This window comes from Eptesicus fuscus, chromosome 11 (genome assembly GCF_027574615.1).
Source record: "Eptesicus fuscus isolate TK198812 chromosome 11, DD_ASM_mEF_20220401, whole genome shotgun sequence".
NCBI lineage: Eukaryota > Metazoa > Chordata > Mammalia > Chiroptera > Vespertilionidae > Eptesicus > Eptesicus fuscus.
In genome coordinates, this window is record NC_072483.1 from 12259908 (window position 1) to 12331996 (window position 72089).

The window sequence follows — 72089 nt, forward strand, 5'->3', positions numbered from 1 at the left end:
CATCACAGACAATAGTGTCTTTTTATCTTTGCTTTCAAACAAAATAAGATAAAACATAGGCCTCAATATGCCATTTTCTGAAAGCCAAGGTTATGAAGCAGTGAGAAGTCATGGCCGGTGGTTGGTACTGAAGGTAGAAATAAATTCTTCACTTTTTTTTTTCTATTTAAACATAGAACATGTACATTTCCCTCTTAGTAGCAGCGTAATATGTACAGAGAGTATCACATCTTCCTCTTCCCAGCCTTATTGTAGTGCTCTGAATAAACACACACACAGGATATAATCTTTTTTATTATTATTATTATTTTGTAGATCTGGGAATGTCTCTGATCTGTAGCTATTTCCTCTCTACCAGTCAGGGTGTGGCTGCTTCACATAAATTTCTTGCCTTAAATACTGTTTTCATTATAGTTTCTCTCTTGAACCTTAACCCTTCTGAGCACCAGGAAGGTTAGAGATTGTTAACTAACTTTTAATATATATTTTTTTCTAGTTGGGAGGGAAAAGGAAGAAGAATGTCCTGTTTGTCAAAAGGCTCATTTTCAGGATCCTCCCTCAGCATTTCTCTAACATGCTACCTCCTGTCAAATCTGCTCCAGGTAGCCTCGCATCTGTCCTGCCCAACCTGCCCCGCAAATGGCTCCGCAGAAACAAGTAAAAACACTTCAGATTCTACAGAGATTTAGTCAATTAAATAATTGGTTTTCCCCGTGTATGATTCTATTATCTAAGTATTATTGAAAGTCTTGTGAAACAAAAAGTCTTCTTCTTCATAAACATTATAAAATATGGAAAGTTGTAAAGATACAAGATTTACTACATAAAGAGACAGATTAAAATGGCACCATGAATTTATCCCATATCCTAGTAAAAAAAACAACAACCACATTTTGTACATAAAAAAGAAATCATTCTGACATAATTCTACAAAATCCTCCATCCAGAGAGGTAAAATAAATTCTTGAAAACAATCAGACCTACATCCTTAACATCTTGATTGGTCTCTGAAATGGTGATCTTCCAAACACCCAGTGGTCTGCATAATGGATGTCAGGTGGTCTGAATAATGAATATTTGTCTGGACACATTATTTCTTAAATCATTCAGGGGTATCAGAGGGTTATCTATAGGCATAGGAGATTATCTGTCTATCGATGATCTATCTATCTATCTATCTATCTATCTATCTATCTATCTATCATCTATTTATCATCTATCACCTACCTATCTATCATCTATCTACCTAATCTATCTATCATCTCCAGGCATAACTGGAAGTTCAATCCTTTAAGTTCTTAGGCTAGTTAAAGCAAGAACATAATTGTTTCCTCATGCCTTAGCCTATTTGATTTTAGTAATTTAGCAGCTTGACTGTGGTGATTACATTTTATTTCTTCACTCTTTTCCTCAAAATCACAATGAATTTGAATACAATAAGGCTGATAATTTTCATGATGATCCTCCTATAATGAAACATTATTATGAAAATGATCATTTATAGAAATTAGTCCTGCAGTACCTTACAGGCTGAATTTTGCATGGTGCAGTGGAAGTAGAGGTTAGTGCCGACACTGGCAATGCCTCCTGGTTACAGTCCTAAGAAGCGACCCAAGCATTACTTGATTGGACTTCCTCACAGAAAGCCTTTACTCATCACACCATAAATGATGGTATAAACAGTCTGCTCAGTATTCAAAAGGATATTCTTGATTGTAGCTTCTTGAGAATTAATGAGCAAGTTATATTCATATCTTCAAAATGACTTTTTCCTTTCTTCTCTCTCTATTCACTTTGAATGAATTCAGCTATAGTTCTTACAACTTCTTTAGAATCCAATAAAAGAGCCTAGTAAGGGAGTATTCCCCAGATTCTATTAATCTTTCCATGGATTTTCAAGAGCCTGTTCTTTTCTCCTGAAACATTTGATGGACTTTTTGTGAGGTTTCCTCACAGAATAATTCATGCAATAATTTAACCCTCACATGAAGGAAATCTGAAATTTCTGTAGTGTGAATAAAGAGAGAATGCATAAAATGCCTATTTAACTGAGATCATCGCAGGCTCTTAGGCAGTTAGAATTCTCAAATTCTGAGTAGGTATTAAATATTCAAAAACTGTTTTTATGGTGTAAATTCCCAAATCTCACTCCATATTAGAAAAGCAGAAGAGCAAAAATTATACCTGTAGGCACATATATGACATATACAGTCTGTTTTTACTATATATTAGAACTCTCAATGAAGAATATGTTCTCTGACATCCTAAGTACTAGATATTTTTCCAGTTGAAACATCTGCATATATACTACTAGATATTGAATAGAAATAGAGGTTTGCAAGATTATAAAAGCCATCCTATATAATAAAAAGCTAATATGCAAATTTGTCCCCTTGACTAGGAGTTCGACCGGGAGTTCGAACAGAGGGTGGGGCTGGCCAGCCAACCTCCCATGTACCTTCCCTCAGGCTGGCCCGGCCCAATCGGCCCCAATTGGGGCAGACTGGCCGGACCTCACCTGTGCACAAATTTGTGCTCCAGGCCTCTAGTTTTTTCATAAAAAATAATTAGGGGAAAAAAAATAATTAGGGGAATTATAACTATTTGAGTCTATCCAGGGCTTATTTACCCTCAGACCTACCTATTCCTTGTCCTTCCCATGTTTTGCTTGGTGTTCCAGTGGAATGACCTTTGGGAACCCTTTCTCAGGTTACTTCTTCAGCTGCTACCACCTTCCTTTGAGTCGATGGCATGCAGATGCAGAGCTAGACAAGGAAGAGAACAAAACTGGACCTGTATCTTTTAATCTCCATGCCACATGCAACACAGGCAGCAGGTATAGCAGCGTGGGGTCCAACACCAAAACTTCCTGAAGTAATTCCAGCTTTTGCAGACTTGCAGTAATCCCTTTCACTCCGTTCCCTGCCTTCCAGCAATGCCTCTCTTTCCTTTGTTCTGGGGATTCTAAGTGTGCAGTGGCCTTCTCTAGTTACAAAACTCTTGAGTTGCTCACTATCTCCTGTTGGCTGTCCAGCTTTTCCATCAGCTATGTAACTACAGTAATATCTACATTAAATTCTTCCTGTTACATAATTATAATGCTGTCTTTCTTAGTTGGATTATCAACCCCCATACAATGTTAACTATATTTAAAAATTAATTTTCTATTTTACCAAAAATATGTAAACTCTATTCCTTTTCAGGAAATGCAAATATTTGAGAGTTATATAAAGTAAAAAAGAAAAATTAAAATTCCTTTTACTCATCTCCTCCCTTCAATTCCCTTCTCCATTGATGAGTATTATTTATACTTTTGTTTGCTTATTTGTTTGTTTTAAATGTATTTTTATTGATTTTAGAGAGGTAGGGCAGGAGAGAGAGATAGGAACATTTATGATGAGAATCATTAATTGTCTGCCTACTGCACACCCCCTACTGGGGGTCCAGCTCACAATGGCATATGTCCTAATCTCTGGTTCATAGGTCAATGCTCAACCACTGAGCCATGCTGGCTGGGCTACACGTTTGTTTATTTTTAAGGCAGTTTTCTATATATTTATAGTCAATTATAGTTTTCAACCTGTTTTTATATATATATGCAGCCATTTCTAAATATTTATATATATATATAAATATATATATATATATATACATACATACACATACACACACACACACACACACACGGTATTTTGAAACTTGCTTTTATTTACTTAAACATTTCTCTATGTCAACTCATAAATCTGATTACATTTTTAAAATTTCTAAATCATGTCTTATAATGAGAGTATACTAAAATTTATACATTATTTTATAAATAGAAATTTAGAATATAAATTCCCTCAAAAATCACTATGCATTATACCACACTTTCACAAATGAGTAAGTCTATTACATTTTTTAATGTTTGCCAATTTGATGTGTGAAAACTATCTCATTTTAATTAAATTCTCTAAATACTAGAAACTAAAAAAAATCTAAATATTTTATATGATTATTGATCATTTATTTTTCCGATATCTATTTCCAGTTCAATATCCATTTATTTTACTCACCAGGATTTTAGGTTAAATAGTCCATACTGCAATGAGAGCAGCAGCCACCTTTCTCTAGTTCCAGATTTCAGTGGAAATTTTCAACTCTATTCCTATTATAATTAATGGTTACTTCTTGTGGGTCTAACTCTTTTTTCTGTCTAATCTCTAGAAAGTGTGTAGAAGTTGCTAATAGTTTATGTAAATTTGAAAATATTTTATCCTTTAATGTCTTTATGCCAGGAATTTCATTAATACAGTTCTGAATGTTAAAAGATTTTTTCAGTTTTGTTGTAAAGAATATCTGATGCATTAATTTTTCAACTATGTTTATTAGTGACCTTGGCCAATTTTTTTTTTATTTCTTAATTTTTCTTTTCCCTTCTCTCTTCCCTTTCCCTCTCCTTCTGCTCCCCCTTCTCTTCCTTTTTTTTTTTTCTCTCATGCTGTCTATTTCACAAGTTTTAATGTCCCAATCCTCCATAAATGTCCTTTTAAAACACATAAGGTGTGTCCTGGCTGGTTTGGCTCAGTGGTTGGAGTGTCAGCCCACAGACCAAAGGGTCCCAGTTGGATTCCTGCCCCTGAACAGGAGGCAAGTCAATCGATGTGTTTTCTGTCATGTAGATGTTTCTCTCTCTCTCTCTCTCTCTGTCTCTCTCTCTCTCTCTCTCTCTCTCTCTCTCTCTCTCCCCCCTTTTCCCTCCTTTACTAAAAAAACAATGGAAAAAAGATCCTAGGGTGAGCATTAAACACACACACACAAAAAAATAAATAAATAAATAAAAAAATTAAAAAAACATACATAAGGTGCTATCCGGGTGTTGAAAAAAGTTATACCCATGGTATAATGTTATTTAGCTATACCATGTGTATGATAAGATTTATATCCTAGCCCTAAGGACCCTTTTGTTATTGGTTGCATTAGTTTCCAAATTATCATAAACTTGATGGCTTAAAACAACACAGTGCTAACCTCAAGATATGTGTTCCTTCTGGAGGCTCTAGGGAAGCAGCTGATTCCCGGCGATCCCAGCTGCTGGAGGCTGCTCTCATTCTCTGGCCTGTGCGTTCTTCTCCCTCCATTTTCAAGGCAACAATGGCTGGTGTTAATTTTTCATATCACTCTCACATGTACTTTTCTGCTTCCCTCTGTCACATTGAAAGATTGTTTTGATTACTTAGGGTCATCTTTCTATTTTAAAAGTTGCTGATGCAAAACCTTATTTTCATCTGTTACCTTAATTCATCTTTTCCTTATAGTATTGCACAGTCACGGGCTCCAGGGATTAGGAGGTAGATATTTTTGAGAGGCTGTTATTCTGTCTAACTTAAGGATATTTGACCATATTTAATTTTCTTATGTGTTCATTGACTTTATTTGAGGAACAGATACATTTAGTTTACGTTTTTTGAATGCTAGGGTGCTAATTTAGACATAGGGTTCTCTTAATTATTTGATTTGTTATGTGTCTAGGATTCCGACTCCTCTCCATTTAAAATCTGTTATTTGTTTATTTAATCATTATATTATTCAGCAGGAATAAAACACTTTCAAATTATTACTTTTTTTACTTTATGGGTCTTTGCAAATAATCAGCTTTTAGTTATCAGAATAATTATTTTTGGTAGCTACTAAAATATTTATATTATGTTTACTTAATTATAGTTTTATTTACCTTTGTTTTTATTTGGCTTTTTCTTTTTTATCCTTCTTGTGTGAAAATTTAATTTTAGCCTTTTTTATTTTGAAATAAGTTAATTTGTCATAAATTGTCCTCTGTGTACTTCTTCATGAGTATCCCAAAATTTCCATTGTATAGTTCTTTTATTGCACTCATTTATAAATAATTAAATATTTATTTTTATTTTATCTTTAACCCCAAATTATTGAGGTTAGTGCTTTTTAAAAATAAAAGGTGCAGGCCTGCTTTTCCCATTCCTTGTTTTATTTTTCTCCAAATACTTACCAACTTGCAATAAATTACATATTTTGTTTCTTTTTTAAAAAAATGTGTGTTTTTTCTTCATAAGACTGTAAATTCTCCAGGATAGAGATTTTTTTTTTTTTTTGAACTGTTAAAACCATGAACACTCCGAAAAGTAATGGTCACATAGTGAGTGCTCTATAAGCTTTTGTTGAAAAAATGACTGGTGATATCTTGTGTCATTCAGGTCCTCTACTGTCTTATTTTTATTTTGTTCCTTTGCTCAGCTCATCTCTGATAATTCTGAGTTGAGAATTATGTTTCTTACTTGCTGCTTCTGCTTTATATTTTTAGTATTATATGCTTAAATGTTAATAATTTGTATGTTCTTAATGAACTTTATCTTTTATTAATGTAGTATTTTACTCTGGACTTGAGTTCTATTTTCTGTTTTATCAATATTGTAACAGCAGCTTTGTTTTCATTAACACTTTCCCAGTGTGTCTTTTATTATTTCTGTACATTTTTCTTTTTCTAATTTTATTTTTGATGAGTCTCTTAAAAGAAAATAGATAGTGGGTAGTTGTTTTTGCTGTTGTTTTTTGTAATCTTGTTACAGAGAACTGGAATAAATCAAGCAATGCTTGGAGAGTTTGGAGTCATACTTTATTCACCGGTGGGCTTAGAGAAAATGAATTCAAATTCTAAGCAAGTCTACAAGCAGAACTTCCCTTTTTATTAAGGAGCCAGCCCTATGTGCACTTAGTGGTTATCTTGCTGCTGGCCTTGAAAACAACACAGTTCTATCCAATTAAAAAATGCACCTGGCATGGCATTGAGATTATGGGCATATCTAGTCTCTGGCCTACAAGGTCAGACAGCTAAGTTTATCTTCCTCATTATTCAAGCAGGCTAAAGCAGGCTAGAAAGCAAAGTTATTATTTTTTTTTTTTTAGAATAAGAGGCCATCTAATAAAACAGCAGAGAATTCCAAACAGTAGTTTTACAAAATAGGGGTTAGCCTTCTTAATTTGAGAATTAACAAATTTTATTTAGAGAATTTATTTCACATCCTGTAATTATTTTTCTAATGGCTTATTTCTCAAACATCCAGATTTTATTTTATAAATCCTCAAGACTAAGCAATATATTTCGTATCCTCTGTCTTCTTATTTTATTCTTCCTTTTGAAGATAGAAAACTTAGCATACCACCATTTACTCCTTCCTCCCATATCTCCTCTGGATACCTGGAATGGTAAGCCAAGCCAAGGTGTTTTCCCGGGGTTGTGTCTCGCGACGCCGAAGAATGAGCTCTGTGTACCAGAAGATTTAAGCAAAAGTGTGGAAGACAAGCAGGTTCAGACTCCCCCCAATAGTGGGCTACCCTTTAAAGCCTCGTAGTCCAGGGGCATATTTTTGCTACAAGCCTGCTCTGAGTCTACCTGTGTTGTCACCTAATTAATTCCCTCAATTGTTTGTGCCCAGCAACGATCCTGAACTTTCTCTGTTTCTATGCATTCCTACATCTTGTTGCTATAGATCCTCCCTTGTTTTCCCAGGCCTCCCGCTTTGAGTCCAGAAGCATGTGATTGCTCAAACTGCTGAGTCTGCCCCTGCCTATGTTTCCCCTGCCTTTGTTTTCCACTGGACCCTGTCCTATCTGCCTGTGTTTCAAGTTAACTCTCTCACTTTGTGGATGCAAAAAAAGGCCACGTGCTAACCTGAAAAACTCAGAGATGGCCTGCATGGTGGTTTTGCAAACTCCAAGACCTAAAGTAACCACAAAGGATGATCTGAAATTAAAATTTTAATTGAAAGTAGTTTATAGTGGGTAGTCATGTCCTAGGCCATTGATCGGCAAACTCATTAGTCAACAGAGCCAAATATCAACAGTACAATACAACGATTGAAATTTCTTTTGAGAACCGAAAACTGACTTCTGCGCATGGGCCATGAAGTTTCAATCGCACTGTACATTTCAATTGCACAGATATTTTTGTGGAAGAGCCACACTCAAGGGGCCAAAGAACCGCATGTGTCTCGTGAGCCACAGTTTGCCGACCACTGTCCTAGGCTAGTGTCTTCCCTGATAAAGGTCAATCTTTACCTTAAGTGAGCCTATTGTCATTTTGCATCTAAGATAACATCCTTGTGAAATGTCAGGGTAACTTGTAACTTCACTTTTTCCGGACCCCTGAGGCACAACCAAATGCACCTGGGCTCCAGGACAGAGACCATAGATTCCTTCGTTGTTATTGAGTTAATTGTTGATTGTTAACTATCCCAGGTAAAAGAAGTATGTATCTATCATTTCACTTCTTATCCAATCCCAGAGTTTCCTGCTTTGCTTTCTCCCGCCTCCCTAATCTATCACCAATGGATTTCATGTGCCCACTTACAGCTCCTCCTTTGATTGTAATGTATAAAACAAGTGAAGAACTGCCATTCTCCAAAGCACTATCCCAATCCTTTGAGATTCTGCTTCCTGGGAGTTGTCGACAGTTTGGCCCAAATAAACTCACAAAAATTCTTTACAATGATACGGGAGAATTGGACTGGAATGAGCCGTGTTCCCCTGGGCAGGATGGTTTCCCGGGCTCCTTGTCTGGTGGAGTTGGAAGGTGGTATAGCAAAGGTGGAAATTTATTGAGAAACAAGCACAGACTCCCACGTGGGGAGCGGGAGAGAGTCCCACTGAGTCCCTTTTCCCTGCGGTTTATTAAGGCTGCAGATCTTTGTGCCTTGATATCCCTCTGATTGGTCACTCTCCCTTTTAGATTGGTTACTATTGGAAGGGAAAATAAGACATTTGGGGGGGGGGGGGAGGCTAGCTATAGTAACCTGCATTCTGATGCACACTTTTGCTAGCCGGTAATTAACTCCATTCTAATCTGTGATGCCTGTTCTGCCTTGCAGAACCTGTTTCCAGGAATACTCCCATTTCACAGAGGCCATAAACCATGAACCATATACAACCCCCAGCGCGGGTTGGCAGCGCTGGTGCCAGACAGACCAAGCCTCTGAGAGTAACCTCACTTCCTCCATCCCAGCTCACGGGAGGCTGTGGAGCCCGTGAAAAGTTGGGAAGCCTGACCCATATTTGGGGGACAAAGAAACTAAGGGTATAAAGGGAAAGCTTCGTCCATATTTATTGCTCAGGATTTGGAGACTGACTCCCCTGAGTCACGGCACTAGTGCATCTGCAATAAAGGCTACTTTTCTGAGTACCCACTGAGTACCCAGCTGATTAATCTCCCAAGCCGCCTGGCAGTTTATCTGCAACACTATAGCAACTCCTGAGCGCAAACCTCCTGTGAAGTACGTGAGGTTCCCTCCTTCTTCTCCCTTATCGTTCCCTATTCCCTCTGGGCTTTCTTCCTCCCTCTCTGAATGAGGGGCTTCCTTCCCTTTATTCTGTAAATGTACACCTTTCTGCCCTCTCAGCTCCCTTATCTTATGGAAATGTACCTTCTGCTACTCCCAGCTCCCTTATCTTATGGAAATGTACCCTCTGCTGCTCTGTAGACCTGTGCTTTTTCCATGGACCCCTTAATTCCTAAAATTTCCTAAACCTGCCTATTTCACCCCTAAACATTTCTTTCAATGGGTTTGAATGTTTTTACATTAACACTTTTGTTGAATTTATCTGGGATATTTTTGTTGCCATAATATTTTTTTTCTTATCTATGTGTAAATAATTATTTACACATTATCATATAAGTATATTACATAAGAATAAATGATATACATTGTATATGAATCATTTTTACTCATACAGTATTAATGGTGTGTTTTACTGGTTTCTTAGATCATTGCTATTTTTTAAAATTTTATATATATTTTTTTCTTCTTTTTTTGGCTGAAGTATTCTTTCAGTAGTAATTATTTTAGATAATCTCTGTAGGTTTTACTTTTTATTTTATTTTAAATTTCTAATTTTTTGTAAGTTCTAAGCTGTTATTATTCTATCTTATTATTTGTAGTAAAAATGTCCATATCACATTATAAATAATGGATTAACTGAGTTTAAAATTATTTTTCTTCAAATCTCTAAGAATGTTGCATTATGATCTTTCCCCACTTAATTTGCTAGTGAGATGTCACCATGCTTTCCCTTCCTTTGTTTTCAGATATGTTCCTGCTCTTAAAACTGTTTCTTACTGTCAGGCCCATTTTTGGGGTTAGAAGGTCTGAGTTGTAATCCCCACCCTACAACTTACTAGCTGGTGTCCTTAGGCAATGAATTATATGTCTATTGCAACAACTTTTAAATCTTTTGCATTGTCCTTTCAAAAACAGAGTGAAAAACAAAAAATGAAAACCAGGCAACTTGGTTTTAAAAATTCTATAAATTTATAAAAGTCTTGAAATGTTATCAAATGCTTTCACATTTCTCATTTATGCCTTACAATATTTTGAAAAGGTGATATCACCTCTTTATTGGTTACGATGTTCAAGATTCCTCTTATCTATTAATTTAATTTAATCAATACTTATTGAACACCTATTATATGAACATCCTAAACACTGAGTTATAATTCTGATGAGAAGTGAAAAGACCAAAATTCCTACCCTATGGCGCTACACTCTAGCAAATCATGTCTCAACAAAAGCTCATTTTCTTCTCTCTAATTCACAATAGAACTAAATCTAATGGTAAAAAGCCTAATTAAAAAAAAAAAAAACTCCAAATAAAGGCATGTGCTACAAATTTCATAGTTATAAGGATCCTTGGAAATACTATAGAATAACAAAAAATTATTTATATTGGTATTTGAAAGTATAAAGGGGTTAAAGTTTGTACATATATATAACTACATATGTGGTTTGTATGTAGATTTATGACAGTGTCTTTTATTCTTGTTTTTCAAATTCACAGCCCAGTAAAATGGCAAGTCAAAAAATGTATACTTTATGCCAATCATTCTAAAATAAGATTCTAGTTCAGAAAGAAAAAGGGCTTTTTCAGATGAATGCTGGGTCAACATTCTGCCAGATGCAAAATGCATTTTATAACATTTTGCCAGTAGAAAAATGAAAATGTCATTCAATCATCATGTTTGCAAATATCTGGATACTTGACATTACAAAGACAAAGCTTATAGATGAGGAGCTGAATTTTATATTTATATATTTTCACCAGGATATGTCATAGTAATGGCATTGCAGAACTTCCCCAGGTCAAATTAGTTCCAACACGATTAAGGAAAAAAAAAACAAAAACACATAGTTTAAGACTCTGTTGCTAGAGGTTCCAGGCTCTGACTACTTGTTCTGATGCTACTCCATGGATAATTATAGAATTTACAGAATAAAGTTGTTCCTTTAACTCTTCATCATTCTCCCTTCAACCTCCAAGTGAAAACAAAAACAAAAACTACATTTATTAATAAACCTTTGCTGACACCTTAGACTGAAGTATATTTATACTCTTTAAAACAATGTACCACAGTAAGTTGATTGCCTTCCAAGTGATATTGATATGCAAATCAATTTAAACTGTATTCAGAAAAAGTTCCAAAGAAATTCACCTTCAAAGTTAAAAATGCATTATGTATAGTAGGTTAGTTATAGCTAATCCTATATAATAAAAGCCTAATATGCTAAGTGTCCAGTCACCTGGTCATCCATTCAACCAATCAAAGTGTAATATGCTAATGATATGCTAAGGCCGCTCATCCACTCGCTATGATGTGCACTGACCCCCAGGGGGCAGACAGTCGACCAGTCGCTACAATGTGCACTGACCACCAGGGGAAAGACACTGCAACAAGTAGATTAGCTTGTTGTTGGAGTCCGGCAGATCGGGACTAAGCAAGATGGGCCGGACATGCCCAGGAGCCCTCCCGCAGTCCCTCCCCAGCTGGCCAACCTCCCACGTCCCTCCCTGGCACCGATTGTGTGTGGTGGGGTCTCTCGGCCTGGCCTGCGCCCTCTCGCAATCCGGGCTGAGGGACACTCTGCCACCCAGTGCATGAATTTTGTGCACTGGGCCTCTAGTGTATATATAATCTTAGCCCTCTAGCAGTCCAGGACCCCTTGGGGGATGTCCACCTGCTGGCTTAGGCCCACAGGGATCAGGGGGATCGGGCCTAAGCCAGCAGTCAGACATCCCTCTCCCAGTTTGAGGCTCTCACAGCCCAGGACCTCTCGCTCCTTACAGTCTGCCTGCAGCAGAGGTGGGAGAGGCTCCTGTAGCCGCCGTTGGGCTCGCTAGCTGTGAGCCCGGCTTCCGGCTGAGTAGCACTCCCGCTGTGGGAGCGCACTAATCACCAGGGGGCAGCTCCTGCATTGAGCGTCTGCCCCCTGGTGGTCAGTGCGCATCATAGTGACTGGTCGTTCCACATTCAGTTGATTTTCATATTAGCCTTTTATTATATAGAATTACACATATTTAATCATATAAAGATATGAAATTTGGGGATATAAGGGTAGTATGGATAGTTAAGCATAGGCATATTGAAAGTGGCTACTGTTGTTCTTAACATAGAATCAATTTGGGGGATTTTACAGAAAATAATTTAATTTTTAACATCATTGTATGAGTATTGTATATGATCTTATCCAAATCTTTACATACCAAGTTGAAGATATGATGGTTCTGAAGAATAAAACTGAGTTGCACTGCCAAAAATATGCTAACTCTCTTGGAGCACTTATTTTATTACACTCATATTTATTTATACAGTATTGTCATCCAATACAATATTCATGTCTTTAAGAGATATTTATGCTCTCATCGCCTTTAAATGAACTCATCTAAGTCAAGGAAGGAGTTGGCCACAAAGTAACTAGAAAATGTTTCCATACTGCTGACACTGGGAAAATTTAAAACTGACTAAAGACATCTTCCAATTGGAAAAATGGCTATCTATGATTTATATCCTTTTTCCCTCGACTCCTCACCATTCTCACTCTGATCAATATGGAATTGGAAAAGTTCAGCACATACCTATTAATACCTTGAAGGGCTTTTCATTTCTTCTCCTTCCCCCTATCCTCTAGGCATTATAATAATAAATTACAGTGTCTAATAAGAGCTCTTGAATTAAATCTTATATGAAAAACTTTTATTTAATTTTCTTTATCTTGCAATTTCTTCTATTTATATGCCTTTGGGAGAGTTTAGTAAATATTATTTCTTGATTTAAATGGATCTCAATGTGCTATTTAGGACATTATATTTATTTTGTACAATTTTTCACTTTGAATCCCTAATATAAGGAGACAATAGATATTTTAGTTGACTGTTTAGCTGATTAACTATTTTTGTAAATTTCTTTCCATCATGTCCATGGCCATAGGTATTAGTTTCTTTAATTAAGATTTGATAATTTGTTTTCTTTAGACCTCTATGTTATCTTCTTTCACAAAGACTATTATTTGGAAAAAAGTAATACCAGATATTGTTTTTCTTTTTACTTTTATTTTCAAAGACTGCTTTCAAAGTTAGTGCCTCAACCAAATCAAAACATGAATTTATAGAGAATTAGGATAATAAGATTGCATAGACTTTTATATTCTTAGCTAATCATGTGACATAGAATTCAGAGACTTTCTTTTAGTTTAAGTCTTTCATTGATAAACACAGAGGATCAGATAAGATCATTTTGAAGCTTTCTTCTGCTTTTATAATGGTTCATTATTCTGAAGCATAGTCAGTGTATTTAAGTAGACACTCATATTTTATTCTATTTTTTGTCTGTGTTTACTTTAAAATGTTCATATAAGCACATCACACTGTAAAAAATGTGTCTATATGTGAGATTGATAATTGCAATGCTAGAGACAAGACCTGTACCTGTAAAACCTGTAAGTTGCCAGAAAGGAAATAACACTTTCTTTAATTAGGTCATATTCCGTTATAATTAGCTACTGAACTCATGTTTTTTACTTACTGCAGACACAGTAATGTATGATGGTGATTGATTGGGAGTGTTGACAGGGACTTCCCCTTAGAGGGTATTATTTGAAACTGGTGTCCCAGCTGTCTGCACTGTACTATCTGAGTCATTTTGTCATTTGATTGTGTGAGCCTTGACTCTGGTATAAGCTCTTTGCATTCATTATCTTGTGATGCAAAGGTTTTTACACCTTATGCCCATTTCCATAGATCCACCCATATGTCTGTTCTACAGATGTTCTTATTTCAATCTTCCAATGTATTGGGGAATCAGTCCATGAATCCATGTACATTCTATCTGGACCTATCTTTTCCCAGTTGGACCACCCGGAATTCTGCAATTTTGGAAAATTTCCCCTCACTACTGTCTTTTCAGGGCATCCTAGAGTAGGGCTATAGTACAGCTGTCATCCATTTTCAGCTTGCATGAAGTAGAGTTTATTCATCCACATGTTATCCTCAACTTTTTTTTCTTTTTTGTCAGTAGTTTTTTAAAAAATACATTTTTATTGACTTTTAGAGAGAGAGAGGAAAGAAAATAGAGAGGAACATCAATGTGAGATCAAAACATTGATGGGCTGCCCCTTGCAAATATCCCACTGGAGATTGAGCCCACAACCTAGGCACGTGCCCCGACCAGGCATCAAAGAGCCACCTTTGGGTGCATGGGAGGGTACCCAACCAACTGAGCCACACCAGCTAGGGCTTTGTCAGTGAATTTTAAGGCATCTCTCTGTGATCTGAGGTTGGGGTGGGGGCATTCAGTGCTAAAGTGGTAAATAACATGGGGCAGAGGGCCAGTTCTTGTGCCGAGTTTGAGCCCCATGGCCCAGTTTGGGAGTAGGATATATTTCTTATATCTTACAATGAATTGCTGCTGGGCCTGCCCAGGCTATGACTTGGTGAATGTGAGCAAAGTAAGCTCATGACAGTTTGTCTATATTGTCAGTTTATACCCCATTATCAGGCAATCTGTCTCTTTCAGGACCAATCAGCATGCAAGAGCAATTTCCTAAAATGGGTATAATTCTCTGCTCCAGATGAAATGGATTTGATCCAGAACAATTGAAATCTACATTGTGATTCTCCTTTGGGCCTTGCTATACACACTATATGGTATCCTCCCAACACAGATATTACTAATACCGTGGGCTCCACTGCCCCCATAGCAGAACCCCTTCCATCTCAACCTGGACATGTTTCAAAACCCTTACTTGCTCTGAGCCCTGCTTTAAGCTGGAGCCTTATATATCACCAAATATATGTCTGTGCTCAGCAATATTCTTAGGTGTAGCATATGCTTTCTCAAAGACCTAAAGTGGCCATGCTTCCTTCTGACTATTGAGAAGTACAAGATGGAAACATTTGTCTTTAGCTTTGAAAACCACGTACTATTAACCATCTCCATAACTCTGTCTGACCCCTGGCTTTCTCTATGAATTTCTGTATTGTACAGTAATAAACAATTGTGCCCAAATTTATTTTAGCCTCTATCCTCTCAGATCCTATTATTCTCTTTGCTATTCTGTTGCCTAGTTAATATCCTATCATCAGCTAGGAACATTAGAAGGCATCTACCAAAGGGCTTCTCAGCGATGCTGGGCCTCTCTCACCAACACATTCTTTATTGTTTTGGTAAATAGAGTGTCCACCAGCAGCATAGTCATCTTCTGGGTATCCCAAACTTGCATAATATATCCACCTAGCATATCCAATTCTCTGAGCCTTTCAATCCCTTCTTCCACTCTCTGACACATTGGTTTGGGTATTTCTATTTCACTACTGTGTCCCACTGGTTTCCACTTGTTAGTGCTATCTCCAAGGGTCTTTTCCAGAGTGCAAAATCCTTATTATAAACTAGAAGAGGGATCCCACACGAACAAACTCACCTTTAGCCAACTGTATGTTTCAGCTCCTTGATCTGGAAGTCTCAGAATCCATTCTCATAAATACATGGTCATTCTTGCCTGTATGTGTTGGCTAGTTTTGCAGGTCATTCCATGTACAGTCTTGTTCCTTCTTTCAAGGACCAGCATTCCAGTATGTTGTTTTAATGGTGTAGTTCAGTGGTCGGCAAACTCATTAGTCAACAGAGCCAAATATCAACAGTACAACGATTGGAATTTCTTTTGAGAGCCAAATTTTTTAAACTTAAATTTCTTCTAACGCCACTTCTTCAAAATAGACTCGCCCAGGCTGTGGTGTTTTGTGGAAGAGCCCCACTCAAGGGGCCAAAGAGCCGCATGTGGCTCGCGAGCAGCAGTTTGCCAACCATTGGTGTAGTTGATACTGAATTTTTGGACTGGAACCTGGATTCTTTGTCTGCCGGAATCGAAGAATGAATCCATGGACAGAAAGTGGTATAGCAAAGGTGGAGAATTATTGAAGAACAAGTACAGACTACGACGTGGGGAGAGGGGAGAGTCCCACAGAATGGACTCCCACGTAGGGAGGGGGAAAAGGGTCCCACAGAACTGACTCCCATGTAGGGAGGGGGAGAAGGGTCCCACTGGGTTTCTTTCTTCATGGTTTATAAAGGCTGCAGATCCTGGTGCCTGATATCCCCTCTGGTCACTATTCCCTTAGACTGGTTACTATAGTAACTCCAGGGCTCAAAGGTTGAACCTCACATGGGGCATGTGAGGTTCTTCCCCCTCCTTCCTTATTGTTTTCCTATTCCCTTTGGGATTTCTTCTTCTCCTTCTGAATAAAGGGCTTCCTTCTCTTTATTTTGTAAGTATAGACCTTTTTTGGCTACTTCCAGTTCCCTTATCTTATAGAAATATACCTGTAGCTGTTCCCTTGTCTTAAGGAAATGTAACTGCACCTGGCTTCCTTGTGTTATGGAAATGTACCTTCTCCCAGGCCTCGGCCCTGTGTTTTTTCCATGGACCCCAATTCTAAAAAATCCCTAAGCCAGCCTATGTTCCCCCAAAATTCCTGCTTCATAGTGGCTAAAAGGTAGGAAGGGCAGATTAACTAAGGTTTCAAGTATGACAACAGCACTGACCTTCAGTAGGGAGGAGTGGGTCACTACTGTAGGCCATGGGAAGGCAAGAGTTTTAAGAGCATCACCCAAGATGTCCCTAAATTCATATTTCAGGGTTCCCTTCCTTCTTAATCAGAACCTTTGCTGTAGGATAGCAGACCTACTGTGACTGGAAATTCATCCTTCTCCAGAGTTCTGCTGCAGTTCTTGTGTTGTCCAGGGACTGGCCCCAAGGTGTTCCTCTCTTCTCACTGCAGGAGAGTGTTTCCTCAAATGCTGCCAAGAAACATTTCTTGTTTTCACCTGTAACATTTAACTGCTAATTTATTACCCTCAGTCCTTTATCACTTTTATCTGTTGTGGGATAGAACCCTGGAGTCAAAAATAAGACCACCGGAGGCTGCTAATTGATTAAAAAAAGCAGGCAAGGATATATTGAAAACTGGCCACACGCAGGTGGCCACCCTCACGACCGCGCTGTCCCAGGTGTAGGCAGTCCTTTTAAAGGTCTAAACCACAAGAATTTTCCTTTGTTCTAAATGCTAAATTCTAAATTCTAGACATTGGAATGCAGACTTATCTTGCGAAAGCAAATTGTACAAAAGCAGGACTGAGCAGGGTTAATAATCTCTAAAGGTAGTCAACTCCTGGAGCCACTGAGTCAGTGTGAATCAATCTCCTGTGGTTCTGGTCCACAGGCACAGGAAAATGACCTTTGTGATGTGGGATGGATTAATGTGAGCTTCCAGGTCTCAATCTGGGGGCTGAGGTAGCTACCCTATTGTTTAAGCAAGTAAGTGTGTGCAGACGTCAAAATAGCAGGGTTAAAGTTTAAACAGCAGTTTTTACCTGAGATGAATGTATGAATGTTCTTAAAGCCTTATTTCATTATCTACTACATTAATTGTTCCATCAACATCCTTCTGGTTACATTGCCTTATAATTACTATCTTCTCTATTAATGATACATTTCTAAAGCATTGTACAGCAGGGCATTTTCCTTTGACTGGCACACAACCCAGTACTGGGAAACACTTGATGAGGCTGTGAGACATGCCTTTATGTTTGAGGATTTGGGAGGTTGGTATTGCCACAGTGGTCTCAATTCTGCTGAATCATCTGTGCTACCGATGTCTTCCTGGAGGAAGAAACCTAAAACAAAGATTTTGTTTTCTACCTAAAATGCCCTCAGTCCTCATTTATCATCAGTAGCCTAATAATACTCTGACACTGCTAAGTCTCACTGAAATGAAAACCTTTTAAGGTCTTTGGATATGAAAATGTAATACATAGAGATCTATGTTGAGGCTAATTATATATGTAGCTTAATGATTTCTACTGTCACTTAATTTAAAAGGATTTAAAATGAGGGAGTGTGAGAGAAACAGGAGACTAAACCAGCTTATTGCTTGTATTATCCTAGAAAGTACATTATAACATTTTCTAATGATTAAACTAAAGTTAAATTGCAATGTGGGGGATATTTGTCATTAGCTGCTTGCCATCTTCTTTAAGAATTGTCCTTACTCTATGAATGATCACACATCCTCAAGTCCTATATTAGGTGCATGGAATGATATTACTAATTTATTCAGCATGAAAAAATAGAGATAATATGAATTTATTAATTTAAGCTTTTAAATTTCATAGGTCTTTTATTATGCAGTGACATATACCTGGAACAGGCATCTCCAGAGCTACTTATTTTCATGGGAGCCTTCCCATTGCCTGACACTTAATTTTATATTCATAATTTTGTACTGTTTTCTATAAAGAGGTCTCCTCCAATTGCATAAGCTTCAGGGACCCAGGTGCACCCATCTCTCTTGCTTTCTGTAATGTCTCCTCTAATCTGCTTTCTGGTTGGTTTCTCCCTTTATCCAACCCTCCATACCACTACTCCTTGATTGGACCTTGGGAACTGAAAAAGTGCTGGTATTTTGGAGTTTAAAAATATGTGCATTCAAATGTAGCTATATTACGTTAGCCTGTGACATTCTCTAAGTTTGAGTTCAGGTTAGTCATCTTTAGAGAAAACACATCACTATATGGTTGTGGAGCAGCTCATAAAAGAGATATTTCTATTTGAAGTTTACAGTATGTACTCCGTAGTAATTGGCTTCTCTTCTCCCCGCTCTGTCCTCAAGGTTATCCCTATGGATGACTGCCTTACCCAGTGGCACTGATGACCTCGATTGACCCCCACAACATCTCTGCCCTACATTGGGTCCAAGTCACTGAAAACAAAAAGTCTTTACTTGATGGTAGTTCTTTTTTCCAAATGGGAAAATCACAAAGATAGAGTATTTAGATGGTTAAATAGATTAATTAGGTAAAACAATAAGATGGTTTATTAAGATCTTTAACCCTCACAGGTTTGGCTCAGTGAATAGAGTGTCAGCCTGAGGACTGAAGGGCCCCAGGTAAAATTCTGGTCAAAGGCACATGCTTGGGTTGTGGGCTCAATCCCCAGTAGGGGGCATGCAGGAGACAGCTGATCAATAATTCTCTCTCATCATTGATATTTTTATCTCTCTCTTCCTCTCCCTTCCTCTCTGAAATCAATAAAAATATATTATATATAAAAAAAGATCTTTAGTACTTTGCTTTCCATGTTTTATTTTCAGATTTGCTTTTGCATCAGAATGACATAAATGCAAATCCTGACTCCACTATCTTGGAAAAGTTATGTATGCTTAATGTAAGAGCTCATTACACTCAAGTCTTCCAAATGCCCAATCTGAGCATTGCAGAGAAAAGTAAGTCTTTGGTGGTTTGTAGAAGCTGTTGCTTCAAACAATGGTGTGTTTAATTAACACAATTTATATCAAGTCACACAGACACTCTTACATGTTCTCACACTGTGGCATGTTTACCCAAAATAGACAACCTAATTACCTAAGAAAATTGGCTATATTTGCAGGCCTGGAGTGTTATAAGAAACTGAACTGCAATTATAAAACAGAGAAGGATGGGAAAATGCCAAATTTTTATTATTTTGGCTTGTTTTTAAAATGTTAATTAAGATATAAAGTCCACAACTATTGTGGAATTTTGTACAAGTTAATGAATAAATCTCTTTAATGTGGATCAAAGAGTAGGTTTATTTTTTTCTGGCTTATCCAGAATTCATAAATCCTGAGAAATTGTTGCCAGGTATCCAGTACATAGTGACGTAGAGGCCTGGCATTGTCTCTGTCGCATCCACATGGAAATGCAGGGTGGGAGAAGGGAGGGGGGAATCTTGCAAGAAGTCATTTTATCAAATTAGGAAAGGTTAGGATACATTTAATCACTACCAGCAACTAATTATTAGAGTTAAATAAGATAAATTTATTAAATTTAACTTCACTGTCTTATGCTTTTATTTTTGGTAGTGGTTTAATATAATGTTTATTATATTATTACAGTTCCTGTTTTCTTTTTAATTGAAGGATAATTGATATATAACATATTAGTTTCAGGTGCACAATGTAATGACTCAATATTTATATATGTTGTGATATAATCATGACAATAAGTCTAGTTAACATCTGTCACCATACATATATACATTTTTTTTCTTGTGATGAGGACTTTAAGATTTATTTTCTTGGCAACTTTCATATATGCAACAAAGTGTTATTAACTGGAGTCTCATGGCCTTTTGTGATTCTACTTTCCTAGGCAAAATCCTTACAGGGGAAAAAAACACACACCCCAAAAAATAAATAAAAAATGATGGACGAGAAGGTAGAAATATACTTTACAGATATTGAGAAAAACATATTTTGTCAATAGGGGTCATCAATTTAAATAATTTTTAATATCTATTATTTTTATTAGGTTTCACTAAATGGTCACCACAAGACTAGTCAGAGTAATGTAAGAAACAATGAGAACTTTATTTTATTGTTCCACAAATATGTACTGAATATTTATTAGATGCAGCGCACTGTGCAGGGTATCACCTGGGCGAGGCTGGTCTCCTGTCTCTTTGCCCTCCCTCTGCCCCTGGGGCCCTTCTTTCCTTTCTTTTCCTAGTAAAGGGCACCTCCCTTCCAATCTTATGCTGCTGAGGACAGTGGCCACTGGGAAGGGTTGAGGGGAGAGCAGAGGACACCAGCTCTTCTGCTGCCTGCTCCTTCCAACTTTGCCACCACTACCTGTGCTTCTAGATGCACCCCACCCCCATCAGCACATCCTAGAAAGGAAAGAAAATAAAAGTGTGTGTGAGGTGTGTGTGTGTGTGTGTAGCTAATCACATGATGCGAGTGAGGCATAGAGTGGTACCATGCTCCCCAGGTCCCTTCTTACCACATTAGAATGTGCTCTGGTGAGTGGAACGTCACTACAAACAGAGCTAGTTTGGTTATAAAATATCCTTAATATATACTCAAAGGCTTGCATAGATTATGTCATATTTTTATGGTTTATAAAGCCCCACATTTCAGTTTAATTTATGTGATTTAAAATTGTATGGACCTGGTAGATTTCATAGATAAGGACTCTCATGATGGTTGAGTCCATCATATGATAGTATGCAGGTCTGTTACCATCATCTTTGCAAGGGGATTTGGCCAGGTCATTTTATTCTTTCCCTCCAGTTTGGACTAGGGATAAAGTCAATTATCCCTGCTGCTAATAGGCTTTTTTTTAAATGGTTAGATAGATTATTTAGATGGTTAGATAGATGATTTATTTAAAATATAAGATGGTTTATTAAGGTCTTTAGTACTTTGTTTCCCAGGTTTTATTTTCAGAATTTGCTTTGGCATCAGAATTTCATAAATGCAGATCCTGACTCCACTATCTTGGATAAGTTATGTATGCCTTATCAGCAGCAATTTTCTTGCCTCTGAATTGTGAGAAACAAAAAATATTGACCATCCAGCATTGTTGTGAGGATTAAATAAGGTAGCAAACACTGAGCTCTATGCTAAACATGTGATAGATGTTCAATAAATATTTTTTTCATTCTCCGTTCCACCCAGATCCCCAGTGTTCTCAGCCAGATTTCTTGAATGAACACATGCTGCTTACTCCGGTTATTCATGGCCTCATGACTTGGTCTTACATAGTGTGTTTTCCTTCCCCAAGGCTTAATGCCTCAATACTCCACATACCACCCAATGCATTACTCATGTTTTTATTTTGTGATTTTTATTTCTCCAAATTTCTAGCATAAAATGTGTGCCATGTATACAATTGTTGCCATTTAATACTGGCTGATTGATTTTTGATGAGGTAAGTTGAAACTCAAGAATTAAACTTATATACAATTTGGCCAACCTCTGATAAAATCTGCATTCATTAATTTTAGAAATAATTAGTTTATAAATCTTGTTCTCTCTCTCTAAATTTTAACTTTTTATATGATACTAGGGGCCCAGTGCATGAATTCGTGCACCTTGAAAGGAACTGTGGGCCATGAGGCTGTGGTAGGCACAGGGGTGGGTCTCAGCCCATCCTCAGTGCCCCCTCCAGGCCCTTCCCACCATGGCCTCAGGTCCCCTGTCTGCTGGCAGACCCGCTCCCACCATCGCTGCTCCCATGCGCTGATGGCACCAACCCCACTCACATCTGCTGACAGCTGCTGCCCTGATTTCCCCTTGGGAGCAGGGGGAGGTGGAGAAGCCCTCAGGGGTGATCGAGGCCAGCAGCCGCCACTAACACCTGTTGATGGTGCTAAGCGATCGGGGCCAGTGCCAGGCACCAGCAGTGGGTGCGAGTGGTAGCTCCAGTGCCGACAGCTGGTGCAAGAGGCAGCTGCCAACCCTGATCGCCTCTCAGGAGCAGGGGGAGGCGGAGAAGTCCTGAGGGGCAATCAGCACCAGCATCAGGTGTGAACGGGGCCAGCGCTGGAAGCAAGTGTGAGTGTCAGGAGGGACTGTGGTATGCAGGAGCAAGGAATTTTCAGGAACCACCAGAGGCTCACCCCAATGACAGCGACTGGCACCCCGCCTTGGTCTGGCACCCCCGCTCACCTGCTCCACCATCCTGCCATGGCCGATGCCTGCCATGTTCTGTGCGTGCCTCCTGGTGGTCAGCACACATCATAGTGACCATTTGTTTGGTTGTTCTGCTGTTCAGTCTATTTGCATATTAGCCTTTTATTATATAGGCTAATTTGAAATTTACAAAGGTGTTGTAAGAACTTTACAAGACATTTGGATCTTTTAAAGGTGATTAGAGGTACCATCTTCCTTTCCCCTAAGCACTTTACCCCTAAGTACAAGAAAATTCTCTTAAAAAAAAAAATAAGAACCACACCAAAAAACAACACATGAACACTTACAAAATTAGGAAATTTAACATTGATATGATTCTGTTATATGACTCTCAATCCATATTCAAATTTTCTTAAATGTCTCAGAATTTCTCTTTGGTGATATTACTCATCACTCATGCCCACCACCTCAGCCATAGTCCAATCTGGGATGCCCTGAATTTAGCATCAGATCAGACATTTTAGGTGTCTGCAACATGCCCTCAGCCCTTTTCTATCTTTTGTAACTTTGGAATTTTTGAAGAATGAAAACCAAGACTTAATAGAATATCCATTAATGTGGTTGTTGTCAGATATGTCTTAGTAATAGATTTTGGCTATAGCGTCTTGCAGAAATACCACAGAAGCACTGTATTCTTATTATATCTTACTAGAAGCCCGATGCACGAAGATTCGTGCAAGAATGGGCCTTCCTTTCCCTGGCTGCTGGCACCGCCTTTCCGCTCCGGCTCCGCCTTCCCACGCTGCCCAGAGGCCCTAAGCGGCTGGGGCAGCGCAGAACGCCTGAGTCGTTGCCATAGCAATGATGCAAGCGTCCCACCACTGGTCACTTGGCGGCTGCATATGTAAATTAACCCACCATCTTTGTTGGGTTAATTTGCATACTCACTCCTGATTGGCTGGTGGGCATTGTGAAGATATGGTCAATTTGCATCTTTCTCTTTTATTAGTGTAGATTAGTATAAATTAGATGTCAGGATTTTCACAATAATATTATATTCTTTAAAATTGATACTTAATTTTAGTACATTAAGACTATGTAAAATTTCTGTTCTTTAGCAAACACCACTAATTTTAGGATTCATTGATGACTTTCTAACTTCATAATCACTTTCACATTTTATGACATTGTTCTATAAGAGAGACCGTTCCTTTTCTGGCCATCTATTTTATCAATTTTATTTATTTATTTATTTTTGGAGGAAGTCATGGATTTTTTTTCCCCCAAAATTGAATAGGTGATAATCCCTCCTGACCACCATCACTATTAATTATGATACTCTATATTGTTCTATATTTTCCTAGTGGGGCCTATCAACCTGGCTATTATATTCTTTTAATATGTCTCCTTCATTCTCTGAGCAATTCTTTACCTTCAGGAATACTGAGCTATCTCACAGTCATCGTACATGCTCCTTTTTCAGCCCTAAAATTAACCATGTCTGCAAGGAGCCTTGTGCTGGGTGCTAGCTGTGATCCGTTGCTATGCATCAGTCATTTTTTGATTCATTTTCAGCACACCGAACTAGGAATCTGATATATCAAATACCTTTTGTACATATACTTAATATATGTACTTTTTAATTGAAGCTTAAAATGCACAAAAATAGTTCTAGAATTTCTAAGCCAACCACTGAAAAGCACACCAGTTAACTATGTTTTTGTGGGGGGTTTTTGTATGGTGGGAGTGGTATGCATACAGCAAACTGCACATAATTTAAGTGTACTATATCTACAACAATCTCTGTTGCAGATTGATTGCATACCCTAGAATTAGCTTGGTGACCTGGATTCTCCAATTTATCTTCCATTCTTTAAGATTAAACTGGGGTTTTAGGCATATCCCCTTGTTCTCTTCAAGCACCATGTGGCTATCCTATGGTCTTAAATTTTTAGCTTTAATCATGAAATGTTAGATATGCTTTTTAACAGTGAATTTTTTCAATAAAATTTTATCAAGTTTGAAGTCTGAGAAGGCATGAGTTGGCTCTCTACTGTATATGATCATCTGAAAGTATTCTTAATATATTATTATCTAGAGCTAAAATTGCATTCCCTTTTTCTTTAAGTATGTTTTCTCATATTCTTCACAGTGAATTTTGAGAGAGAATGTTGAAATAAACATATTCCCCTTTGGTTGTCATTATTTCTACATCAAGAAGAATGATTTGGTCCTAATATTTATTAATATTATTACTTATCATAATTTGCATTTTATTTATATACTTTATTATTAATAAAATTAAAATATATATTGTTTATAATTAAAATGTTTCTGTTAGTATTAGATGAATTTTGACAGTTATAACATTTATATTATTAACCTATACATTTTCATAATACCATAGAGGACACTAATGGTCAAAATTTTAATCTGTCAAGTAAAGCTTTTCTATTAGACTAAAAAGAACAGGGTTTCCAATCCACATTTTCTTTATTTTGATTGCTGTCACTTTCCACTGTTCAATAGCCCTAGATCAATCAGTTCCCTAGGGAAACAGAGGTTTCAGGTATGGGGAGCAAAGAGATTGTTGAAAAAGATGCTACTTATCCCAACTTGAGGTACAAGTACACCTGCTTTGATTTATTATTGTCATAGACATTGAAGAGACAATTGTATAATTTTCATAGTTTTTTCTTTGTATAAAAACTAGAGGCCCAGGCATGGATTCGTGCACCGGTGGGGTCCCTCATCCTTCCTGCACCCTCTCACAATCCAGGACCCCTCGGGGGATGTAGTAGTGCAAAAAGCAGCAGGTGGTGGGCAAGGAGCTTGAGCTTGGGCTGGGCGCTGCTGCGCCCTGCTGCACCTGCCAACATCACCCACTCATGCTGCAGCTATGGGAGAGCACTGACCACCAGGGGGCAGCTTCTGCATTGAGTGTCTGCCCCCTGGTGGTCAGTGTGCATCATAGCAACCTGCCAGGTCATTTTGGTTGCTTAGGCTTTTATAGTCTATCTAATAAAGAGGGAATATGCTAATAGACCCTCACACCATCGCAAATATGGTGGCACCCACAGCCACATGATAGCGGCGCCCAGTCCCCTCAGCCCCGCCTGGACGGCACCACATGGCAAGGCTGGGCCTGCCCTCAGGTGGGCCCAGCTGCTCTGCGTGCCTACCTCTGGAGTCCCCCAGGCTCCTCAGTCCCCCAGCTGCCCAGGGTTGGCCCGAGGCACAGGCAAACCTCAGATGGTGGCTGCCCAGCTTCCCAGGGCCGCCTGAGGCTCAGGTAACCAGGGCTGGCTGAGGCTTGCACTGCCAGCAGTGGCAGCAGCAGAGGTGTAATGGGTGTGTCGACTTCCCCTGATCGCCGGGTTGCCTCCCTCCCCTGAGGGCTTCCGGACTGTGAGAGGGGGCAGGCCGGACTGAGGGACCCCCCCATCCAGTGCATGAATTTTCATGCACTGGGCCTCTAGTGTATAGATAATGCCCTATTTATAATACAGGTAAAAATGTGTGTGCCGTAAGTTCTTGTGGCATCAGAGACATGCATCTGAAGAATTTTTATTTTTTTATTTTTAGTACTTTTGGAGAGATCTTAGGGGATAGGAAGATTATACCATGATAATTTTCAAATGATAGTCTTCTCTTTAATTCAGGAGATGGTTGATACAAAATTCAATTATTTTCCTTAGATGCAAATGGTTATCATAAAAATGCTATTCTATCTCTTTGGAGATAATTAAGACTTTATCTTAGTTAGATTGCCTTTTGTTACAGCAATGTCTAATTTATTGTAAATGTTTAAACGTTACAGCATGTCTAATTGTCATTAGCTTTCAATCTTCTAAAATATTACAAATAATCGAGAGTGTAGTTTTTGGAGTATGCTAATTATTTTCAATAGAAAAGAAATGTAATTTTATTTTTAATTAAATTAATTTAAATAATTGGAATTGATACTGGGCTCCAGGCTATCCAGGGGAACATCTATTATCTAAATCTTCATGAGCAGTCTGAATTTGTCGCCATAAAATAGCTATCAAGCAGTCAATGCTCTCGTAAAATGTGAGTAAAAATTAAAATTAAAATCCAAAATCTAACAGAAAACAGGATCGTAAAATTAAAATGAACTTATTATGTAAACCCACCATACAAATATGATGTGAAATAATTAGAGAAGAAAATAAAAATTGCCTGTGGATAAAATTAGAAAGGATAAATATCTGAATAGAAGAAAAATTAACATATATGTGAACAGATGCAAACAAAAGGAACAGACTAAAGGGCCTTAAAGCAGACCTTCACATAAAAGAAAACTTGATATATGACAGGGTGGGATTGCAATTAATTATCTACAAGGGAAATAGTTACATATAGTCTTTCCCTTACACTATTATATGAATCAATTTTGTTTGCCTCAATGCCTCAAATATAAAAAGTGATATTTAAAGCTTCTTAAAAGGAAATATTTGAGAATATAGTCATTACCTTTGGGTTTGAAAGGAACTTTACAACCAGACTGGAAAAAACAACACAATAATTGATTGATATATTTAATTGTATTAAATTTGAGAGGGAAAGATTAAAATAAATTTATTTTTATTTTTTAAAATGTATTTTTATTGATTTCAGAGAGGATGGTAGAAGGAGAGGGAGATAGAAACATCAATGATAAGGGAGAATCATTGATCGGCTGCCTCTTGCATGCCCCATACTGGGGATCAAGCCCACAACCCAGAAATGTGCCCTGACTGGGAATCAAACAATGACCTCCTGGTTCATAGGTTGATGCTCAGCTAAAAGAAATTTAAAGAAATCAAATTAACAAACAACAAGAAACTTCTGTTCATTTAAAATCACCATGAAGAAATGAGAAGACAAGTCATGGTTTTGCAGAAGAATCTATAATCTCTATAATAACAACCATTAGTAATATAAATATATGTTTTTAGGTTTCTATAAAAAGTTTAATAATTTACATTAGAAAATGTCAAAAACATGAATAGATAATTGAAATATACTGAAACATGTATGGCTACTAAACATATGAAAAGATGCAGGAGCCCACTATGAAAAAATGTAAGTTAAATTTATAAAAGCTGTTTTATGTCCTTCACATTGACAAAGGAATCTATACTAATAAAAGAGTAATATGCTAATTAAACTGGGTCAACCAGACATCTTCCGGTCATCTGGTCCTCCTTCCGGACAAAGCTACCGTGTTGGGGGCCGAGGCAGAGGCGGTTAGGGGCAATCAGGTGGGCAGGGAAGGGCAGTTAGGAGTGATCAGGCTGGCAGGCAGAGAGGTTAGGGGCGATCAGGCAGGCAGGCAGGCAGAGGGGCTTAAGGGCAATCAGGCAGGCAGGCAGGTGAGTGGTTAGGAGCCAGCAGTCCCGGATTGTGAGAGGGATGTCCGAGGGATCCCTCCGGGATTGGGCCTAAACCGACAGTTGGACATCCCCCAAGGGGTCCCAGATTGGAGAGGGTGCAGCTGGGCTGAGGGAACCACCCCCCGTGCATGAATTTCATGCATCATGCCTCCAGTCTGTTTATATGAGATCCAGATGAGAGTGTGGTGCACAGATTCTCTTAGTCACTGTAATGAGCATATACATTTAGTAGAAGAAAATGAACAGCAGTTTTTATCAATTGCACTGAGACATATAGCATAAAAGTATTTTCCCTTGAGCAATAAGGGTTGGCACTGTGCAAGTCCACATATACATAAATATTTTTCAATAAATATGTTATAAAATATTTTTTGGAGATTTTCAAAAATTAAAAAAAAATTCTCAGACTAACTATACAGCCTAGAAATATTAAAGAAAAGAAAAGAAAAAGTTAGGTATGTCACAAATCCATGAAATGTATGTAGATACTAGTTTATTTTACTATATACTACCATTAAATCAGTAGGCTATTACTAGTTAAGTTTATGAGGAATCAAAAGTTATACTCTAAATTTTTAAATGTGTGGGGTCAAGACCCTAATCCCCACGTTATTCAAGGATCAACTTTATTTTGATGCATGGAATAAAAAGCCATAAAATTCAGGACAGAAGGTTTGTTTGGAAAGAAAAAAAATGGGATATATATGATAAGAGAGAAATGCCTAGGCCTAGTCACAAATTTATTGATAATATTGTATCTCTAACCTAGGTTGTGGGTCTGAGTGTTCAGTTTATTTTTTCACATGCTTATTTACACTTTTTTGTATATTGTAATTATTTTTCAGAGAAAAGGTATATGTCAAAAATGAAAAGTGTTTTTAGAAAAATATTTTTCATGCTAAGAAAATACAAACATTTTTATACAGGTTATTAGGAACTGGAGAAGAAAAATGATTTCTTTAGATAGCTCAGAATATGTATGATTCTATTGCTATGGTGCTAATATAAAAGCATTATAGGAGATGTTTAAGATTCTCTCCTCCTTTCTGTCACAATTTCTCTGCCTGTCAATACATAGACATTTCAGACGTGTGGAAAGGCAAACTGAGGAGGAGAAAAACCCAAAACCAATCACATGAAGGAAAACTCGGCAACCAGATATTCTAGACCGAAATGCAAGCAAGCTGAATTAGAAAGGGGACACTAATCAGCTTCTGCCTAGGCATATTTGGCTTCAATTACTTTTAATAGGTTTTCCTTAACATAAATTAACTTTTTAACATCACCTACAAAGTGACCTGCAGTTATTTGCAAGTCATTTCTCATTCTAGAAAATTCTTTCTTTTCTGCTTCAGATAGTACTCAGTTTCTGTTTCCAGATAGTAACAGAAACAGAGACATTAAGCCTATGGTTCCCAGATTCAAGACTTCTCTTTACTCTTCCATGGCAGCAGGTCACCTTGCCAAGCACTGACCTGTCTTTCTCTCTCCTGAGGTGAGGGGGATTCAGCTTCCTGCACTCCGGGTGGCCTCTCTGGAAAATGAGGAAGCTGAAGAGGGAGGCCAGATTCAAATCACTGCTCTCCCATTCATCAGCTGGGTGACCCTAAGCAAGTAACTTTGCTTCTCTGTATCCATTTCCTTACCCATAAATCAGAATTACTAATTTCTCACTCTCAGGGTCATCATGACAATTGTATGATTTACTGTTTGTGTCAGTACATATACTGGCTGACACATGACTGATGAACCGTTCTTCAAATTGCACTGTATCTCTGTATGTGAACAATAGGCCAGCCCTGTCTTTAATATTATTATTATCATTTAATCCCTAGCAGGGGATGTTTTTATTGATGGAGAGAGAGAGAGAGAGAGAGAGAGAGAGAGAGAGAGAGAGAGAGAGATCAATGTGTGAGAGAAAAATTGATCACTTGCCTCCCATGTGCCTGGACCAGGGATCTAACCTACAAGGAATCAACCTGCATCCTTTTGGTGAAAGACGGTGCTCCAACCCCCTGAGCCACCCAGCCAGGGCAGGCCAGTCCTGTTTTTGAAGATATTATCATCCTACAAAAGAAAAATTACCCAATGCTCATGAACTCATCACTTTTGTCTGATAAAACTTTCTGAAATTGAGTGTTTGAGGTTTTGTCTTGTCTAACAATAGACAAGCTTTTACAATTCTCATGGAAACAACAAAACAAGAGGAGCTAATTAAAAGAGTGATTAGCTTCTCACCTTTCTAACTTTGTTTTTTAATATTTGCTTCATACTAGCAATCCTTGAAATAAAAGAAAATAAAGGAGTTAAGCAATACAGCGATAAAGTAGTACCTGATCCAACTTTATTCATTTGAGTGATTTTGTATTTCTATCACTAGAGATAAGAAACCTCAACATTTCTACTTAGATATGACTGTGTGTGTTTCAGACAGTGGGATCTAGGATCCCACACAGCTATTTCCATATGTAAAGCTAAACTGATCCAATCTCCTATGATTCAGCTTTTGATCAGCCAAGCACAGTGAGCTGAGCGAGGTGCTTATGCTCCAAGCCATTCTTCAGAACAAGGTGGACCCCTGTTCCGTTCCGCTGCACTAGGACTTATTCTCCCATTTACGCAGTTGTTTCTGCCCTATTAAAACACACACATACTTTCTTATGTGCGCTTCCCATTATCATTCACGGTGCCCTTGGCAGAAATGAGTTGTTGGTAGCAACGCCCTGCCTCCATCTTCAGCCCAATGACACCTAGTCATTTGCCAACATTATCCCCTTTAAATATTCCTTAGACTTTCCCCCAAATCATGGTTTTATTGCTTCCACTGCTTGTTGATTAAATACTTCTGTTTTAAATTTCAGTAGTTACCACACTCCATACAGTGCTACAATTATATTTAAAAATCTGCTCTTCAGATTCCAATGGTAATTAATGCTGGATGAAACAACCTTTTACAATAACAAACAACTTGCAGATATCGGCAGAATAGGTGAAGGCATGGCTGAGACTTGTAATGAACTCTAAAGCAGGAGTCATACATTTGCTACATTTGAAATGTATAAATTTGACTTTAACCTTCATAGTAATGGAAGCCAGGTGGAAAAACCAACCAGTTACAATAGGCTCTGTAAAAAACAAGATAAACACAAACCAAATTTCTGAGAAGCGTAGAATTTTCTGATATAAATAAGTTCTCAGGTGGCCTCAGGAATGGAATAATTATTCTTAAAAGCATCATTTTAGACCCCACAACCATGTGCTTTGTGGTACCATTTCTCAAAATAGCCCTTAATGCCGTGGTGACATCTCACCAACACACAGTACAGTGAAAGAAGTTCTAATGGACACCCACCTAACATTAGTCACATATTTTCTTCATGATGATCTAGGTTAAGCAAGAGATCAATATGAGAAAATTGAGAAAAAGTAAATTGATAGTCTTTAGAAAATCCTTCATAAATTTTGTTTCTCTTAACTGAGGTTTTGTATAGTAGCGATCGATGGAATGTGGAAGATAAAGTGAACACTGCCTATAAAGGTAGATCTATATTTAACAATTGATCAAACCGAGGAGATGTTTGATATTCTCTATTGATGCTAAGTAGTTGAAATACTGCAGAGTCTATATAAGAATTATGCCTGGACAAGGTGAGTAGTCCTCCTGACAACCACCAGGATAGCAAAAAACAAACAAAAACAAACAAACAAACAAACAAAAAAACAGTAAAAATTTTCTGAGGTCATAACTAAAAAATAGAATAGAAAGTGGAAAGACAACAGGGGGAATCTCCATTATTTGTTACTATATGCATGTATAAATTTGATTTTAAAATTAAAATATTTAAAATGTATTTTAGAAGATTTCAGATTTTCTCTAATATACAGACAAATAAGTTTCTGAGAAATAAGCCTTGAGACATACATACTTGTATCTGATTGTAATTACTTACAAGATCTTTAGCCCATTAACACCATGTATCATTGATGATAATTAAGCAGCATCTTCTAATTATAGGAGGAGGCATTTCTTTCCAATCTCTATATTGAAAGGTCACACATTTTCATACAAACATACTGTTAATAATGAACAAACATGTCAACATTAAGTAGGAGGAGCTTGAACATATAAAGAGCTTGGACGTTGCCACTCCCATTCTACCAGAAGAGAAAGTTGAACAAATTTCAAATCAATAACTTTTCTTCAAGCAGTCACAGAACTGAGGCCTCATGGAAAACTGCCATCTGGAAATCTGGAGACAGGTAATCCAGAGCCACAGTCCACATCTACTTACCTGGAGCCATACCTGGAATGGACACTGACATGGTCATTTGGATGAATTGCTAGAGGCTGTGTGAGCAAGCATGAGGAGGAGAAACTGAGAGCTGTAGCCATAGTTTCCTCCCACAGTTTCATGGATTTTACCACCAGAAATTCCATCAGTTTCTCATAATAAAGTCAAGAAAGATCCCCTCATAGCTCTGGCACAGGAAGAGGAAAGGTAATTATTGAGAAATATGTGCAAAGAATTATCCATAACAAAGGCCTATTCTCTATTATAGCATTAACATCATATATTAGATAAGATCTAAAATCAAGAATCTAAGCTTTACCTTAGGAAACCACAGAAAATAACACTTTAAGCCTAAAGCTAGAGGAATAAAATAAATAACTAAAATTAGATCAGAAATCAATGAATCTGAAAAATAGAAAAATAATACAGAAAATCAAGAAAAGCAAGTGGGTTCTTTGAAAAGATCAATACAATTAATAAGCCTCTTGCCAGAGTAATTAAGAAAAGAAGAGTAGCTGGTTTGGCTCAGTGGATAGAGGATAGGCCTGCGGACTGAAGGGTCCTGGGTTCGATTCCGGTCAAGGGCACCTGCCCGGGTTGCAGGCTCAATCCTTAGTAGAAGGTGTGCAGGAGGCAGCCAATCAATGATTCTCTCCCATCATTGATGTTTCTATCTCACTCCCTCTCCCTTCATCTCTGAAATCAATAAAAATATATTAAAAAAAGAGGAAAGACAAAGATTAACAGTTTCATAAATCAAAGAGAGGCAATCATTATTAACACTGGCAATATTAAAAAAATAAAGAAATAATATGAATAATCCTAGACCCCAAAATTTGGGAATGATAACTGAGATGAAATAGACTCATTCCTTGAAAAACGCAAACTATCAAAACTAAAAGTTGTCAAATATTGAAGGCCACTGAATCCTCCCTTCTTAATTATGAAGGCAGATTATATTTATATGTGTCTATATAAAAATATATTAACACATTTTAACATATTAACATATATAACAGATTATATATATATATGTTAAATTAATAATTGAGACTGAGGAAAATTTGTTGAATAAAAATAATAACCTAATTCTAGCTGCTATACTTAAAGCCTAAGGACTTTTGCCTTACATTTCAGAAGCCTTATCAGATTGATCATTTAAAGAGAAGACCATATTCTAGCTATCTCACTTATTCTTCAATCTCTGAATGGTGGGTTGGTAGATTTTCCCCAATTTTTTTGTTGTTAATCCTCACCTGAAGATATTTTTTCTATTGATTTTTTATTTTTAAAAATATATTTTATTGAATTTTTACAGAGAGGAAGGGAGAGGGAGAGAGAGTTAGAAACATCAATGATGAGAGAGAATCATTGATCGGCTGCCTCCTGCACACACCCCACTGGGGATCGAGCCCACAACCATGGCATGTGCCCTTGACTGGAATTGAACCCGGGACCCTACGCTCTATCTACTGAGCCAAAACAGCTAGGGTGCACTCCATTTATTTTAGTGACATTCTTAGATCTCTATATTTTTGTACCTCTGTTTTATGGAAAAATATCCTATCTAATAAAAGAGTGATATGCAAATTGACTATACCTCTGCTACACCCACAAGCCACACCCACCAACCAATCAGGAGTGAGTATGCAAATTAACCCAACCAAGATGGATGCGGCCATGGAGAGAGCAGGAGGCTTGGGTTTCCCCGGCAATGGTGGAAGCCAAGCTTTCCCCACACCCTGGCTTGCTTTGGCCTCCACTTAAGGCTACAAACTTTCAATTATAGAAGATAAATAAATCCCAACAAAAATTGCTGTGGCCACGGAGCGTGCAGGAGGCTTGGCTCTGCTCGAGGCTGCAAAGTTTCAATTACAGAAGATAAATAAATCCCAGATACCAGGGCCTCTGCTTGGGTGGCTGGGGGGCGTGGCCAGCCTGCAAACCACCACAGGCTCCTTACCCAGGTCACCCCACACCCCAAGGGAACCCCCACCCTGATCCACCACACCCTTCAGGGCAAACCAGCCTGCCCCCACCCGTGCACCAGGCCTCTATCCTATCTAATTCTATCTAATAAAAAAGTAATGTGCAAATTGACAGTCACTCCAACACACAAGATGGTTGCCCCCATGTGGTCAAAGATGACTGCCCCCATGTGGACACAAGATGGTCACCACAAGATGGGCAGCATGGGAGGGCAGTTGGTAGGGATCAGGTCTGCAAGGGAGGGCAGTTGTGGGCAATCAGGCCAGCAGGGAGGGCAGTTGGGAGGGACCAGGCCTGCAGGGGAGGGCAGTTAGGGGTGACCAGGCTGGCAGAGGAGGGAAGTTGGGGGAAACTGGGCATGCAGGGGAGGGCAGTTAGGGGCAAACAGGTTGGCAGGGGAGAAGTTAGGCATCAATCAGGCTGGCAGGTTAGTGGTTAGGGGGTAATCAGGTTGGTAGGCAGAAGTGGTTAGGGGCAATCAGGAAGCCAGGCAGGCGAGCAGTTGGGATCCAGCAGTCCTGGATTGTGAGAGGGATGTCCGACTGCCCGTTTAGATCGGGCCTAAATGGGCAGTCAAACATCCCTTGAGGGGTCCCAGATTGGAAAAGATGCAGGCTGGGCTGAGGGACACACACCCCTGTGGACGAATTTCGTGCACCAGGCCTCTAGTGTTAGTGATAAAATTAGAAGTATGTTAATAAAATTTAACATTGATTATGGGTTGCTATGTGTATTATATGAGATAAGGTATGAAAACTTTTTTCAAGCCTACTCCAACATAACATTAACCCCTGTTATTATGTTATAAGCTCATGGCATGTGAAATGAAGGGACTTTCTATATTTACTTCAGGTTATGATATATAAGTGAAAATGTCCTTTAAAATTGAAATATTAGATGTTCTAATTTATTATGTACTGGTTTTAATATGCAGATATATTTCTAATTAAATATACAATATGCACTATTGGTTACTACTACTCTGCCACAATGTTTTGTATTCACCAATAAAGGTGAGTGAAGAATCTTTAATTATATAAATGTAAATATTCTCATCAACTTTGTTGATTTATAATTACCATCAGGTATTGGAACAAACATTTCACCTCCTTTTCATTTCCCATTGTCATTCTGTTGATGAAGATAACGTGAATTTTAGGAAAACCTGTATTAAATTGCTGCCTTTGTCCACTTTAATCTTAAAATATCAGTGAGAAGTTGTATTCATGTGAAAATAATATTAAAAGAGCCACATATGAATGTGAAAACAAAACCCTTTTTGCTGTACATATTAATTAAAGTATTAATATAAGAAACACAACATGTTGTAGGGTATGGGATGGGAAAAATTGTTCATGCTTATCATGAAATAGTGAATTGTAGTATACAGTTATTATCCCAAAGATATTTTCAAGAGTAAAAAAGAAATGTAAATATTACATATAGAAACTAAATCAACATGTAGGAGATATAATGTCTTCTCAAATATTAAATGTATAAACAGTTTAAACTCTGAGTGTTCTGAGAAACAATGTCAGAATTCTCATAGTACTTCTTTATAATGTCTGTGCTTGTACTTCAGATGGCATTTCCTTTATGATTAATGTTTTCTTAATATAAAAATTCCATTAAAAATACTCGAAGACCTCCTATCTTCACTATTTTTTCTATTTAAAATAAACAAATATACTTGCTTTTCTAACTGTAATTTATGAGGTTGTATAATAATACTTATTAGTATAACAGAATCCTTAAGATTATAGCAAAAATAATTTCAGAAAGAAGAAATTGCAGAATTGGGTATTAAAGAAAGGAGGAGCTTAAACTTCTGATTTCTACTAGCATCATGGCTAGCTATACCCTCTAAGAGTTTCTGACAGTGTAGAACAATTATATCACACATAAGATTCTTTGTGTAAAACTGATCATTTGGAACAATGTTGAGAAACATGGCAAGGACTCTCCTCCAATAAAAATAATAAGGCAATGCTCACACATTGGATAATCTGTAAGAAATAATTTAGCCTAAGAACAGATGTTATTGGCAGTACTGATCTTGACAAAATAAGGGAAGGAAGCTCTTACATTAGAACTCAGACTATATAAGAGAGCCGATGTGGTCCTAGATAAGTGCCACCCCCTTAACCCTCCTAAGTCCTCCCCTGCTGCCTTTTTCCTTTTAAAAGAAAGTTAGAGCATATCTTATCGGCAGGAATACTAACCAAATTTCCCATTTAGAACTTTAAAGTCTCAAAATTAAAAATAAATACTGCAAAAAAAATTAAAGCACAAAGATCATGAGTATACAAAAAGATAAGCAAAAAAACAAAACTCATTTAGAGTATCAAAGACTAAAGGTATTAGAACTATCCGCATAAGAAAAAAATAAACAAAAGTTATTTATGAAATGTTAAAGAAATAAGGGATAAAATCACAAAGATGGGCAAAGATATTTTACATATAAATTAATCAAAAGATATAAGCAAATGGAACTACTAAAATGATAAACTTATAAATTTAAATAAACATTCAAAAAATTAAACTGCAGATTAAACACTGCTGAAGAGAGCAATACTATATGAGAACATAAATAAGAATAAATTACCTAGATTAAAGTCAAGGAGGTGGAGAACAGAAAGGAAGTCTTCGTAATGGAATTAGGGAGTAGTCAATCTGTATAATTGTAGTCCCAGAAAGAGTAAGCATAATTTCACAAATTCTTTTCTCTCTCTCTCTCTCTCTCTCTCTCTCTCTCTCTCTCTCTCTCTCTTTTTATGACCAGTGCTAAAACGTTCCTGGCCCTTCACAAAAATAAAAAAAAATAAAAATGTCTCCCAAGTCATTTTATAATGCAAAAACTCTGTGATACATTTCCAAATACATCCTAAGAGGGTAGTATACTCTTTGCTTAAAAATCACTTTTCTAGACCTAAGATGAAAATATAATCATTTGACATATCATAATCAAGAGTCCACATTTCAGAAGTGATTATATGAGCACATAAAACAATAAATATTAAAGATTCAACTTGTGAAATTTAATTTTAAATCTTGAAAGTATTGATATTCAAGACATACAGTTCTAGAACTAACGCATACCAGGTCTGCAGAAGTAAGATATACAATTTCATCCACTTCATAAATCTGATCTATTCAAGTCAGTGTTGTCAGTCTAGTGCACTCTTGTGTCTTTCAATTTTACCTGGGACTCTGTTACCTGAGTCACATAGAAGATTGGCTCATTGTGCCGTCAAAATACTGTACCTATGACAAGTGGACCTTTCATGCAACATGATTATTGAAATGCCAGAGGATAGTGAGGCTTCCCTGAGCTTTCAAGAACAGATGCCTTAGCTATTTTTGTGCCTTTTGTCAATAAATATTTGGAAGTTTTAAAAAACGTGCTATAAAACTTGCTTTTATTCTAACTTATAATTGGTAGTAGGGTTGTAGGTAACAAAGTATGTAGGTCACTCCTGCATATAATCATTAGGGACTACAGATGTTTACCAAATGAACCTGATAATTGCTGAACAAATTGACATAGCTTAGTTCACACACGGGTATTTACATATATTCCTCCATGTATGAAAGTAAAGTATTAGTCCTGCAATTTCATGTATTTGTATGAGGAGTCATTGAGATTCACATGCAGAAGAATGGCCAGCAAATAGTCGTTTTCAAATAAAAGTAAAAAAACAGTAAGTTGTGTCTCTTTAATCAATATTAGCAAATGTAGGTTATAATTTTCGAGTTAGAAAAATCAAGCATTAAACATACATCAGTGACTGCTTACAACAAAATGACTGACTTTGATATGATTAATTGAAAAAGTTCAGTAGTCAGAGATTAAATATTTTGAAAATATTTAATATTTAATATTTGAAAAAACTTTTGCATTGTTATAATTCTTATATTAAAATGTTTTAAAAGGAAAATTAATTAGTCCAATATCATTTATTTAACTTTTTGTACCTATCAATAATCACTTTATTATTTATTTATTTATTCTTTATTATTGAGAATATTACATATGTCCCCTTTTTTGATTGTCCTCTCCCAGTCTGACCCCCCCCCCCCAGCTCTGGCCTTTACCACCCCCCCATTGTCTGTGTCCATTGGTTATGCTTATATGCATACCAGTTATTTGGTTGATCTCTTTCCCCCCAACTTCCTCCCCACCCCGCTGCCCACCCTCCCCTGCCTTCCCTCTGAGGTTTGGCAGTCTGTTTGATGCTTCTCTGGATCTGTTTTTCTTCATCAGTTTATGTTGTTCATTATATTCTATAAATGAGTGAGATCATGTGATATTTATCCTTCTCTGACTGGCTTATTTTGCTTAGCATAATGCTCTACAGGTCCATCCATGCTATTGTAAATGGTAAGAGTTCTTTCTTTTTTACAGCAGCGTAGTATTCCATTGTGTAGATGTACCACAGTTTTCTAATCCACTCATCTGCTGATGGGCACTTAGGCTGTTTCCAAATCTTAGCTATGGTAAATTGTGCTGCTATGAACATAGGGGTGCATATATCCTTTCTGATTGGTGTTTCTGATTTCTTGGGATATATTCCTAGGAGTGGGATCACTAGGTCAAATGGGAGTTCCATTTTTAGTTTTTTGAGGAAACTCCATACCGTTTCCTACAGTGGCTGCACCAATCTGCATTCCCACCAGCAGTGTACCAGAGTTCCCTTTTCTCCATATCCTCGCCAACACTTATCGTTTGTTGATTTGTTGATGATAGCCATCCTAACAGGTGTGAGATGGTACCTCATTGTCATTTTGATTTGCATATCTCAGATGATTAGTGATTTTGAGCATGTTTTCATATGTCTCTTGGCCTTCTGTATGTCCACTTTTGAAAAGTGTCTAAGTCCTTTGCCCATTTTTTCATTGGGTTACTTATCTTCCTTTTGTTAAGTTGTATGAGTTCCCTATAAATTTTGAAGATTAAACCCTTATCAGGTGTCACATTGGCAGATATGTTCTCCCATGCAGTAGGTTTTCTTGTTATTTTGTTGATGGTTTCTTTTGCTGTGCAGAAGCTTTTTATTTTGATGTAGTCCCATTTGTTTATTTTCTCCTTAGTTTCCATTGTCATAGGAGATGTGTCAGTAAACATATTGCTATGAACTATATGTAGTATTTTGATGCCTATGGATTGTTCTAAGATTTTTATGGTTTCCTGTCTTATGTTTGAGTCCTTTATCCATTTTGAGTTTATTTTTGTGTATGGTATAAGTTCATGGTCTAGTTTTATTTTTTTGGATGTATCTGTCAAATTTTTCCAACACCATTTATTGAAGAGACTGTCTTGACTCCATTGTATGCTCTTGCCTCCTTTTTCAAATATTAATTAAGTGTAATAGCTTGGGTCAATTTCTGGGTTCTCTGTTCTGTTCCATTGGTCTATTTATCTGTTCTTGCACCAGTACCAGGCTGTTTTGAGAACAGTGGCTTTGTAATATAGCTTGATGTCTGGTATTGTGAAGGGATAGTAAATCTATATCTGCATAGTTAATAAGGAGGTAAGTTATCTGAAGCCGAAATTGTAAGAGCTTAGATCAATATAACATGCCATTTTGAAATATTAAAAATACAACTATACTTATTTATTCTGCATTTATATATTTGACTATGTATTTTTAAAATAATCATTTCAACATTTTTGTCATTTTCTTTTGTTTTTCAGGGGATTTGGAGGGGACTACTTTGAGAACTTTGTTCTTTTTTTTCCAGGATTGCTGCAGATATACGGGGTCTTTTTCTATTCCATATAAATTTTTGGAGAGTTTGTTCTAGAAATCTATGGCATTTTTTATATACCAGTAATGAACTCACAGAAAAAGAAACTAAAAAACAATCCCATTTAACATTGCAACAAAAATTTAAGATACCTAGGAATAAACTTAACTAAGAAGGTGAAATACCTGTACTCAGAAAACTACAGGTAATTGAAAAAGAAATAGAGGAAGATATAAACAAGTGGAATAATATACCATATTCATGGATTGGTAGAATCAACATCATTAAAATTTCCATGCTACCCAAATAAATCTAGAGATTCAATGCAGTCCCCATTAAAATACCAACAGCATATTTCACAGACCTATATAACTTTTAAACTCCAAAAACATCCATCCAATTTGGTAACTTTTATATTCATCGAAATGTCATCTTTTAGCTGATTTCCCAATTTCTATCTACTTTTTCAGGACTGATATTAGTCACCACTAAAACCAATTAAATCAATATTACTCAGGTTCTCAAAGTAGTCCCCTCCACATCCCCTGAAAAACAAAAGAAAATGACAAAAATGTTGAAATGATTGTTTTAAAAATACATAGTCAAATATATAAATGCAGAATAAATAAGTATAGTTGTATTTTTAATATTTCAAAATGGCATGTTATTTTAATCTAAGCTCTTACAATGTCGGCTTCAGATAACTTACCTCCTTATTAACTATGCAGATATAGATTTACTATCCCTTCCTAAAACAGTTGAGACACGATATGGTTTAGATTTCAAAATTTCTCAGAATTAGGAAGATACACAGTACTTAAGTAACATTCCCAGGACTGGTGGAAGCAGATAAGCATATTTTCAGATTATGGAAAACAATTTTTGTTTTCTGACATTGAAATTCAGAATTACATATAAGAGAATGTGGAAATCTTTTCATTTCTACAAGCTTTCTTTCACTTTGCAATACTATTTCCCATTCTTAATCGTTTCTAATATTTCTATATTTGCTATCCCGTGTTAGACATCTTCACCTTTAATTACAGCCAATGCCAAAGGAATACTGTTGTATTTTCATTGTTGTCTCTTTTTCACACAGACTAAATCTGCACTATTTGATACCATGTCCTATATTTCCAGGTCCATAAGAATCTCTCCTCATATAAACTGTTACTTTAAATGGAATAAAATTGAATTTGTATGTTATAAATAATTTTGAATCTCATATCTGATCACGTTTTGGTTGACTATGATTGCAAAGATATTGCTTAACAGTAATTGAAGATGGATTTTCTTAACTACTATATAATTTTATTAAACACACACACACACACACACACACACACACACACACACACACACACCAATGATATTTCCTAAACAGGAAATTATAAACACTTATATACTGGCTACTTTGGGTAAATTTTTTTCCTGTGGTAGTCTATTTTTAAGTTCTCACACATTTTCTTGTCTTCACTTGAATTGATTAATTAAACCATTTAATATTTAAATTGACTGTTAGGATTGTGTCTGACCATTTGATAGGGACATAATAATTACTGTGAAGTCAAATATTGTTGACTGTGGGAGAACTAAGTTTTCCTTGCTTATAAATGCATCATAATTACAACATAAATGGTTGAATGCATTGTGATTTGGTGGTCTGACATTCTGGAATTGTCACTAACACAATGAAATGTTGATCAAGGTTGTCTTCATTGAAATCTTTGCTCATCATCTGTTTCTGTTTATTTAGTTCACAATAGGGTTTGTGTTATAAATTGCTACATTCATTATTTTTATAGCGATTTCAAGTACTGTTATACACTACCTAGATAAGCAAATATTTCTAATGTAAATAAAAGTATTTGCATAACAAATATGTTTTCTTAGAGACCACAAGCTCTTTATTTTGTCCAAAGATAATGATTCTTTTTGACTTGTGTTGTAACACAAGTTATTTTTGAAAAATATTGTTGCTGCCAATGTGTGGCTTTGAGTAAATCAAATTCTTTTTGAATAAGTGAGATTTTGAGTTAACTACTATTTCTTGCAGTGCAGTATTGTTTGCAATTAATCATTCTAATTCCTTTAGTACCTAAATCTCTTGAATGATACTGAAAAACTGGTATAAAAATAGACTAAGTAGCCTAACCACTGTGACTCAGTGGTTGAGTCAATGACTTAAAGTGATTGTAGAAAAAACAGTGAAGAATAATAAAACTAGTATAATTTATAATTGGTCTTAAATAAGAGTAGTTTATAAAGGGGGAAACAACAACTTTAATTTTAAAGTAAATTTAATTTATTAATGATTTCAATATAGAACAGGTTTTTAGCCGACTGATGTAAAAAATAGTAGAAGGTGGAAGAAAGAGAAAAATAAGTGCTAAGATTCATGATTTATATGCATGTCTCAGTGATTAATATAGCATTGAGCTATAAACCATGATGTCAAGGTTGAATTTCCCGTCAGGGCACATGCCTGAGTTGTGGGCTCAGTCCCCAGTGTGGGGCATGCAGGAGGCAGCCAGTCAATGATCCTCTCTCATCATTGATGTTTCAATCTCTCTCCATTCTTTTCTGAAATCAATAAAAATATATTAAAAATATTTATAAAGGCAATGATTAACATGGCATTGCATATAAATATCACAGTGTAAATACACATGTTAAAATGTCAAGTGCAACTATTTGAAAATGTTAATAAGTTTTCAAATTTATAAATCATTAAAAAAATGGAACTAAAAGTGCATAAATTCATCAAAAAGCAATAGTACAGGGTAGGGCAAAAGTAGGTTTAGTTCTGAGTATGTGAAACAGTTTATTCTTGTATTATTACTTATTGATTATTGTATAATTTTCCATATGAACAATTCTATACTTACTTTTTCCCAACCATGTAATATTTTTATGAAGCAGAGAAAATAAAACAAAACAAAAATAAGAACATAAAGTAGTCAGGAAACAAATTAAACATCTTAGTAATCACAAATAAAGTATTTGAAAATTAACAATTTAAAAGCACTACACTTTGAAGAAAATGACTCATAAAGGAGAAAACAGCTTATAGTATCTATATATATAAAATCCTAATATGCAAATAGACCGAACGGCAGAACAACCGGTCACTATGACATGTGCTGGCCACCAGGGGGCAGAACGTGGAACATGGCGAGCATCGGCCCCAGTGGGATGGTGGAGTAGGTGAGCGGGGACACCAGACCAAGTTGGGGCTGCAGTTGATATAAACAGGGTGAGCCTCTGGTGGTTACAGAAAACTCTTTGCTCCTGCATGCTGCAGTCCTGCCAGGAGCTCGCACCTGCTGCCGGTGCCGGCCCCACTCACACACGCTGTGGGTACCAGAGCTGCCACTCACACCCGCTACCGGTGCCCAGAGCTAGCCCCGATCACTCAGTGCCATCAGCGGGTGGGAGTGGTGACTGCTGGCCCCAATTGCCCCTCAGGCCTTCTCCACCTACTCCTGCTCCTGAGGGGCATTCAGGACCAGCAGTCACCTCTTGCACCTGCTGCTGGTGACAGCCTCGCTTGCACCCACTGTTGGCACCCAGCGCTGGTCCTGATCTCTTGGTTCTGTCAGTAGGTGTGAGCAGCAGCCCCGATCATCCCTGAGGGCTTCTCCACCTCCTCCTGCTCCTGAGGGGTGATCGGGGAAGCAGCTGCTGCTCATACCCACTGGTGGCCCTGGCCCTACTCACACCCACAGCTGATGCCAGCCCCAATCTCTCTGCACCATCAGCAAGTGCAAGTGGGGCCAGCATTGTCAGCACATGGGAGCAGCGGCTGCAAGAGTGGGTTTGCCAGGAGACAGGGCACAGGGGGCTGTGGTGGGAGGGGCCAGGCAGGGGCATGGAGGATGGTCCAAGACCCGCCCCTGTGCCCACCGCAGCCTCGCAGCCCTTTATTCCTTTCAAGGTACACAAATTCATGCACTGGGCCCCTAGTATATACTATACACACACACACACACACACACACACACACACACACACACACACACATATATACACACACACATATATGTATATATGTATGTGTGTGTGTACATATCCTATCTAATAATAGACAAACATGCAAATTGACCATACCTCCGACACACCCACAAGCCACACCCACAAGTCACGCCCACCATCCAATCAGAGTGAGCATGCAAATTAACCCAAACCAAGATGGCTACAGCCACAGAGAGCAAGGTTTCCTAGCTAACAGAGGAAGCCAAGCTTTCTGCCAGCCATTGCAGGCCTAAGCCTCCACTCAAGCTGCAAAGTTTCAATTATAGAAGGTAAACAAATTCAAACAAATGGCGGCAGAATGGAGCTTGAGAGAGCAGGCCAGGGTTGCTGGCGGCAACAGGGGAAGCAAAGCTTTCCACACACCCTGGCTGGGCCCACCCGCTTAAGGAAACAAAGTTTCAATTATAATCCCAACACAAATGGCTGTGGGCCTCAGAGGGAGCCCCAGGCTTGGCTCTGCTCCAGGCTACAAAGTTTCAATTGTAGAAGGAAAATGAATTCCAGATACCAGGGCCTCCGCTTGCATTGCCAGGGGGCGTGGCCGGCCTGCAAACCACCACAGGCCCCTCGCTCAGGCCGCCCCACGCCCCAAGGGAACCCAACCCTGATCAGGGACACCCTTCAGGACAAATCAGCTGGCCCCCACCCCTGTACCAGGCCTCTATCCTATCTAATAAAAGAGTAATATGCAGATTGATCATCACTGCAACACACAATATAGCTGCCCCCATGTGGTCAAAGATCCTGCCCCCATGTGGACACAAGATGGCCACCACAAGATGGCCAGCAGGAGAGGGCAGTTGGGAGGCACCCGGCCTGCAAGGGAGGGCAGTTGAGAAGGACCAGGACTGCAAGGGAGGGCAGTTGGAGGTGATCAACCCTGCAGGAGAGGGCAGTTAGGGGTAACCAGGCCAGCAGAGGAGGGAAGTTGGGGGCAAACAGGCTGACAGCAGAGTGGTTAGGGGGTGATCAGGCTGGCAGGCAGAAGCAGTTAGGGGCAATCAGGAAGGCAGGCAGGTGAGCAGTTGGGAGCCAGCAGTCCTGGATTGTGAGAGGGATGTCCGACTGCCCATTTAGGCCCGACCCAGGGATCAGGCCTAAACGGGCAGTCGGACATCCCTTGAGGGGTCCCAGATTGGAGAGGGTACAGGCTGGGCTGAGGGACAACCCCCCTCCATGCACGAATTTTGTGCACCGGGCCTCTAGTATATATATAAAAGAACAAGATGTATTATATCAAAGTTATAATAAAAGAACAAGATGTATTATATCAAAGTTAGAGAAAAGGGAATATTTACTAGTTAATGCATTGAAGAGGACAAATAGCTATCTTTATAACTAGTAAAATCTGTAATCCTTTTAAAAAGTGCATTCATTTATTCTATCTATTACATTAAAAACTTATGTTATACCAGGTGTGTTTTGGCCTCTAGAAAGAAAGCGTGTAACAGAAACAATTTCATAAGGTTATGAAAAAAATAATGGAGTTGCTTGAAACTGAGATTGCAAAGACCATAGAAAGAACAGATGGTTATGATGGATCTGAGAAATCAGTTTGGGGCACGTTTGTTTGAGTTACTTGGTCAAAAACCAAGTATAGATGTCAGATAGAAAGTTGATTATATATGTCTTTGGGTCAAGGTGAAATCCAGTTTGGAGATATAAATTTTCAAGTCTTTGTGTAGAAACTGCATTTAAAAATATGTGACTTTATGATATTTGGTAAGTGTATAATGCAAATAAAAATAAACAAACAAGAAATCCAAGGACTGGGCTAGCTGTTGGTAACTCCAACATTAGAGTAGGAAATGAGAGACAACAGTTAAAAATAAATATGAAAGGTTAGCATGTACAAGGGGATCCAGGAGAGTGCTGATAGTCTGGAATACAAGTTGAAAATGTGTTCCAAGCATGTCTCTCTAGACAAATGCTGCCGATAAATCAAGCAAGGCGAAGACTGAGAACTGACTGTTGTATTTAATAAGTCAGTGTCAATGTATGAGTTATTTTGGCAGCGTGATAGAAGCAATAGGCCCGACTGTAGTGGGCTCAGGGAATACTATGAAGAGAAAAATTAGAATATATGTGTTGAGACAAGGCATGTGGGAGTTTTATTGCTTGCTTGTTTGTTTTTAAGTTTATTAAATACGGGAAGCAGGATATAGAGATTTGTTTGCTTTTTGTTTGTTTTTGTTTGTTTGTTTGTTTGTTTGGTTTAAGATGGGAGAAAAAGCAGCAGATTTGAAGAAGGATGTAAAATGTCCTGCCCCCTGCCTAAAGGAAATCAGTGAAAGAGTGGCAGCGATTGATGGAGTGATGTACTTCAGAAACTATCGAGGAGAGAAACTACTGCATGCCTGAAGGAGTTGCTTTTTTTTTTTTTAATTTCTTTATTGATTAAGGTGTCACATATTTGTCCTCATCCCCCCATTCCCATCCCACACCCCTCCCTACGGATGCCCCAACCCCCTGTTGAACTTAACCATTGGATAGGCTCATATGCATGCACACAAGTCCTTTGGTTGATCTCTCCTCCCTCCCCGCAACCTCCCCTATCTTCCCTCTGAGGCCCGATAGTCCGATCGATGCCTCCTTGTTTCTGGTTCTGTTCTTGTTCATCAGTCTATGTTGTTCATCATTTCCCCTAGATGAGCGAGATCATGTGTCCCTAGAGATATACTTATAAGAACTGAATGTGAGACGAGCAATAATAGTTATGCTGACAGGCAAATGAATCAGTCTGTAGTGAGTTTCTTTCTGGACCAACAGTTCTTTAGAGACCCAATTTCAATGTCCACCAGTTTCTTATGTGCACATGTCAGCACTGATGCCTCAGCTCTGGATGGTGGACAAATGGTGGTAACGGAGGTCCGACTCCCTCTGGTTTGGTCTGAAGGAGTTGCTTTTGGCTCACGGTGTGGACAGTTTATTTGTAGTGAAACAGAAAGATATACGTCACCACAAATGCCATGAGGTGGAAGCGATGGCAGCAGCTTGAGGAAGTTCTCCTTGGAGACCATTTCTCCAGTCAAAGGGAAAGGAGGTCTCCGTTGGGAGTGTAGATGGTAGATGTCTGAGAAGGCAGCGCAGTATCTGGCATGGTCATCTGAAGAGCGGCAGAGGGAACAGACAAAGGGAAAATAGAACGACTGCCAAGGAGCAGAAGAGGTACCTGCAAGCTACAAAAATGATTCTTGGTGCCAACAGTGACGATGCTCATAACTGTTTCGCCGCTGTATTCCAGCGGACAGATGCAGGGGAGAGGCGGGCAGAGAGGGAACCAGGGTCGTACATTACCAGTGGGTACCATGATGCTACAGAGGGGGTAAGGGAGTTGAAAACATAAACAAGAGATTAACTATAATGGCTTACCATGAAATTCAGGCTACGTGAAGACAGAAAAGAAGCCATAAAATGAAGAAGAAACAATGACAAATCAGAGGATTAGTACCTTTCATGTTGTGGTGACAGGTGCTGAGATTTCAGAGCATGCGGACGGGGACCAGAAAAGGTAATTAGAGAGCAGCATCCTGGAAACTGAGGTCATGGAAGCTTTGCATGAACTTGTAATGAGAAGGTCTAGTGTGTAACTGGGCTTTTTGGGTGTGTTATCTATATCAATGTTTAGATAATCAAGAGTTATAAAAGTAGTGATGTTGAAAAGAGTGACAGTACACTGGGAGGTAAAATTTTATGGGGTGGAAGAAGAAATCTAATGTCTATGGAGAGTCATAAAAAGGAGGGGTGACGTTAAATTTGAATCTGGTTGTACCTGGAGATGAGGAAGAAACATTATCAAAGCTCAGTGTTTTGATGGAAAAGGGAAGACAATGGATCGGATGTGAGGAGGAGGACACCGAATTCCATCTCCAGACCCAGGAACAGGAGAAGGAAGGAAAGTGAAACAGCACCATTTGAGAATCTTACAGGAGAAACAGTGTCCTCTGGGGATGGGATGCACTAGGTTTTAGGTTTGAATAACAAGAAAGTAATGTTTTACAAAGTGGTTCAGGTGATTGTATCAATTACTTATTCTTGCTTAATAAATTATCCAAATCTTAGGGTTTAAAATAACAACCTTTTTTTTTTTTTTCTTTTTTTGTCCCTGAACAAACCATCTAGAAGATTTTGTGATGTGGGTCAATATTGCTGACACAGGGGCTGGTCATGTGTCTGCAGTAAGTTAGTGAATTGGCTGGCATTGGCTGGCTTGAATGTCTCCGTTCTGCTCCAAATGTTTCTCCTATTACTTCTGCTGTCATTCTCTGCTTTCGTGACAATGACAGAAAATTTGAATGAATTCAGAAAAGAAGTATAGTAAATAGCCAATAAATGTATTGCAAGTCGTTTGCTTTAATTATAACCAGTGAAACAGAAATTGAAGCAATAAAATAATTTTATACATTTTAAGAAATATGTATAAAATTAAGTGATAGTCATTCACTTTTGGAGAAAGAATGCACTGATCCTTCATGTCCTGAATGAGTGTCAATAATATGTAACAATATTTAAATTGTAACTACTGACCCCATACCATGCTTCTAAATATCAGCCATCAAAAAACATTCACAGTATGTATAGATAATGATGTTTAAGGATGTTCATTTTATCTTTTTTATAAAATATTAAACATTAGAAGCAGCTATAAATGCAAAGTAAAGTTTAGGTCAAGTACATTAACCAGTTAAACACTTAAAAGGAAACAGGTAACACACTCACATTGGGTAACTGAGCACATTTTAGTAAAGGCACTATTTACAATGGTATGGGTACAATTTTAGGCGAAGTATCAAGGTGGCACAGTACCCCTGGGTTAATAACAGTGGAAAACGCCTGGTATCCTGGGCCTGAAAGGGCAAGCTGTTGGAGCCATAATCAGAAACCTGTGCCACCTGACGGGAGGTATGATCTTTGGTAGAGAAAGATGGTAAACGAATTTAAGGCGATGAAGGATGAAGGAAGGTTGAGAATAAATGCCCTGTTTTGCTTTCTCCTTTCTGAATATTTCACCAGTGGCTCTCACTCCATTCCCTAGCAGGGTGGGGAGACTTTATTCTGCCAAGGATATTTACAGCATTATTCGTGGGCCCTACCACATTATCAGCTTAAAACGGAGCTTACTATATTTGGTCAAAAATTTAATTAGCTCACTTCCAATGCCTTGGCAGGGCCAGACCTGGATGAGCAACCAGAAGATAGAGGGCAAGGAGAGTGTTGGAGATCAAGAGTTCTCTGCAGTCTTTCCAGTTCAGGTTCCTAGGGCACAGAGCAGGTGGAGGAGAATGGAGACTGTTTCTGGAGAGATGTATGAAAGATACACAGCACAAAATAAAATAGCCTATTAAACAGTAGATTTTTAAAAAATGAAGTAAGCTTATATCTACTGATAAAAATGATTGTCCCACATGGTTAAATGAAAAACAAATCTCAATTCCATATTTACAACTTGATATACTCTCTAATAAAATGATAATATGCAAATTAACCACCACTCCGCTACATAAGCCATGCCCACCAGCCAAGCCACGCCCACCAGCCAATCAGGGTGAGTATGCAAATTAACCCCAGCCAAGATGGCTACAGCCACAGAGAGCAAGGTTTCCCAGGTAACAGATCAAGCCAAGCTTTCTGATAGCCGTTGCAGGCCTGAGCCTCCACTCAAGCTACAAAGTTTCAATTATAGAAGGTAAACAAATTCAAACAAATGGCGGCAGAATGGAGCTTGAGAGAGCAAGCCAGGGTTGCCGGCGGCAACAGGGAAAGCAAAGCTTTCCGCACACCCTGGCCGGGCTCACCTGCTTAAGGCTACAAAGTTTCAATTATAGAAGGTGAATTAACTGCCACAGAAATGGCTGCTGCCCCAGAGGGAGCAGCAGGCTTGGCTCCGCTCCAGGCTACAAAGTTTCAATTGTAGAAGGAAAATAAATTCCAGATACCATGGCCTCTGCTTGGGTTGCCAGGGGGTGTGGCCGGCCTGCAAACCACCACAGGCCCCTCGCTCAGGTCACCCCACGCCCCAAAGGAACCCCACCCTGATCCGGGACACCCTTCAGGGCAAACCAGCTGGCCCCCACCCCTGTACCAGGCCTCTATCCTATCTAATAAAGAGTACTATGCAGATTGACCATCACTCCAACAACACAATATGTCTGCCCCCATGTGGTCAAAGATCCTGCCCCCATGTGGACACAAGACGGCCAGCAGGAGAGGGCAGTTGGGAGGCACCCAGCCTGCAAGGGAGGGCAGTTGTGAGGGACCAGGCCTGCAAGGGAGGGCAGTTGGAGGTGATCAACCCTGCAGGAGAGGGCAGTTAGGGGTGACCAGGCCGGCAGAGGAGGGAAGTTGGGGGCAAACAGGCCGGCAGAGGAGTGGTTAAGGGGTGATCAGGCTGGCAGGCAAAAGCAGTTAGGGGCAATCAGGAAGGCAGGCAGGCAAGCAGTTGGGAGCCAGCAGTCCTGGATTGTGAGAGGGATGTCTGATTGCCCATTTAGGCCTGATCCTATTGTCCCAGATTGAAGAGGGTACAGGCTGGGCTGAGGGACAACCCCCATTCGTGCACGAATTTCGTGCACCGGGCTTCTAGTTTTTAAATAAAGCACAAAAATTACTATATAATTCTAAATATTCATAAATATTTGTGATGGTTAATGGATGCCCAGATAGCTGGTAAATCATTATTCCTGGGTGTGTCTGTTAAGATCCCTTCCCTGCCCTGAGACCTGGTTTCCACTTCGGCTTGTTGAACAGGGGATTGGCTAGGGTGACCCCTGAGAGCCCTCTACCAACTGTGAGATTAAGTTCATGGGGAGATGACAAAGTTAGACTGAGGAAGAAGACAGAGCACTTGTTTCAATAGACTGAGTAAAGAAGACCCGCCCTGGCCAATTTGGAAAAGCATCATCCAATCTGCTGAAGCCTGGGAAAGAACAAAAGGCCAGGAAGGCTGAATTATTTCTCTTTTTTTGAGTGGGACATCCACCTCCTCCATCACTTACACATCAGAGCTTCTCGTTATCCAGCCTTCACAGGGGATTTATACCAGTGCCCCCGGGGTTCCCAGGCCTTCTGCCTTGGATTGGATTGTACCACAGGCTTTCCTGGTTGTTTAGCTTGCAGGGGGCACAGCTTGTGCTTCTCAGCCACCATAATCATGTGACCCAATACCCATAATAAAACTTTATCTATCATCTATCTACCTATCCTATTGATTCTGTTTTTGTCAAGAACACCAATACAATATTTACTCTAGTACATTAAAAATCTGGAAGGCTATACATTAAATTGTTAACAGTAGTTATTAGTCATGTGACTAGTAGTGGAAATAGGCAGAGACATGAAGGGAGAACTTATATTCATTAGTATTTGAAATTTTAGGATGAACATGTAGCTATGTATCGAATTTATTTAATTACAATTTTGTTTTTAAGTAAATAAAATCAATTCTTAAATTATTTAGAGCACTTGGCTAAGATTGGAGTGGAAGAAGGATTTTTATTATGATACACAGTAATTTATTTTTAGCATATACCAGTAAAATAAATAGAATCAGGATGAGAAACCACAATGGAAAGTTACTTACTTAGATAAGTGGGTCATTTTACAGTTTGCAATTATTTAATTATATCAATTTATTAATGTCCATAATAACATTGTTTGTGTAGTCTGTCTTTTATGTTAGAGTACACATGGATTCTTCAGGTAACACTAAGAAATGATTTTGTCTGATGGTAAGCAGAAATAGTTTTCTCTGTCTTACCAATAGAAAATAAAAATTGAGGTATAAAAGTACCAACAACTTTCCGGAAACATTCACAGTGAGTTACTGACAACATTAAAACAACTTTTTAAAAACCCCACACATTTCTTCCACTTTCTGGCCTGGAGACCTCTACTCCATATCACCTGATGATCTGGTGTTTGCCATATGAGAAAATTATGCATGGGCTTCATTAGTTTAGAATGTGCTCCTTACCTCCAGGGAAGTTGAGAACATTTAGTTTTATTTCTACAGGAAATTCTGCAATAATCTAAATTTATGGTTCCCAAGATGTGAAACAAGTTTCCCCGGGCCATCATGGTGAACTCATAGGGATGCCAAAGGATCTGTTATATTTTCCAGGAAAGCACAGTGATATTAGACATTTGATGACACTGAGTGAACTACTTCCTCTAACTAATATGGTGTCTGTGTTAGATCATCTACATACACTTCAATTATATCATAGCTTTTCAAACCAAGTTTTGTTGGTTACTATGAGAATAAACAAGTACTGTATAAAAATTAAACAGAAATAGGAAATGAATGTCACTTTAGCCAATCTAATTTTGAGGTTTAAGGATCTGTTCAGTGACAAATAACCACATACATGCCTTTAGTAATAATATTTTTAAAATTGTGTTTTTTTTCTTTCTAAATATTCAAATGACTGTTAATTTGCTAGGACATAAATATGTATTGAGTTGTTTTGACCTAAGTGCTTAATAAATAAGACTCTTAGCTATTTCTTTTGGCTTAGGGTCTCTCTGAAAAAGTAACTGAGATATAAGGCCAACTTGAATAGAGAAAGTTTGGAAACCTCTGATCTAAAGTATTAGAAATATACTTAAGAGGACCAAATCCACAGATCCCAAAAGCTCCAGTACAAGTCTTATATTCACCTCACTGGAGAGGTACTCCTCCTCTAGGTTATCAAGCTGCATTCCACTCTTTTACTGTCTTCAGCTTTTGTGCAGGAGAAGTTAATGTACATGGTCTTCTCCTTCCTGAGTTTGCATCTAGAACACGAAATGTTTCACGAGTTATCATTGAGTACAAAGAGGGAGAATTTACGCTTTGGTCGCTTTATCCACAAAGATCACTTCCCTAACTTTTTACTAATCACTTGTGACTCATTTGGCAGAGAAAAATACGCTAATGTGCATAGTCTAATAGAAGCAGGTGTTGAGCATTGTACTGTGAAATTATAGCAGTTTATACCATGAGGACAAACATATGAAAATTGTTTGATATAAAAAGAAAGAGAATGAAGATATGAAAAGGAAGAAGAAATCACATCACCTAATATAGAGTTGTAGACTGTGATTCAGAGCACAATCTCTTCCACCATTCGTTAAATTTCCATGGACAACCGATTTAGTTTTCTGGGTCCCGGTTTTTCTTTCACATTGAAAATGTTAATTCACATATTTATCAACCCAATAATTATGTACCAGTATATAGAGTATTTTGAGGAATTTAAAAATGGAGGTAAAATAAGATATACTCTCAGTTATTATATAATCTATTAGATCAGGTTAGGACATACAATTACTCCCTAGCTTATGGATACCTTCACTTTTTTCGTCCATTTCTCCTGGTGTCATCACACCCGAGCCTTCCCAGGAAGGTTACTCCAATACTCTGAAAAGCAAACAAACAAAAAAGAAGAAAAGACCCTTGAGGCTATGCTCCAATAGTCACACTCCAGACACCTCCTGTCCAGTCCAGACTGCCAGCTATGGGGGTGCAGACCACACAGAGGGCAAGTTAGAGTTGAGTAATGGAGGACCCTTAATAGCAGATTGAAGGAGCCTGCACTTTCTCCTGAAAGCAATATGGAGTAATTAAGTGTTTCTCTGCAAGGAGGTGCTATGTTTACTGCCATTTCTTGATAGGCCAGTATGTATATCCAGTGAATATCAAGTATGAAATACTTGACCATTGAAATACTTAATTAACTCTTAATTATATTTCTATTCTATTTTATTTTAGATCATTTAATGGAGCAGGTCTCCTAGGTAAGTCAATCCATTGCTGAAGAATGCTAAGCAGAAGTGCTTTCTGCAGTGCCTACCAAAGAGAAAGGGAGTATAGTCAATGCACTCTGTGTTACAAATGAGGAGATTGAGCTACTGAGAAATTGAAATTACCCTAAACATCATCAAAAGACATCTCTGGAGAGTTTCTTTCTTCTTATTGCCTTGTGTTTGACCCTCTGAAAATGTTATGTTTTTAGAACAGCACTATTTCCTAGGTGGGGAGCAGATAACTGTATATAAGACATAACTTGTCTTAAAAACTGAACCTTCCAAATGATAAGGAAAATGATGAGTAACTTGAATTCAAAGACAGAACGTTAAAGCTGTGTTCATTGCTTAAACTCTAGAGTGAGAAGCGTTTTTCATTCTGAATTGACTTACGGCCAATGTGATTGAATTCTTTAATTTCCCGTTTCAGCATTAAATGTGAAATTGTGCATACATGTACTATAATTAAAATCAGTAACATTTGTTTCACATAACAACTTTCCAGAGAATAACTTTATAGGCTACTGTGATTAGCCTTTACTTCAAATGTAAAATTAAACTGTGTAGTTTTTCTTTATTGTTTTTCTGCTGGAGAAAAACATAATAGCATCTGCTATTTTTATACAGCAACTGTTAAATTTATAATAGCCACACTTGATAAAATGGTGAAATTATATATATTTTCCTAAGAATATTGAACAACTTGTTGCAAGACTGTTGATGCACACCACACCATTCCTTTTTCTTGTGCACAACAACAGGGCTAACTGGAAGAGTAAGTCCTGGAGGACATCTCTTCGGGGCCTCAGCTTCTGTTTGGTTTTATGAGATTGAAGAAGACAGCATCACGGACCTGGAGATCATTATGCTAAGCAAATAAGCCAGTCAGAGAAAGACAAATACCAGATGATCTCACTTACAAGTGGAATCTAATGAACAAAATAAACTGATGAACAAAACAGAACCAGAGACATGGAAACAAGGAATGGACTGACGGAGGTCAGAATGGAGGGGGAAGGAGGCCTGGATGAAAGTAGAGAGTAGCCAAAGAACATATCTGCATAGCCCACGAATACAGACAACAGTGCAGTGATGGTTGGTGGGGGGTGGGGGCGCTGGGTGGAGGTGGGTAAAGGGTGGGGGAATGGAAGACTTCTCTAATAGTGTCAACAATAAATTAAAAATAAAAGGGCTCTGGCCCGTTTGGCTCAGTGAATAGAGCTTCGGCCTGTGAGCTGAAGGTCCAGGGCTTGATTCTGGGCAAGGGCACATGCCCTGTTGCTGGCTGGATCCCCAGTAGGGGATGTGCTGGAGGCAGCCAGTCAACGATTCTCTCTCATCATTGATGGTTGTTTGTTTTTTTCTCTTTCCCTCTCCCTTCCTCTCTGAAGTCAATTAAAATATATTTTAAAAAATAAAAAGGAAACAAACACATCAGTTCTCTGAGCCTAAGTTTCACCTTCTATAAAATGGAGAAATAAAGCCTACCTCAAAGTATGCTACAAGAGCAACATTACAATGCTGATGTGATGTGCTTAACATGGAATCCAGGACATAATATGCATTAATATTTTTACTTGCTGTCCACTTAGACTAAAGAGCATTCAACTTTGCTTAGTTTTCATTGTTAATGGATTAGTAATACTGCTTGTGTTACTATGGCTTTCAAAAGGATTGAGATAATATCTCTGTCTTCATTAATAAAAATATGAGACTATTCCACTGATTTTTTCAGTTGTCCCTGAGGCTCAGGGACAAGTTTTCATTTTTTTTTAACCCCTTGCTCCTGCATCTTCTCTCTAGGCCCCCACTTCAAATCAGTCAATCAATCCCCCTCCTTTCCAGAAAGGTGTAACAGGCCCAGGGTGCCTTTCACAGATGCATTCCAGCATCCTTTACTTACCTTCAAAACCAGTGCTTTAGCTTTATGAGGCAAGATTGGCGCTGGCTGAGTGCTATCCATGCGGAAGAGCACTGAGGTGTCCCTTTGAGAGAGAAGCTGTGGCTGTGCATGCTGATTGCATCAGCCTGTGTTGCAATATAGAGTGAGTGGTCAATCAGTGTTCACGGAATTCAGCTAACTAGACTAAGCAGTAAGTATTCTCTTTGCACTGGGCAAGTGCCATTGTGCTGTGGGCACACAATGAACTGGAATATGACCTCTGACCACGGAGAGCTGACAGTCACATGGCCACACGTCTCACAAACATGAAATAGACAGCAAGCTTGTGCTTGGCTTCATATGCTTTACATAGTGCTGCTGCTGTCTGGAGAAAGCGGTTGGCTAACTGTTGACTGAGAAAATAAAAAGGGCTTCTTAAAAGTCTGGAAGACTAGAATACTCAGTGCTTCAAAAGGAAATCAAAAGGAACGTATACCTGAGACACAGCACCTATGTCAACTTCTCCAATACGCCTGATCAATGTTTTCTATCAATTCAGGATAACTTTTGCATGTTCTTTTTATCATTTTCCACAACTCCTCATATTTTTATTCTGTCAGTAGTTAGTTCTCAAAGTAAGGAGGGCAATACTTCTAACCTTTCCTGGACTGCTTCATTTTACATGTCTCTCTCATTCATCCACACACTATGAATATCTGTAGAGCAATTCAAAATGCTTTACCATGCTTCTTACATTATATATAATTTTGCTGTTGTTGTTGTTTTACACTAGCTATGTTTTCAAATAAACCATCACCCATTGGCATATATTTTCCTAAGTCTTGACATACTACATTATTTTATATCTTGACACAATATCACTGAGATGCATTACAAAAATACACAGCTCAGCTAATTACCAGTGTGTGTAAATTCCCAGGATCCATTTGAACTGGATTTCCTTTCAAGATGAACTGGCAAAGGCTTCTAGGCAACCAGCTATAATAAGACAGAATTCTGACTTGGTATGTGACTTTTAAAAAATGATTTAAACTAATAATAACTATGGAATTGTACAAACAAAACAAATATAACTCCCATTAGAATTAGACTCTTGTCTGGTGGCTCATTTTAAAATTTATTTTTATGAAAGTGAGAGAACTGAACAGAGTGAATGTCAGCCAGTCAGTTGATCTATCTGTGCAAGGGATTTCTGTTTGGCAAGGGCCTTAGAACAGTTAAACTCATAGAGGTTATAACATCCATTTGACACAGTCTTTGTATTTAATAAACAAAATGGGAGTCATGGAAAGACTAAGGGATTCTCCACTTACCTAGAAAGTGGTTGAGGGTGGCTATAATTCATTTATCTTATATTTAACCATTTTTGCAATTAGTTTAATTGTAAAAATATAAAAATTAAAATTATTTTGTCTTTATAATTTATTATTTTTTAATGAATCTTTATTGCTCAGATTACAATTGTTTCTCCTTTTTCCCCACATATCTTCCCACCACCCAGTTCTACCCCCCCTCTGCCCTTACCTCCCCCCGCCGCTGTCCTTATCCATAGGTGTATGATTTTTGTCCAGTCTCTTCCCATACTCCCCACACAGACACCCTTTTCCCCCTGAGAATTATCAATCCACTCCCATTCTATGCCTCTGATTCTATTAAGTTCACCAGTTTATTCTGTTCCTGAGATTTTTAATTCACTTGACTTTTAGATTCACTTGTTGATAGATATGTATTTATTGTTCATAATTTTTATCTTTCTTCTTCTTTTTCCTCTTTTTAAAGAATACCTTTCAGCATTTCATATAATGCTGGTTTGGTGGTGATGAACTCCTTTAGCTTTTTCTTATCTGTGAAGCTCTTTATCTGCCCTTCAATTCTGAATGATAACTTTGCTGGGTAGAGTAGTCTTGGTTGTAGGTTCCTGCTATTCATCACTTTGAATATTTCTTGCCACTCCCGTCTGGCCTGCATGGTTTCTGTTGAGAAATTAGCTGATAATCGTATGGGAGCTCCCTTGTAGGTAACAAACTGTTTTTCTCTTGCTGCTTGTAAGATTCTCTCTTTGTCTGTTGCTCTTGGCATTTTAATTATGATGTGTCTTGGTGTGGTCCTCTTTGGATTCCTTTTGTTTGGGGTTCTGTGTGCTTCCTGGACTTGTAAGTCTATTTCTTTCATCAGGTGGGGGAAGTTTTCTTTCATTATTTCTTCAAATAGGTTTTCATCATCTTGCTCTCTCTCTTCTTCTGGTACCCCCATAATTCTGATGTTGGTTCGCTTGAAGTTGTCCCAGAGGCTTCTTACACTATCTTCAACTTTCTGAATTCTCTTCTCTTCATGCTTCTCTGGAGGAGTGTCCTTGGCCTCTTTGTATTCCAAATCTTTGAGTTGATTCTTGCAATCCTCTAGTCTGCTTTTGGGTCTCTGTATAATATTTTTTATCTCAGTCAGTGTATGTTTAATTTCTAGTTGGTCCTTTTTCATATCTTCAAGGGTCTCATTGAATTTATCGGCCTTTTCCATGAAATTCTTGAAAAACCTTATAACCGTGGTTTTGAACTCTATGTCCAGTCGCTTGTTCTCCTCCATTTCTTTGGTTTGTGATCTGTTTCCTTGCCTTCTCATATTCTCTGCTTCCCTAAGTTGGTAGGGTAGTTTTGTGTACTAGGTGTCCTATTGGTTCAACGAGTCAGCCTCCCAGTTACTTGAGGTGGACACTCTTGGTGTACCCTTGTGTACTGTGTGTCCCCCAGCAGGAGTTACAGCAAGGGCTAGTTTTCTCCTCCTTTGCTTGGGCGGTTTTGGAGCAGTCTGACTGGAGCTGCAGTTAATTTGGTTGAGCTGCCCCAGAACAGGCCATTTATATGCAAAAGCCGCTGTGTGGAGCCTGGGCAGGTTTGTAGAATGTGCGGGGCGGGGTCTCAGGGCGGGGCAGGGTCTCAGGACGTCACTAGGCTAGGGCGTGGCAAACAGCGATGGCTGCCATCAGCCGTCTCTGCCTTTCCGAGTTTCCAAGTCCCTGCATCCTGCGCTCCAGCACAGTAAACAATGATTGCTGGGCGCACCTCTGCAAAAAAGTCACTCTCACTTTCCGACCCGATGGCTAAGAGTCCAGCTTCTCCCTGTAGGTGTCTGGGTCCCCCGAGTGTCCCCAGAAACTGGATTTCAGAGTGATCGGGAGCTTGTCTCCCTGCGGGTTGAAGAAAAGCCGCGCACCCAGCCGCCCGCCGCCAGCCCGATTCGCGTGCCTCTGTACCTCAGCTTTTCAGCGATTGTGCTCCTTTCTCTTCTTAGTTGTAAATCTTCCACTCAGCCAGCTTTCCCGTGGTTCTGGGTGGTAGACGTTTTTGTCTTTTAGTTGTGTTTTTGAAATTGTTGTGTGAGGCAGCAGATTAGTTGTTTATCTATGCCGCCATCTTGGTTCTACTTTTGTCTTTATAATTTATGTAGTTACAAAGCTTGGCCATGTGGAGCTTGATTTAGACAGAAAATAAAGTGATACATACAATAGAATTTTATTCTGTAAAAACTAATATAAATTGAAAAGTAATTACTCTTTAGATTTAAAAAATGCTTTACATTAAAAAATCGAAGAGATTCAGCTAAATTTTCCAATGCTAACTTATCTACTCATCATTTATTTTAAAAATTTGTTGGAGTTCTATATAACTTACACAGAATAAGAATTATATACATAGGTGTCTGGAGTTCCTTTATTTTGAACATCTGATCAAATGCAAACTTCCAGTGTAGACCTGTAGGAGGTGCGTATGAATAATTTAATTATTTTGTTCAATAGATATTTCTTAGGCTCTGACTACATGCCAGGTGTTGATGATGAATGAGGTAGACATGCTCTGCATTTCCGTGGAGCTTACACTCTAGGGGGAGAGCATCAGGTGTCGAACAGATAAGTAGGTTACAACAAATGGGGAATAGTATGAAGGTGATTAACTCGGAGTCACGGAGAACAGAGTGGATGACTGTGGGCACAGGAGTCAGAATCTGAGGACCACTTGTATAGGGTAAGGGGAGGAGTTCACGGTGATAACATTTAAAGTATAACTTACAGGTTGAGAAGGATTCAGCCATGGGGAGGATGGAAAGGATGATATTCTAGGCAGAGAGAATGGCAAGTACAGAGGGCCTCAGTTAAGAAAGCTACAGTGTGTTATGGGAATTAACAGGAGTTAAAAAATGACTGTGGGTTACTTAATTTGAAGAAACTGGCTTAAATGATAACAACAGATCAAAAGGAATCAATTATCCTAGATGAGGAAGTTACAATTTAGTTGAATTAAAATGGAAATTCTATGAAAAACATTTTTTTAAAGAAAGCTTTATTGAGATATTATTAACACACTATAAAATGTAAGTGTTTAAATTATACAGCTCAATGGCTTTAAGTATATTAACAGAAGTGTGCAACCGTCACTATAGTCGAAATTTCTTATTGTGGTAAGAAACATATAAAACCATTTTAGCTATTTTAAATGTGTGCTTCAGTAGTTGTGCAACTGTCATCACTATCTCGAGCCAGAACTTTGTCATCACCTAGAATGGAAACCTTGTACCCAGAAATCAGTTACTCTTCATTCTTATCAGCCAAGCCCCTGGAATCTACTAATTAACTTTGTGTTTCTATGGATTTACCAATTCTGGATATCCTATCTAATAATAGACAAATATGCAAATTGACCATACCTCTGACACAACCACGAGCCACGCCCGCCATCCAATCAGAGCGAGTATGCAAATTAATCCAAACCAAGATGGCTACAGCCACAGAGAGCAAGGTTTCCTAGCTAACAGAGGAAGCCAAGCTTTCCACCTGCCCTTGCCAGGCCTAAGCCTCCACTCAAGCTACAAAGTTTCAATTATAGAAGGTAAACAAATTCATACAAATGGTGGCAGAATGGAGCTTGATAGAGCAGGCCAGGGTTGCCGCTGGCAACAGGGGAAGCAAAGCTTTCCACACACCCTGGCCAGGACCACCCGCTTAAGGCAGCAAAGTTTCAATTATAACCTCAACACAAATGGCTGCCAGCCTCGGAGGGAGCCCCAGGCTTGGCTCTGCTCCAGGCTATAAAGTTTCAATTGTAGAAGGAAAATAAATTTTAGATACCTGGGCCTCCGCTTGGGTTGCCAGGGGGTGTGGCTGGTCTGAAAACCACCACAGGCCCCTTGCTCAGGCCGCCCCTCACCCCAAGGGAACCCCCACCTGATCTGGGACTCCCTTCAGGCCAAACCAGCTGGCCCCCACCCCTGTACCAGGCCTCTATCCTATCTAACTAAAGAGTAATATGCAGATTGATCATCACTGCAACACACAATATAGCTGCCCCCATGTGGTCAAAGATCCTGCCCCCATGTAGACACAAGATGGCTACCACAAGATGGCCAGCAGGAGAGGGCAGTTGGGAGGCACCTGGCCTGCAAGGGAGGGCACTTGAGAAGGACCAGGCCTGCAAGGGAGGGCAATTGAGAGGGACCAGGCCTGCAAGGGAGGGCAGTTGGAGGTGATCAACCCTGCAGGAGAGGGCAGTTAGGGGTGATCAGGCGGGCAGAGGAGGAAAGTTGGGGGCAAACAGGCTAGCAGCAGAGTGGTTAGGGGGTGATCAGGCTGGCAAGCAGAAGCGGTTAGGAGCAATCAGAAAGGCAGGCAGGCAAGCAGTTGGGAGCCAGCAGTCCTGGATTGTGAGAGGGATGTTCCACTGCCCGTTTAGGCCCGATCCCACCAGGGGATCGGGCCTAAACGGACAATGGGACATCCCTTGAGAGGTCCCATATTGGAGAGGGTACAGGCTGGGCTGAGGGACAACCCCCCTCTGTGCACGGATTTCATGCACCGGGCCTCTAGTTTCATATAAATGTAATCACACAAAATGTAGCCTTTGGTGTGAGGCTCTTTCCTTTAGCATAATGTACACATGTGTTCACATCAGCTGTATTCAAAGTAGCCAAAAGATATAAATAACCCAAATATCCAGCAACAGATGAGTGGGAAAAGAAAATGTGGTATATCTGTATAATGGAGTATTATTCAGTCATAAAAGGGAATGGTGTTCTGAAGTATGAATCTTGAAAACATTATAATTATAGAACATTTTAGCTGAAGCATTTTTAAACAGGGATGGGAAAGAATCCAATTTACTTTTGAAAACATTCCATTAGCTGCTATATGAAGAATGAATTGGAGGGAGCAAGATAAGAGGGGAGAGCAGTTAGGCAGCATGGCAGTGGACCAGGGAGAAAGGGTGTTTGCTTAGACTAGAGAGTTGGCAATGGAGAGAGAGGGAAGCTGACACATTAGAAAAATATTTAGAAGTATAATTATCAACGCTTGTGCTTCATTGGATTTAAAGAGTGAAATGGAGAGAGAAATCAATGCAGACACACAGGTGTGGAATGCAACTATGCCACTTATTACAATGTACAAGCTCATAGAAAAGACAGATTTCAGGAAGAGAAGCAGTAGCTAACATGTGATTATGTTCAGTATCATGTGTTGGTGGGGATGTAAAATTGTCATTATCAAATAAAAGAACACATTGGAGAATAATAATGGAGATGAAAGAGTAAAATTTATATATCAACTTTGGGAAATAGTTGAGTATCATCTTTAAAAAAACAAATATGGATGTAAAATATCCCCCAGTAATCGCAATTCTCAATCTATACTCAAAAGAAGTAAATATATATATTCACCATAAATAATATATACAAATTTTATTACAAAATTTTATTCACAGGATTCCAAAACTGGAAGCAATCAAAATGCCCATTGACATAAAAATGGATAAATTAATTGTGGAAGAAGATTATGGTTACTGACTGACACAGAAATTGAGACTTCCTGCAGGTAAGAAATTTCTCTTCATTTACAGCAAGTAAATGGTAGAGCATAATTTGAATCCATCACTATGACAAGTACTTTATTTTATTTACTGCATATCCCTGCATGTTCTCTGCCCTTTTTATGCTTGCTGCTGACTTACAGGTAGGAAACTGTAGCCAGATGCGTATTATGAGACCTACAGTTGAAACCTGATAGGAATGGAGACAGAAGTTTTAAAATTACTGGGAAATCATCCTATTAGGAAGATCTCAATGATGCAAATACATCACCATGACTTCCCCCATGGGACCTGCACCATAAAATGGCAATGAAATTGTAATTATCAAATAAAAGAACATCTCACATCATAATCTTCCTGATATATCAGAATGGCTGTCAACTGTTAGACCAGGCTGAACACTGTGGAAAGAATTTAGCACACTAGGTTTCACCATTTACCTCTGTAGCTGAGGGGTTGAAATAAACACACAAACAATTAGGAAAATTTAAACCATTGTGCCTTCTCAAGGACTTTCAAATTCTGAAGACAAGAAATGAAAAAACAAAAAACAGAATTACAAAGAATTCTGAAAAAAGTTTATTAAAAATAAAAAAATGGTACAGTTCATACATTCCATTAGGTCATCTCAAACCACTTAGTTTTTTTTGTTTGTTTTGTTTTTTTAATCCCATATCTTCTTATTGGGGGACACTGGGCTGCTAATACTGTGTGGAGAATAAACTGATAGCAATGGTTCAGCCATGTTGGCTACAACCCGAATATGAAATTTCCCACCACCTGTCTCCCCCAGGAATCCACCATGGTTTCTGCCAAGAGACTTCTCCTCCCTCTTAAATCTGTCCAGCTTTCCACTGCTGTGCCCACAATTCTCACCAGGTTAGTTTTCTCTAATTGTAATACTTTTATGAACCAGAGCAGGGTTTGTCTTTCTCATTAGCTGTTGTGCTTGGGAGGTACATAGAAGTTACCATCTCAGCCTGCGACTTTCTCATTGGGATCTTCGCCTTCATCTTGCTAGACCCTAGCTTACCCTCTGCCCTCTCTTGGCCAGGCTTCCGAGATAACAGCGTATTTTAAACCTAAAATGCCCCCATAGTTTTGAATGGTTAAAGGAATGGAAATATCCATCTTCCCTTTTTCCCTTTGCACATTTTTACTTACCATTTCACTTTGGGGAAGCCAGTGTGTTAGTTTCATAGGGGGTGTCATATAAACTACTACAGATTAGGCTTAAAGCAGCATCAATGTACTGGCTCACAATTTTGAGGCCAGAAATCTGAAATCCAGCACTCTCCCCCGCAGGCCTGGGGGATCTCTTCCATGCCTTTCTTCTGGTGGCGGCTGGCAGTCATTACCATTCCGTAGCACTTCAATCCTCGCTTCTGTCCTCACGCTGCCACCTCCTTTCTATCTCTGTGCTCTGCTAGTCTCTATTGTAAGGACTTTTGTCATTATTTAGAGCCCACACATAATCCAAGATGATTATATCTATTGATTCTGTATCTTAATTACATCTACAAAGACCCTTTCCCCAGATAAACTGCCATTCAGAGTTCCAGGGAATTGGACATAGGTACCACCATTTAGGGGCCACCATTCAAGCTATTATACACTGAGTAGCCAGATTATCATGATCTCTGAATACATAATAATCTGACCACTCAGTGTATATTCTATATAACAAAAGCTTAATATGAAAATTGTCCCCTTGACCAGGAGTTCGACCAGCAGGCAAGCCGGCCAATCGCCCATGCCCCCTCTCCCTGGCCAGGCTGGCTGGACCCCACCCATGCACAAATTCATGCACTGGGCCTCTAATATATATATACATATATATATATATATATATATATATACATATATATATACATATATATATGTGTGTATATATATATATACACATATATATGTGTGTGTGTGTATATATATATGTGTATATATGTGTGTGTGTGTGTGTATATATATATATATATATATATATATGTATGTATATATGTATATATGTATGTATACACACACACACACACACACACTGAGTGGCCAGATTATTATGTGTTCAGAGATCATAATAATTTGGCCACTCAGTGTATATGGAAAGATCAAGATGGAGCATGTGAAGGCGTGGAATGCAAACTCTTTCCACACCAGTTCCTCTTTTTGTTCATCCTAGTTGCCTAGTTAGTGTCTCTCTTTTCTGAGCTTAGGCAGTGTGCAGTATTTTCCACTCCTAATAGCAAAAGTCCCCGTTTATCTGTGGCTAAACTGAGTTCTGAAACATGCCATTTCCTTCTAAGATTCTGCCTTGCATCAAAACACATATATTCAGGCAGGTTTATTTTTTTAAATATGTTTTCAAAATTTAAAGTTCTTTAGAAAAATACAAAGTCCTCAAAATGACATATAATTTGCTTTCATTGTTCAAAATTTCTTTTCTAGACATTTTGCCTGGTAATCAATTCTCATAATGGAAGATCAGATCCCAAGCCTCATGTAGATATGTAGCCAATACTATTCATCGGATGCAGGAGAGAGGTCTATTCTTACCCCAATGACATATGTAGAAAATGTGTAAATAGAAAGATTGCGGGACATTCTGACCTCAACTCCATTGTAGCCCTTGATCTCCAGTTACTGCACTGATTTATAAATATTTACACAGTTTATATATGCTTTTTATTCCATAGAAAGTTGAATGACTACTAGAAATAGCATTTCTTTCCATTTCTCTGGAAAACTTGGTGTGATAAGAACTCTATGGTTTATAATTTGTCTATTGACAATGATTCTTTAAATTACTAGAAAGAGTTACTTTAATTTCCTTCTGAAAGCAGGTCACTGCTGAGCACAGCTCCATATAGCTAATTAATTATGGTAATTGTATCATATCGCGATTGAAAATGGGTGTTTACGGAATTGCTGAGAGACACATTTGTATGTCAGTTTGGCAGCCTATATTTGTACTTTCAATTTGTATCATTCCATATTCCACCAGATGAATAATGTTCCTCCTGGAGAGAGAAACTGATATAGGACATGACATCCTCAGAGTCCCATGACAGTCCAACCAATGCCTGTCATACAAATAGATTAATGGTCCACAATTTTCTGCGCATTGAAATATTTGTCATAAGAATAAATGTATACTTTCTTCCCTTCCATTTTATGCTCTCATTATAGTCCTTGTCAAAGGAAATGATTATCTCTATTATTATTTTTTGGAAAAATGTTCCACTCTTGGTATAATCTCTGCCATTAGAGGGATAAAGGAAAATATAACAATAATATGTTTACATATAATTCCCTGAAAAATTGTTCTCATGGCAGAATATAACAGAGCACACAATAACACAAAAATAGTCCTATTATCTTGGCACATGTTAGAGTATATGGTAGTGGTGTTTTTTTTAAAGTAAGCCCACTGTCACAATTCCATTGTGTTTTTAGTTTAGTTTTGTGTGTGTGTGTGTGTTTGTTTGTTTTTTGTTTTTGTTTTTTTAGATTTCTGCTTTCTTTTTCTTTAGAGTCTTCAGATGTAGACATCAGCCTGTCACACATTACAGCTGTTCCATGAGCAGCACTGTGGGGAGGGGTGAGGCTGAAGATCATCTGCATTTGGCTGACTTCTGGGAGTGTGATTCTTCCAGGACCACGTGTGGGAGGAAGAGCTCTTGTCATGTACTGCCTTTGTTCCTTGCAGCCCCTACAAGTAGCAGGTGTTCAGACATTTGCTAACACTGACTCAGAGAACGGAATGTACCTAATTAAGTAAAAAGAAGTGGAGCTGGTTCTTAGTTGAGATTTAGGTTTCATAGAGAGGGTGTAATTTTAGCCATTTTGATCTTATGCAACAATCCAGGTGGGAGATATTGTCTTAGGAAAATAACTCTTTTGTCCCCAAATTAAAATGAGATTTACATGTACCTGTTTCTGGTAATATAAAGACAATATGGCAAATACTTTTATAATATTTTCTGAATAGATATGCACATCTTTATTATAATAATTTAAATCCTTTAGTATTTTAAAAATATCATAAATATTAATTAAACTAGAGGCCCGGTGCATGAAATTCGTGCACGGAGGGGGGGTTGTCCCTCACCCCAGCCTGTACCCTCTCCAATCTGAGACCCCTCAAGGGATGTCCGTCTACCCGTTTAGGCCCGATCCTGGTGGGCAGTCGGATCCCTAAAAGGGCAGTCGGACATCCCTCTCATAATCCAGGACTGCTGGCTCCCAACTGCTTGCCTGCCTGCCTTCCTGATTGCCCCTAACCGCTTCTGCCTACCAGCCTGATCACCCCCTAACCACTCTGCTGCCAGCCTGTTTGCCCCAAACTTCCCTCCTCTGCCGGCCTGGTCACCCCTAACTGCCCTCTCCTGCAGGGTTGATCACCTCCAACTGCCCTCCCTTGCAGGCTTGGTCCCTCTCAACTGCCCTCCCTTGCAGGCAGGGTGCCTCCCAACTGCCCTCCCTTGCAGGCCTGGTGCCTCCCAACTGCCCTCTCCTGCTGGCCATCTTGTGGTGGCCATCTTGTGTCCACATGGGAGCAGGATCTTTGACCACATGGGAGCAGCTATATTGTGTGTTGCAGTGATGATCAATCTGCATTTTACTCTTTTATTAGATAGGATAGAGGCCTGGTACAGGGGTGGGGGCCAGCTGGTTTTCCCTGAAGGGTGTCTCGGATCAGGTGGGGGTTCCCTTGGGGCATGGGGAGGCCTGAGCGAGGGGCCTGTGGTGGTTTGCAGGCCGGCCATGCCCCCTGGCAACCCAAGCGGAAGCCCTGGTATCTGGAATTTATTTTCCTTCTACAATTGAAACTTTATAGCCTGGAGCGGAGCCAAGCCTGGGGCTCCCTCCAAGGCCAGCAGCCATTTGTGTTGGGGTTATAATTGAAACTTTGTTGCCTTAAGCGGGTGGGCCCGGCCAGGGTGTGCGGAAAGCTTTGCTTCCCCTGTTGCCCCCAGCAACCCTGGCCTGCTCTCTCAAGGTCCATTCTGCCGCCATTTGTTTGAATTTGTTTACCTTCTATAATTGAAACTTTGTAGCTTGAGTGGAGGCTTAGGCCTGGCAAGGGCAGGCGGAAAGCTTGGCTTTCTCTGTTACCTAGGAAACCTTGCTCTCTGTGGCTGTAGGCATCTTGGTTTGGGTTAATTTGCATGCTCGCTCTGATTGGATGGTGGGTGTGGCTTGTGGGCGTAGCTTGTGGGTGTGTCGGAGGTATGGTCAATTTGCATATTTGTCTATTATTAGATAGGATATTATTAAAATGGTTTTAATTCTCTCCAGAGTTCTGACATAGCCCTCTCCTTTACTCATATAATAGCAATCCAGCTAGTTACAATATTAAATGTTTATTCTAAGTTTTGTTCCAACATTTTAAGTCCTCAGTGGCAGGAGTTATGCCTTCCCTCTTTAGGATGGATGCCACACCCATAAGCTGACTGCCCCCAGAGGCAGCATCTTTTATAACAGGTAATTCAGCAGGACTTGGCATTTCCCCATATACTTTACTTAAAGAAAATCCTCAAAAATTGTTAGAATATAATATAACATTTACTGAAAGTGATGTACAGAAAATATATCCAAACTACCATGACCTTCAGGAGTCCTTCATACTTTCTCCAAAGCCCCTGCTCAGTTCTATCAACCAGGGACTATTAACCCTCCATCAACCCTCTTCACCCCCTGCACCCCGTGCATGGCTCAATTTTCTAGCTTTCTCCCTTTTTTCTTTATTGATCTAAATGGCTTTCTCTTTCTGCCTTAAAATGCTAGCAGTTTTCTCTCCTTCTAAAGTGTTGTCAAAGCAACTTTCCCTACAAAGAAACTTTCAGAACGATTGCTCATATGATAACATTTCTACATGCATTACAAATACCTAGTGGTTATTTTTATAAAGAAGGAGAACCATAATGTTTCAAAATGTTCTAAGACCTGAAGTTTCATTGAAGTTCTAGTTTCATCACTTATTTGTAAAACATTTGTTAAATCATTGATCCTCTCTGAATCTTAGTTTCCTCATTTTAAAAATTGATAGTATTATACATGCCTATTGTGTTTGTTGTAGGAGTTAATGATGCTATTTGGAAAATACTAGGGATATGTTTTATGTTGTGTGAAATAGGCCACAGACTGAAAACATTTTTAAAGGCCCTTGCCCTTCATAAAAACAACATTTCAGGAAGGAAGGTGGGGAATGACTACCATCCAACAGATGCATGGCTGCAGAATCCATATTCCTCAACCCAGCAACTTTATAATTTATACATGAGCAAAACCTAAAACCCTCTCAAATAATTGTCTGGTATTGAACATGGAAATAGGGATCTTGGGATAATGGGAGAGGAGAAGAGACTGTGCTATTCTTCACAACAGAGAGGACGGTGTACCTTGTAGACAAAAATAGAAAAAAAAATGACTATTTAAAAGAGATATTGATAGTATGCATTTGAAAGAAATATATTACTATGAGAGATTTAGGATCTATGAAGAAATCTTATAATTTATTTGTGCAGATGAGTACAGCACTAAAGACATATAATGGGGTTGCAGTGTTTATTCTGGGTGGTAAAACTGGTAAGTACTTCTTTGTTACTTGCGATTTTAACTTTTCAACCAAACAAGATTCTATTTATTATGGAAGCGAATTTCTTCTCCATTGGCCCAGCATAAACGCACAATGAATAGGATAAATGTGCCTTCGGCCTTGAATTTTAATTTGCGCAACAAGTAGTTGCTTTGCCCAAGTACTTAATTGCTTTGACACCTTGTTTCATTTTGTATAAAGGCCCTTTACTCTGTTCCAATAAATATGTTTATTAATAAAAGAGAAAAATAAAGGTGGTTAATTTCAATTCCAGGAATATACGGTCACACCTGTCAAATAAAAATGGCAAAGCAAGTAGCTTCTAATTAAAATGAAATTATTGACATCAGGTAGACACCTTTGCACATGTCATTTTCATTCGGAGACTGCGTGATAGTAGAAAAGACGAACTCAAGAGAGTGCCTCAGGATTCCAGGAAGGGAACTGAGATCAAAGTAATGAGGTATTGGTTTAAAAAAAACAAACAACTGTGCTAAACAAGCAATTAATTAGCCTTAGATGTTGTCAGCTTTCTGGCTGTGATGGGATTGAATGTTTGTTTCTTTTTCCTTTGAGCCTATTCTTTACAGGGGAAAAAAATAAAACACTCATGGATAATGCCACCTACATTTAATGTTATAAACTGCTTATATTTGACTGTGTGGTAACACGTGTGGGATGTCAGCTTGAGCATATTAGACCTCAAAAAAAATCCATATTAAGTGTTGTTCACCACATAGCAATCAAATCTGAAGACTCATCATTCAAGTAGTAATGAGAAAGGTGAAAAGGTCCAGGAATTGGCACTTGGAATCAGACTTAACTGAAAGTGTAACCTTATGTGTGTGTTTTCTTCATCTTATATTTAAACCTCTAATTTAATGTGTGTGTGTGTGTGTGTGTGTGTGTGTGTGTGTGTGTGTGTGTTGTACCTGGGATCATTAAACCAGTGATTCATATTTTAGCACCATTTTACAGTTAGTGAAACTGAGTCTTACAGAGATTAAGAAGTGACTCACTTCAGCTATTACTTGTCTTACAGCATTGAAGAAGGCGATGGTCCACCAGGGGAGATTGTGCCACATATTTGAGGGCTGGACTTTTAAGTGGCATTACGTTTTATAAGTCTTACCTTGTTGAGTCTTGCTTACTTTGATAACAGGCTCACGCGTTCACATCCATTAAATAAATCCCCAGGTGAGTCTAGCTTTTTTGCACCCTGTGTCTTAATTTCAGGGCCCTGTTGGCAGTCTGGCTCCCAGCTATCACTTGTAGCTCTTCTTGGTGTTTGCCCAGTTCTAATTTTATTTTCTAAACTTCTCTGGGCTTGGAAACTAAATGTCTAAGGTAGAATTGAAAATCAGGGTCTGAGAATGGCATAATATCAACATCAGCATAAGCAGTGCCAGTCATACTTAACATGCTTAATAATTATCAGTTAACTCAGACTCTTAAAGCCCATTAAAGCTACTGCTGTCTAATTTTCTATATACAAAATATTTACCTCATCATAAATATATGACTGCAGGATCCTTTATGCCTTTACTCTTATTTTCACAACATTGTGATCACATAATTAAAGAGAAAATCAAGCTTCTCACTATTGGTTATTCTGAATTTAAACTTTCTTTTTAATCCAACCATTTTTTAAAAAATAGATTTATCAAGATATAATTGATATACAAAGAATTGCACATATTTAATATGTACAATGTGATGAATTTGGATCTATGCCAACACTGGGGATACTGTCACCAATACCTCCTAAAATTGTGTTGTGTCCTTTTGTGTGTATGTGTGTGTATATGTGTGTGTGAAGAACACAATATTCTATTTGCTATTGCTATGTTTTCATTTTTCCATTGGGTTCTAATCTCATCTCAACTCAACAAAGCCCTATTTCAAAGACTTGGAAAATACCTTTATCATAATATTGGCTATTTTTTTCTCTAGTCTTTTCTGGTCCAGACCACCGTGTCTAAAAAACTAGAGTTAGAAACCCTCTAAGATCCACCCCACAAATTAGGATCAAAAAGAGAAATTTTAGAGCATGATTTTCATAACACTGATCTCTAAGACCAGGAAACAATAAGACTTCCAAGAGTCTCTCAAGTACCCATATATATGTTTTTTATTTTCCTTTAACTTTTGTGTCTCCTTAAAGAAGGTCACATATAAAGACTTGAATTGTTTTTAATATTTTTTAAAAGCTTTCTGATTTTCTCTTTTAATTGCAAATTTATGGAGTGAAAGAGAACTCAAACTCCCAGGCTGTTTCAATGTTTCCTACTGCTGAGAAGTAATTAAAGGACTGATAACTCTAATGTGAGAATATTGTACCTCATGGGAGTGGAAGTGGCAAAAGGGCTCCTGAGTTCAAATCTATTGACTAAGAGAAGCTTTATTTCCTAGCAGATCTGTATTCATTGAGAACGGCTCAGTGTGGGTAGCTCCAGAAGGAAGGAAGGCCCCATTCCTTTATTCACTCACTTCACTTCTGACCTTGGGAAGAAGCCACTTTTGTCACAAACCTCGGTTCTAGACATACAAATCTATATAATATCCCTTAACTGTATGAGGCAATAGTGGTATTTTCTCTCTTCCAAATCAGATAATTCATATTGTTTATGAAATGATTTTATCATTTATTTAAACATATTCTGAATAAATGTATAATATATAAAACTAGAGGCCCAGTGCATGAAATTTGTG